The sequence below is a fragment of the Helianthus annuus genome, chromosome 15 (assembly GCF_002127325.2).
Source record: "Helianthus annuus cultivar XRQ/B chromosome 15, HanXRQr2.0-SUNRISE, whole genome shotgun sequence".
In the NCBI taxonomy this organism is placed as follows: Eukaryota; Viridiplantae; Streptophyta; class Magnoliopsida; order Asterales; family Asteraceae; genus Helianthus; species Helianthus annuus.
In genome coordinates, this window is record NC_035447.2 from 25751640 (window position 1) to 25823728 (window position 72089).

Below are 72089 nucleotides of genomic sequence, written 5' to 3' on the forward strand. Positions count from 1 at the left end.
GTTTAATATTAATGAAAATATTTTGTTAGTATATTTCTTAAATGTAAAAAAAATAGAATACTAAAAAAAAAACATAAAAAGTGGTGGAGGACTATGACTAGGACCATCCTACCATGCCCTCTAGTTTTGGAGGATGGACTATCTTGGGCAGGAATGTGACGTGGCGCCTACGTGGTGGATCATCCTCCAAGGATGATCCATCACCATACCTTGTAGTCTAAAAAGAATGAAAGTTTATTGAAGAAGCATATCTCGAACTCTCAATATTTAGTTTAAATGCTTTGTGATAATAAAATAGAAATTTATCACACCTCGTCTTCTCCGCCTCGTACAAGATTTACAAAACCATGAAACACTTGTTAGAAGGGGTCTGAGGTCGGAGTCTCTAGACCACCCTCCGACGACTAAGACAAGACATGTATACATATGTAAAAGTGATAGTGTACAGAGAGAGTTTGGTGAAGAAGAATAACCCTTTTATGTTGAGAAGGAAACTTCTATTTATAGAAGCCTTGTAAGTTTAACCCTAGTGGCCACCTTCAACTTGGTTTGCCAAGATCAGACTTACGTAAATTCAGCTTAACATAGGTGATAGTGTTCTATTTGGGTGGGTACCTCTACAAGTCTCTCCCAATCCGGTATAATGTACTTTGTGTTGGACTTATTATTTGTTATCACCAGATTCTTTTTTGGTTATCTTATGAGTAATCCTTGTTAGCTAATGGGCTTTAACGTGGGATTTTCTACATATATGCATGTTAACATATAGAGTAAACTGCGATTTGCGTCCCTGAGGAAAGAGGTCGTTGTCAACTCGCGTTCCCAAAGCGAAAATTTTGTTTCTTGTGTCCCTAATCATGTAAAAGCGCTATGATTTGAGTCTCTGTCGTCAGTTTCTGTTAGTATGACCATTAAGTCAAAGGGCATTTTGGTAATATCACATTATTTATAAAAGGCGAATTGGAAATAAATAATCTCACCTAACTCGATTTGGCCGATAATAATCCGAACTGGTCAAATTTTTTTGTAAAATAGCCCACCGTCAAAATAGCTTAATGGAGTTAAGTTTTTCCGAAATACAAACCGATGTTTTAGGGCTTTTGATCAGAACGAGGATACGAGTCAATTGATGTAAAACTTACCTCGAAATTGTGCTCGAAATGGCTTGATTTTTGTTAATTGGAAGTTTAAACACCAGAATTGAAGCACCGTTTTCGTGGGTTGTGGCAGTATTTCGAGGTAAGTTTTATATCAATCGACTCGTATCCTCGTTATGATCAAAATCCCTAAAACATCGTTTTGTAATTCGAAAAAAAAAACTTAACTCCATTAAGCTATTTTAACGGCGGACTGTTTTACAAAAAAAATTGACCAGTTGGGATTATTATCGGCCAATAACTGACTTCGGATTATTATCGGCCAAAATGAGTTAGGTGGGATTATTTATTTCCAATTTGCCTTTATAAAAAAACTAAAAACAATATTTGTACATCATCAAGCAACATTTGCACATCATTATCTTCATTACCCAGATTCATATTCAATCAATTTCATAAGCAATCTTCAAATTATGTGTTATTATCATGAACATTCAAACAATTCATTATTATCAAATAAACAAATTCATTATTCAAGAACATTCAAGAATATGAATATGAACATTCAAACAAAATCTGGATTAATCTTAATATGAACATTCATTATCATCATCATCTTCAAAAAAATTCATATCATCATCATCTTCAAGAACAAACAACATTCAAAATCTGGACACATCTTAATCATCCATCTTCATCTTCCAAGATATGAACAAACAACAACATTCAAGAACTTAACACATCTTCAAGAACAAATCCGGACACTAGCAACCCTAACACCGCCGCCACCTGAACCCTAACCACCACCGCCTCTCAATCACCTTCGCACCGCCTCACCTGTAACGCCCTGCTTCTTCGTAATATCCATAATTAGAAAGTCTTGTTTGTATTTCTATTTTTGGAAGTCTTGTGTTCTCGTAATCGTCTTTTCGTTGTAATCGTTGTAAAATCTAAGACTTGGATCAAAAATAAAAATTCGTAGTTCTTTGAATTCGTGTTATACATACTACATACTTGTTCATACGTTTGAATTCATGAAACATTTGATGTATTACTCGTAATTCTTGGAAATGTGTGTTATATCTGCAAATTCGTGAAATACGTGAATCATACGTCATTTAGATGCATATTATACTTTTTACGACATACATACACTTAATCATACTTCATCATACTTGTTTTATGCTTTTCATACTTAACACACCCTTATAATATGCTTATAATTCGTGATTTACCCTTGAAACACCTTAGAACTATCAAAAACAAACTTAAAGGGCCATAATTGTCAACAATTGAAACTTAAACCCAGCCCCCACCCCGGCTCGCACCCCGCGACCCGGCCACTTAAGTGGCTCGAGGCCGGTGAGTCTCTTGGATCCGCAGATCCTCCTAACTAGCTACGGGATTGGGCATTGTTTTGTTTTTTCTTCATTTATTACTCACCAACCCAACCCTAATTCATTCCCTATATAACCCAACACTTCTCCACACATTATTCACTTTGCAAACACTCTAAACTCACTCTCAAACCCTCAAAAACGCAGCTGAAAAAGAAGCAAGTCATATTCATTTCAACTCACAAAAGTGAGCATAACTTCATCATTTCTTCATCTTTTTAAATGATTCTTCTTTCTAATCACTTGGAACAACCTTAGGTATGTTTTCCACAGGTTTTCCATGGAAAACCAAGGCTGGAACATCACCATAAAAGGCTCCAAAGTGCAATAAACTTTTTGATTTTGTATAAACACTTGTTTAACACACTTTAAATTGAGATTTCTCAAACACATTCCTATGTCCTTATGCTCATAATCAAGTCTATGATTAGATGGGCTTAAAAACAAGGTTGTGACATGTAAATCCAGATGTTTAATCCTCATAAACATTCTGTTTTGATAGGGTTTTTACACACAAGTAATGAACAAGCTTAGAGCTTGAAGATTGTGTGATTATGAGGTTAGCTTGGGCTATCCTACTTAAGAATCCACACATCACTTGATATTTTCTTAGTTAGCTTGTAGTTATTTCATTCCTTATTGCATGTATTCATGACCATCCTTGTTGTTCATGACAACTTGTGCATTGGTGAAACACAAGAGGTTCCTAAGTGGAAGATTTATCTTCCTACCCCTACATGACTTCTATGGCATTCTTGTATGATAATGGACTAGAACTTACAAATATATATACTATATAGAATATATAATACTTATGGTGACCAAACTCTTGATGATAACCTAATGGTTATTTGTCAAAATAGTAGGTTACACCATCTAAGAGCATATTACTCGTCACGATTCTAATGGGCATTTTGACCCATGAAAACATTTAAACTCTTTTGAGTTTCATAGTGTCAAGAATGAGTATTATGAGATAGATGGTTAATTTCTCATATATTTTACTTTCCATATTCTTTTGATTCCGAATCCTTAATCTTCCGTTATCCTCCGATACTCATACACCTTCGTTTCATCATGTAGAAGGACTTGGTATTCTAACCTCCCACAACAACTCTCTTGCGGATTAACAAGTGGAAGCTTGCAAAACTGTAACACCTCGAAATTTTGTGTCCAACAATGTATTAACACGTGTCTTAAGTTTACACATGGCGTTTTATATTTAATAAAGGACTAATGTTGACAAACCTTGAAAGTATATAAATTCGAGGGTTATAAATGTCAAACAAGGGTAAGTATACTGTATAGTAACCCTAAACGACGCTCGTACCTTCAAACGAATAAATCATGGATCGTACGGAAGCGAAACGCGGAAGAAAGTGAGAGATTACAAGCTGCGGGGGTTAACTGTGTCAACATGTTTAATTATACCTCTGAGTGACCCCTTGACGTACCCGAGGCTTTGTAACAGTAAAATACGCTCACTAGAATGTACTATATAAATTCCGCGGAGTTTCGTTTTAAAACGAGGAAGTTATGATCAAATTCGTACGGGAAGGGTTAAAAGCGTCAATAATGAAAGTTAAGGCTTTTCGAATAATTAACAAGATAACCGAGGACTTGACAGTACGGGTAAATAACATGAGGCCCTTAGTTGTAAATAATCAAGGGCCAAATCGAAAAGTTACCCCTTCAAAGCCGAAAGGTCAGGTTATTAATTACCAAAGATTTCGTTACTAATTACAAGGATTTTATTAATCATTACAAAAGATTGAAAAAGATTTAAAAACAACCTTTACGGACCGCAAGGGTCCTGCCTTACGGACCGTAAAGGGGTGAATGATTAAGCTTGTCTCCGCCACAGGCTTACGGACCGCAAGGCCCAAGCCATACGGTCCGTAAGCGATGCCCAGCGATAGAAAGTTGGCTGTTGGCTGTTTAAAGCGCTAAAACATATATGAATGGGTTTCCCAGAGGTATGGGCGTCCCCTACTCGACCCATAGCACCTTAGGACACCTGCCATTCATCCATACTCATTTATAGGATGTGTTGTAATGATCTAGAGGCCAATCTTGTACTATAAAAGGCCATTCATAGTTCACAATTAACACACACCTCAAAAGCTCACCTTCTGATCATTCTTGGAGCTCTCAAGCTTTACTCTATCATTCTAAGTCGTGCACTAACCTTCTGTAAGTTGTCTAACCCTTTTGCGGTTTAGTTTTGCTTAGTATATAGCTAAAAATCAAACCGTCGTAACTACGGTTTGACTTCGAGATAAGTCCTTAATGACTCAGTCATATCTCGAATTGAAAGTAGTTGTGTGTTGGTATTTATGTGGGTAATAAACCTCTAAAAGGGTTCCCCCTGATCACCACTCTAACTAGTTCAAATGTCGAGTCAAACATGTGCTTAAAAAGTCAACAGAAAGCCATTTTTGCGATTCTTGCATAATCTGTAATATAGATGGTATGAAACCTGTTTGAACACTCATAAAACATGATATTAAGTATATTAACTTGTCTAAGCTCGTTTGATTCGGCTATTTGCCATATTGACCCGGTTCGGAGCCGAATGTCGCAAAAGTTTGACTTTTGCTTTGACTTCAGTTCTGACCCGTTTTAGTGCAATGTAGATATGCCTTAGGACTCTCTTAGGACCAGGTCACGTGATGGTTTCACCCTCTGTGACCGGTTCATTGTTTGTCCGAGTCTTTTACGCATTTCCGTTAATTACTTAAAAGTTGACCGTAACGCCCTTTTTAAAATAAAACGAGTATTTCGGACACGTGAAGGGACCATAACCTTGCTTACTAAATTCTAAGCATGTCCCTAAAGTTTCACGCCAATCCGAGGTCTAGAATAGGAGTTATGCTAAATAGTGCATTTAAAAGAAACTTTTGTAATAAACGGCGCAATTAGCATAACGCCTACCTAAACCAAGATTTCGTCACTAAAACTTTTACCTACTGTAGTAAAATAATATTTTGGGATTTTTAAAGATTTTTAATTAATTTTAACCTGCTCATAACCTGCGGTTATGGCTACGGTTCGGTAAATACCGAATATGCCCTTTTCGGCCAAAACTTGAGTTCTACAAGGTCTTTTGACCCGATTCCAGTTGCTACTGATTTTAAATAATAAATGAAGTGTTTTAGACTTATTAAACTGATCGGGAAACTCAGGTTTCCTGTAGAACTCAGAAAGCCCTTTAAAAGTCTTTAAAATGACCGGAAAACCCCTACGGGGCGTATAATGAACTAAAACTCGTTACGGGCATTATGGAAGGTATCCTACTGATACCACAACCTCTTAAAAGTATATTGACTTAGGAAAACAGTGTAGGACTCCTACGGTTACCCGTTGCGCCATTGCGCGCACGGTTCGGCTTATGTGACTAGTTTACATAAATTAGCCGATACGGGTCAAACCATATCATTTTGACCCCAAGATTCAGAGTGTGAATATTAAACCCGTATAAAACAAGTCTCCGAACTTTTTGGGTCAGAATCACATTCCATTCTCAGTTTTCGCCTTTCACGCGATTAAACCGTATCTATCCCTCGAAACTAACCGGTCTAGGCTACGGCTAATATAAAGACCCGTTAGGATTCTAATAGGTTATTTTAAAACCTTTGTTCCAGAATAGGAGCCCCAGTAAAAGATATCTGTGATTTAACCGATTAAGGACAATACTTGCAAAGGTAAATACTTTTAACTTATTTTCCCTTATACGGGCTTGGGTTACGGTATATAAAATACCGCTTGATTGAGCATCAAATCTTCCATCGCTTAGGTGGTTAATTGAATAATTTGATCGGCTCATTTAAACAGTCTTGTTACTTAAAAGCCTTTGGGGGGTTAATGACCATGTCCCGGATATCGTTGGCATCATTCGAAGAAATGGCCACGACCTTGACAGTCGGGTGTAGGCGTACACCCGGTATTATGTCTATATTATTAAAAGACGTAGCCGATGGTTTACCCACCTCGGTTTTACGCAATGTGGTGTGTCTATTGATCTTTAACCCGGACTAGATCCGGGCTACTGAACGTAAAGAAGGAACATGTAATTCGTTCACATGATTATAATTTTAAATAATTCTCCCAAGTTATAAAAGAATTTGTGCCTCGTGCATTCAAATCAATTTTAATAAACATTTTTACAAAAGTGTCGGTTGAATGTATTTACCAGTGTAAACTGACGTATTTTCCCAAAAAGATTAAGTGCAGGTACTACACGTAATCGGCTGGCAATAGCTCCTTAGCATCTTAAGAAGTCTCGCAAGCTTGATGTCTTATCTGTTGAACAACATTTTTATTTATTTTGATCCCTCCTGTGGATACTATTCAACTACTTGTGATACATTCGATATTACAGTAAATGGTTGAATTATATTTATCTTTATGCTTCCGCTGTGTATTTATATATTGTGGTTTGACTATATTGTTGCCAACTACGTCACGGTAATCCCCCACCGGACCCACCGGTGATACACGTGGAAATCGGGGTGTGACAGGTTGGTATCAGAGCCAACATTGAGTGAATTAAACACTATCCTAATGTATTTAATCTCAGTGACACAATTGCACAAACTTGAGTCTAGACAAGAACATAGGACAAATTCGAATTGTTATTCCAAGTTTGTCTTTTTCTTTTATTATTGTTATTTAAAGTTTTGAAAGCAGGAAATATGCCGCCAGTGATTTTCCGAGGAAGAGGAAGGGGAAGAAGAGGCAGAGGAGAGATCGTTACTCACAACGATCACGAAGCTGGACCTTCAAATACGCGAGCTCCTTCGACCACAAGGAGTGAAGAACCGCAAAGGCGAAGAGACCTTTATGAACCTACGAGGCATTCCACCTCGCATAGCTCGACGCCATCATACCGGCACTCATTCAGGCCAAATTCCGAAAATGATCCCAACAACCCGCAACCCTCCTACATACCTCTACAGCGTTCGGTATCGCACCGAAATTTTGACGACCCTACTCCATACTTCAGAGGTCAGTTTAACCCAGCTGACTACATCCAGGAACCTTCAGGCTTCGTTCTATTAGGACCACAAGATCACTTCTCCGAAGATCATATGGACGAGGATACTGATCTGACAGAACCTGCTCGTGGTACGCCCACGCATCCAATAGAAATCTCTGATGGGTCATTCTTTCATGGCACACCCTATCAGGGACCAGATAGCTTCATGGCGTTGTTTAATCAACACGAGTGGTACCACACGCCACAGACATCACAACAGCCACAACATCCGCAAGATCCCTCCGAGGATCCACGTTTCGTGGCAGTTACGCCACCACCTCCGCCATCGGTACAGCCAGTAATGCCTGATCCGCCAAGGCATAGGAGGACAAATACTCGTATGTCCACCCAAGGAGGGGAATTTCACTTCAGCACCCCTCGACACTCTAGTAGTAGCCACTACCCGCCACTACAAGAAGAAGGACCTTCAAGTCCTATACAGGAGGCGAACTCCGCACCAGCTGCACCAACTTCGCCACCATTTGGGTATGACCACCCAATACTTGCATACATGGGTCCGTCGGCTTACAACCCGTTCGAACCGTCATCGCAAGCACATTACAACTACAACTATGAGCGCGACCCATATGTGGTAGCGGCTAGGTATAATGCTCGCTATCCCGACGGAGCTCTTGGAAACATGGGAGTACCGGACTACTCAGCTCATGGGTATCCAGCACCTCCCAGACCTCCAGTTCCGCAACCGGCGCCACAACCATGTTTTTCCCCACCTGAACAAGAAGAAATACTCCACCGTTTGAGCCGTGTGGAAAGAGACTTCGAGGAAGAACGTAAGAGCCACCGAGGATTCCTCAAGGGCTTGGCAAACCTACTGAAGGGCAAGAAAAAGAAACGAGACCCTTAGTCTCCTTATGGATTGTTGTACTTACACTTTAGTCCCTGCGTGGACATTTATCGTATTTCAGTCCCTACGTGGACTTATCTTTCAGTCCCTACGCGAACACCTATCTAGTATTAGTCCCTGCGTGGACTTGTCTTTTTATTAACCTCTATGTAGGTATGTACTTGTTAAAAGACCCGTTTAGGGCAGTGTGTAATCGTATTGAAGTTTTGGAATGTTATGTTATGAATTTCATTTTGTTATTACTATATATATGAAATAAATCAAAATCATTCCTTTTAATTTGATCTGCCTAAATAAAGAATCTTAAGAGTGAAACCTAGCCAGGTGTCTTTTAAGATCCGGCCAAGATGGTAAGACCTAATTAAAAGATTCAGATTCCCTGTTAACCTCTGTAAGCATGTTAACAATCATGGCAGATGTGATTCGTTAAAATCGCACACGTCATTCTTATGCAAGAGTCCTCTAAAAGGATTCCAAAGCCCAAATTAATGATATAGTAAATCATGGGTTAAATCATCAATGAAGATGATCACTCGTTTAAACATCCATTAGCGATGTAGCGCCTACGGGCCGAACTATCAAACATCCGTTAGTGATGTAGTGCCTATGGGCCATAATTGTTGTCATAATAAGACAAAAGACAGTGGTGGTCTATGACTCCCTGTCAGAAGAGGGTAAAAGAACTACGGTTCAAACCTTCATACCTTGATTCTCTGTAATCTCGGCTAATATTATAATAACGTCCTAAGTGACTAGGCTTTTATGCCACCAACAATATTAATTGTGAATAGGATAAGTATGTTCAAATCCTAAATAAAAAGTGAGTAACAAATTAACCGGATATGGTCTTCATTACCATGGTTAAAGAATTGCCATAAAAGACAATTCAATAATAAACTCCTAAATAAGATTTTCGTTATCTTCTGCAGCAGATACAAGCTGCTATGGCGAATCCTAATGGAGAAAATAGCCATACAAGTGAAGATCATTATGATAATGCCCAAGTACAATTAACGGGCGCTCAACTAAAGGCTCTTGTCAACAACGCTGTTCAGGCAGCTCTAGATCGACAATATACCGAATCTCGAAGCAGAACCGTGTCCAAACCACCCTCTAAGCCAAAGACACACTCAAAATCCCACAGCAAACCACTATCCAAGCCCAAGAAGGACGACGACAACCACTCGTCCAAACCCAAGAAAGACGACGACCATCACTCGTCAAACGAAAACAGTGTTCGTCGGGAAAAGGAATACACTGATGCGTCCGGTGCCAGGGGCTGCACCTACAAGTACTTCGTGTCTTGTAAACCCCGAGACTTCACAGGGGAGAAAGGTGCCGTCGAATGTATGACATGGCTGGATGAGATGGACACTGTGGTGGACATCAGTGGCTGTGCGGAAAGGGATGTAGTGAAGTTTGTGTCACAATCGTTTAAGGGCGAGGCCCTAGCTTGGTGGAGGGCGCTGGTTCAGGCCTCGGGAAAAGCTGTGCTTTACAGCATGACGTGGGAGGAATTCGTTTCTCTCATCAAAGAAAATTACTGCCCTCAGCATGAGGTGGAGAAGATAGAGTCCGATTTTGTGTCATTGGTAATGACAAATCTGGACTGCCAGGCCTACTTGACGAGCTTCAACACGATGTCTCGCTTGGTTCCATATCTAGTAACCCCGGAACCAAGGCGAATCGCTCGTTTTATCGGGGGGTTAGAACCTGCGATAAAGGCTAGTGTGAAGGCCTCTCGGCCAACAACCTTCAGGTCTGTAACTGACCTCTCTTTGTCCCTCACAATGGACGCGGTCCGACTGAGAACGCTGAGGAATAAAGAGGCCGAAAAGAGGAAGCGTGAGGATGATACCTCGCGAAGGTCGGGAAAGAAGCACCATGGGAACGGTGATGGCAAGAGAGGAACAGAGTCGAGAAAAGATGGGAAACAAACCGGAGAGAAGCCCAAGTGCAAAAACTGCCAAAAATTCCACTTTGGGAAATGCAGGTTTGGGCCGAACTCACAGTCCCAGTCAAAGACGCATACTTGTGGACTGTGCAAGTCCAAAGACCACAAGACTGTGGACTGTAAGAAGATTAAAGACGCGACCTGCTACAACTGTAGTGAGAAGGGGCACATCAAGAGCAACTGCCCCAAGATCGCCAAGAAGACTGAGGAAACCAAAAAGAAAAATGCTAGAGTCTTCAAGATGGATGTGAAGGAAGCTTTGCAAGACGACAACGTAATCACAGGTACTTTTCTCGTGAATAATATATTTGCAAGAGTACTTTTCGATTCAGGCGCTGATAAATCCTTCGTGGACCAAAAATTTTGCAAATTGCTAAACATGCCTGTCAAAACCCTAAATGTGAAATACGAGGTAGAGCTAGCAGACGGCACAGTAGAAACCGTCTCCACTATATTAGATGGATGTATGATATCCATTAAGAACCATTCTTTTCCTCTATCTCTACTTCCCTTTAATCTGGCTGGTTTTGACATCGTTCTGGGCATGGACTGGTTATCGCATAACCAGGCCCAGATCGTCTGCAATAGAAAACAAATAGTGTTAAAGACCCCGACTGGTGAATCGCTCACCATTCGAGGGGATACGCAGTATGGATTGCCCGAGAACATAACTATGCTCAAAGCTTCAAGATGCTTAAAAAGAGGTTGTGTCATCTACATGGCACAAGTGATTATTGAAGAGCCCAAATCAAGGATAGAAGACATTCCTGTCATTGCGGAGTATCCAGAAGTTTTCCCCAAAGATCTACCTGGGTTGCCACCAGATAGGCAAGTGGAATTCAGAATAGATATCATCCCTGGAGCAGCTCCCATTGCTAGAGCACCCTACAGGCTAGCGCCAACTGAAATGAAGGAATTAAGGACCCAGCTGGATGAACTGTTGGCTAAAGGTTTCATTAAACCGAGTTCATCTCCTTGGGGAGCACCTGTCCTGTTTGTTAAGAAAAAGGACGGATCGATGCGTCTGTGCATCGATTATCGTGAACTTAATAAAGTCACGATAAAGAATAGATACCCATTGCCAAGGATCGACGATTTGTTTGATCAATTGCAAGGGGCTAGCTATTTCTCAAAGATCGACTTTAGGTCGGGCTACCATCAGCTGAAGGTCAGAGATGAAGACGTGCATAAAACAACATTTAGAACTCGCTACGGTCACTACGAGTTCCTAGTGATGCCTTTTGGGCTCACAAATGCACCGGCTGCGTTCATGGATCTCATGAATCGCGTCTGCAAGCCGTACTTGGACAAATTTGTCATCGTATTCATCGATGACATTCTTATCTATTCGAAGAATAAAGCTGACCATGAGAAACACCTACGATGTATTCTCAAATTGCTGCATCGTGAGAAACTCTATGCCAAATTCTCTAAATGCGAATTCTGGCTACGAGAAGTCCAATTTCTTGGACATGTCGTAAGCGAGCGTGGTATCCAGGTGGATCTCGCTAAAGTAGAGGCGGTCATGAATTGGCAAGAGCCAAAGACGCCCACAGAGATCCGTAGTTTGCTGGGATTGGCAGGATACTACAGGAGATTCATTGAGAATTTCTCAAGGATTGCTGCGCCCTTAACTTCTCTAACCAAGAAGAAGGAAAAGTTTATTTGGGGCCCTAAGCAGCAAGAATCCTTTGATATTTTGAAACAAAGGCTGAGCAACGCTCCTGTGTTGACGCTGCCGGAAGGTACCGAAGAATTCGTAGTCTACTGCGACGCGTCACACACTGGCATAGGGTGTGTGCTCATGCAGAAAGGCAAGGTGATTGCCTATGCTTCAAGACAGTTAAAGGTGCACGAAAGGAATTACACCACCCATGACTTGGAGTTGGGTGCCGTTGTGTTCACACTAAAACTGTGGGGGCATTATCTATACAGGATCAAGTTTGTGATCTATTCAGATCACAAAAGCCTTCAACATTTGTTCAATCAGAAGGAGCTAAACATGAGGCAACGCCGTTGGATGGAGACCTTGAACGATTATGATTGTGAGATCAAGTACCATCCCGGCAAGGCGAATGTAGTCGCTGATGCCCTGAGCCGGAAAGAAAGGATGAAACCCATCCGCATCAATGCCAAGAGCATTGAAGTCAAGAATAACTTGATTGAAAGGATATTAGCTGCACAGCGAGAGGCTGTGTTAGAAGCTAATTATCCTAAGGAAAGGTTAGGAGTAACTGAGGAGCAGTTAACTCTTAGCAAGGATGGAATCTTGCGATTAAATGGACGAATATGGGTTCCAATCTATGGAGGATTACGAGATGTTATCCTCCAGGAAGCCCATAGTTCCAAATATTCTGTCCATCCTGGAGCAGACAAAATGTATCAGGATTTAAAGGCAAATTATTGGTGGATAGGCTTGAAAAGGTCTGTAGCCGCTTATGTAGCCAAATGCTTGACTTGTGCGCAAGTCAAGGCTGAGCATCAAAAGCCATCTGGCTTGCTACAACAGCCTGAACTTCCTGAATGGAAGTAGGAGTGTGTAACTATGGATTTTATCACCAAGTTACCAAAAACGAGCAAAGGAAACGACACAATATGGGTTATAGTCGATCGACTGACTAAGTCAGCTCATTTCTTACCCATCAAGGAGACTTATAGCTCCGATACATTGGCCCAGTTATATGTTGATAAGATTGTCGCCTTACATGGCATACTTGTGTCTATTATCTCTGATCGAGATACTAGATACACGTCTCATTTCTGGAAGAGTTTCCAACAATCTTTGGGCACACGTTTGAACTTTAGTACGGCTTACCATCCTCAGACAGACGGTCAGAGTGAGCGTACTATTCAAACGTTAGAAGACATGCTGCGGGCATGTGCTATCGATTTAGGTGGTAGTTGGGATAAGAACCTACCCCTAATCGAATTCTCCTACAACAATAGCTACCATACCAGCATAAAGGCTGCGCCTTTCGAGGCATTATACGGTAGGAAGTGTAGATCGCCTGTTTGTTGGGCGGAAGTAGGAGAGGTCCAATTATCGGGGCCAGAGATAGTTTTCGAAACAACGGACAAGATTGTCCAGATTCGGGAACGTCTCAAAGCTGCCCGTGATAGGCAGAAAAGTTACGCTGATCCAACGCGTAAGGATTTTCACTTTGAGGTAGGTGAAAAAGTGCTACTAAAGGTATCACCCTGGAAAGGGGTGATGCGCTTCGGTAAGAAGGGCAAACTGAGCTCGAGATACATAGGACCTTTCGAGGTTATCGAACGGGTCGGGTCAGTTGCCTATAAATTGAACTTACCAGAAGAGCTCAATGGAATTCACAATGTATTCCACATCTGCAATCTAAAGAAGTGCTTCGCTGATGAATCATTGGTGATCCCACACACAGATGTGCATATAGATGAGAGCTTGAAGTTTGTGGAGAAGCCTTTGTCGATTGAAGACCGACAGGTGAAAAAGCTTCGAAGAAAGCATGTACCGATAGTAAAGGTCAAGTGGGATGCCCGGAGAGGACCCGAATTCACGTGGGAAGTTGAATCCACGATGAAAGAGAAATATCCCTATTTGTTTGAGTAAATCTCGGGTCGAGATTTATTTTAAGGGGGTGAGGATGTAACACCTCGAAATTTTGTGTCCAATAATGTATTGACACGTGTCTTAAGTTTACACGTGGCGTTTTATATTTAATAAAGGAATAAAGTTGACAAACCTTGAAAGTATATAAATTCGATGGTTATAAATGTCAAACAAGGGTAAGTATACTGTATAGTAACCCTAAACGATGCTCGTACCTTCAAACGAATAAATCATGGATCGTACGGAAGCGAAACGCGGAAGAAAGTGAGAGATTACAAGCTGCGGGGGTTAACTGTGTCAACATGTTTAATTATACCTCTGAGTGACCCCTTGACGTACCCGAGGCTTTGTCAACATGTACTACATAAATTCCACGGAGTTCCGTTTTAAAACGAGGAAGTTATGATCAAATTCGTACGGGAAGGGTTAAAAGCGTCAACAATGAAAGTTAAGGCTTTTCGAATAATTAACAAGATAACCGAGGACTTGACAGTACGGGTAAATAACACGAGGCCCTTAGTTGTAAATAATCAAGGGCCAAATCGCAAAGTTACCCCTTCAAACCCGAAAGGTCAGGTTATTAATTACCAAAGATTTCGTTACTAATTACAAGGATTTTATTAATCATTACAAAAGATTGAAAAAGATTTAAAAACAACCTTTACGGACCGCAAAGGTCCTGCCTTACGGACCGTAAAGGGGTAAATGATTAAGCTTGTCTCCGCCACAGGCTTACGGACCGCAAGGCCCAAGCCATACGGTCCGTAAGCGATGCCCAGCGACAGAAAGTTGGCTGTTGGCTGTTTAAAGCGGTAAAACATATATGAATGGGTTTCCCAGAGGTATGGGCATCCCCTACTCGACCCATAGCACCTTAGGACACCTGCCATTCATCCATACTCATTTATAGGATGTGTTGTAATGATCTAGAGGCCAATCTTGTACTATAAAAGGCCATTCATAGTTCACAATTAACACACACCTCAAAAGCTCACCTTCTGATCATTCTTGGAGATCTCAAGCTTTACTCTATCATTCTAAGTCGTGCACTAACCTTCTGTAAGTTGTCTAACCCTTTTGCGGTTTAGTTTTGCGTAGTATATAGCTAAAAATCAAACCGTCGTAACTACGGTTTGACTTCGAGATAAGTCCTTAATGACTCAGTCATATCTCGAATTGAAAGTAGTTGTGTGTTGGTATTTATGTGGGTAATAAACCTCTAAAAGGGTTCCCCCTGATCACCACTCTAACTAGTTCAAATGTCGAGTCAAACGTGTGCTTAAAAAGTCAACAGAAAGCCATTTTTGCGATTCTTGCATAATCTGTAATATAGATGGTATGAAACCTGTTTGTACACTCATAAAACATGATATTAAGTATATTAACTTGTCTAAGCTCGTTTGATTCGGCTATTTGCCATATTGACCCGGTTTGGAGCCGAATGTCGCAAAAGTTTGAATTTTGCTTTGACTTCAGTTCTGACCCGTTTTAGTGCAATGTAGATATGCCTTAGGACTCTCTTAGGACCAGGTCACGTGATGGTTTCACCCTCTGTGACCGGTTCGTTGTTTGTCCGAGTCTTTTACGCATTTCCGTTAATTACTTAAAAGTTGACCGTAACGCCCTTTTTAAAATAAAACGAGTATTTCGGACACGTAAAGGGACCATAACCTTGCTTACTAAATTCTAAGCATGTCCCTAAAGTTTCACGCCAATCCGAGGTCCAGAATAGGAGTTATGCTAAATAGCGCATTTAAAAGAAACTTTTGTAATAAACGGCGCAATTAGCATAACGCCTACCTAAACCAAGATTTCGTCACCAAAACTTTTACCCACTGTAGTAAAATAATATTTTGGGATTTTTAAAGATTTTTAATTAATTTTAACCTGCTCATAACCTGCGGTTATGGCTACGGTTCGGTAAATACCGAATATGCCCTTTTCGGCCAAAACTTGAGTTCTACAAGGTCTTTTGACCCGATTCCAGTTGCTACTGATTTTAAATAATAAATGAAGTGTTTTAGACTTATTAAACTGATCGGGAAACTCAGGTTTCCTGTAGAACTCAGAAAGCCCTTTAAAAGTCTTTAAAATGACCGGAAAACCCCTACGGGGCGTATAATGAACTAAAACTCGTTACGGGCATTATGGAAGGTATCCTACTGATACCACAACCTCTTAAAAGTATATTGACTTAGGAAAACAGTGTAGGACTCCTACGGTTACCCGTTGCGCCATTGCGCGCACGGTTCGGCTTATGTGACTAGTTTACTTAAATTAGCCGATACGGGTCAAACCATATCATTTTGACCCCAAGATTCAGAGTGTGAATATTAAACCCGTATAAAACAAGTCTCCGAACTTGTTGGGTCAGAATCACATTCCATTCTCGGTTTTCGCCTTTCACGCGATTAAACCGTATTTATCCCTCGAAACTAACCGGTCTAGGCTACGGCTAATATAAAGACCCGTTAGGATTCTAATAGGTTATTTTAAAACCTTCGTTCCAGAATAGGAGCCCCAGTAAAAGATATCTGTGATTTAACCGATTATGGACAATACTTGCAAAGGTAAATACTTTTAACTTATTTTCCCTTATACGGGCTTGGGTTACGGTATATAAAATACCGCTTGATTGAGCATCAAATCTTCCATCGCTTAGGTGGTTAATTGAATAATTTGATCGGCTCATTTAAACAGTCTTGTTACTTAAAAGCCTTTGGGGGGTTAATGACCATGTCCCGGATATCCTTGGCCTCATTCGAAGAAATGGCCACGACCTTGACAGTCGGGTGTAGGCGTACACCCGGTATTATGTCTATATTATTAAAAGATGTAGCCGATGGTTTACCCACCTCGGTTTTACGCAATGTGGTGTGTCTATTGATCTTTAACCCGGACTAGATCCGGGCTACTGAACGCAAAGAAGGAACATGTAATTCGTTCACAAGATTATAATTTTAAATAATTCTCCCAAGTTATAAAAGAATTTGTGCCTCGTGCATTCAAATCAATTTTAATAAACATTTTTACAAAAGTGTCGGTTGAATGTATTTACCAGTGTAAACTGACGTATTTTCCCAAAAAGATTAAGTGCAGGTACTACACGTAATCGGCTGGCAATAGCTCCTTAGCATCTTAAGAAGTCTCGCAAGCTTGATGTCTTATCTGTTGAACAACATTTTTATTTATTTTGATCCCTCCTGTGGATACTATTCAACTACTTGTGATACATTCGATATTACAGTAAATGGTTGAATTATATTTATCTTTATGCTTTTCGCTGTGTATTTATATATTGTGGTTTGACTATATTGTTGCCAACTACGTCACGGTAATCCCCCACCGGGCCCACCGGTGATACACGTGGAAATCGGGGTGTGACAAAAACCGTGAGTATACTTGAACCCCCTCTTCCATTTACCACTTTTTGGGGTGTAACATGTTAATCTATAAAACTTACACTTAAACTTTATTCTTAAATGCACAAACATTCCTTATACATGCATGCCTACTTGATTACTTGATATTTTAAACTTGGGGTTATACGTTTTGTGTTAGACTTATCATTAGCTTCGATCGAGCCTATCCTTGACATATATAGCGCTATAGGATTAACGCATCACCCGTATTCTTGAGGTTATGTTAAGAGCTTATTGTGTTTCATCATTGGTTTGATTAGTTAAACACATGGCGATTTTATTGTTTATCTTGTATCAATAGCTTGCCATGAGGAATTGTTTAAAATCATTTTTATGCTATGTATGTATGAAAACTTGTATACTCGCCTTTGCTTTTGCATTGAACTTTATTTTAAACATGCTACAGGTTGAGGATGACGATGCTATGAAATTGAAGTAGCGATGATGCTTAGATACACATATAGACGCCTTAGGTTTTAATATGTTGTATCAATTTTGTCTTTGTTGTTATGTTGTTTTCTTGTATTGAACATGTTGTATTTGTGTTTCATGTATTGTAATGACAATTTGAGTTTATGAAATGAAAACAGTTTGATTTAATTATTGTCACAAATAGTGTTATATGCGATGAGCAATCTTTCTTCGTCCCACTCCGATGATTCCATCATTGGTTGGGGTGTGACATCACCGACCACAGCCATACACCACCCATCTGCCACCACCCATCATCACCTTCACGTCGCCTCTCCAAACGCCACCAACCCGCTGTTCACCACCACCCAACCATCCTAGATGCCGCGAGACCACCGCTACCACTGCTTAGAGTCACCCTACTCAACTCTATCTCTTTCTCTCTAAATGTGTCTCTCTCTCTAGAATCTTCTCTCCCTCTCGATTTCTAAGAAAAGAGGGCTAGGGTTTGATGGGTGCAAATGAAATGTGGAAGGAGAATAATGGTTTACATATTGTAGCTTTGAATCTGATTTAGGTTTTATGAAGATTGTTCATGAATCTTTGAAGTTTGTTCATGAATTTGTTATTCGTTCTCCACAACCTTTCTGGATACTCGTTTGTAGGGTTGTAAACGAACCAAACGTTCAACGAACAGTTCGTGAATTGTTCGGGATGAAGTTCCTTTACGTTCGTTTGTTTAATTAATGAACGAACTTGAATAAGAAATCCTGTTTGGTTTGTTAAATGAATGAACACGAACAGATGTCTCGTTCGTTCAATTGTGTTCGTGAACGTTCGGTAATGTGTTCGTCAACATTCGTTCATGTTTGTTCGTTTATGTTGTTCATCAAAGGTTTTTTAGCATTTATTTATTTTATCTAAAATTTTACATTCTTTAAATCCTTCTTTATCTCATTACCCAAACGAATAAAATAAGAAACCTTATCTCCACCTTGTTTATGCACCAGCCATTTTCTTTGTCATTATTCACATCGAAAAATATTATCGACCTTCATTCAACGATTAGGGCTTCAAGGTCTAGCATTGATCCCTCTCACCATCCACCTCTAGTCATTGTCGTCTTCGCTGATTTTATCTGTGTCCGTTTGTATTCGCGAACCGTTCGTGAACACGCTCATTTCCTTAGTGAATGAACACGAACCAAAAATCTTGTTTCGTAAGTGTTCATAAACCGTTCGTGAACACATTATATCTTTAACGAACGAACACGATTATTCACTCAATTCGTTTACAGCCCTACTCGTTTGAATGGGATAAAGGAATCTCTAAATTTATCAAGATATAATATAATATTGTTAATAAAAGTTGTCACTTTTAATTTGCAACAAGGTTTGATTTTTCTTTTTAATCATTTTCTTTTCGTTTTCAATTACTTTGTAGAAAAAACTCAACTAAAACTTTATAATAGCAATTAGAGGTTGCGAATTGAATGATTATAAACATAAACAACTAAGTAAAACAAAATGGATGAAACAAATGGGTCTCAATAATAATAATAATAATAATAATAATAATAATAATAATAATAATAATAATAATAATAATAATAATAATAATAATAATAATAATAATAATAATAATAATAATAATAATAATAATAATAATAATAATAAGAATAAGAATAATAATAATAATAAGAATAATAATAATAATAATAATAATAATAATAATAATAATAATAATAAGGGAAAAGATCAAATAGGAAGTTAATTTTCGCTAGGAAGGATAGGAAGCCATAGGATTATGATATGTGGCAAATTTTAAAATAGAGAGAAAGGGTATTTTAGTTAATCCAAATTCTTCTTCTTCCTTTTTCAAAACCCAGTAAATTCAAAAACCCACCATTTTCAAAACCCACCATCTTCAACTATTTCTTCACTTTCTATCTCAATAATCACTACATTATAGTGCGATTTTCATCACCAATCAATGATTCAGAACCTGATCAACGTGTTCTTCAGCTTTTTTTGAAGAAAACCCAGTTTAATTTCATAAAAAAATCTCGTTTTTCCGGTGATTTTGGAGATAATCACTCGAGTCGTTCGATTCGAGCGTTGATAAATGTTTCTATCATTCAAATTTCGTCAATTGATGAAGAAATCGGCTTCAATCCATGTAAGAAATTCTTTAATTTCATTTTCATGATCTGGGTTTTTGATTTAGTCATTGCGTTTTACGATCTTTGCGGGGGTCCGGGGGCGGCAGCCCCCGGTAGCGGGGTCCCAGGGGCGGCAGCCCCGTTCGATTAAATTGCTGTACTAAAAACGCATCAGAAAAATTAATTTTCCAGAAATTGGCTCATTTCGAAGACAGTAATTCGTAGACAATTCAGACAGTTCACAGTGACAGACAATTTTATGTGTCCATTGCGTTTTAGAAATAAGAGAGTTTTATGCGTTTCTGGCTATTACGTTTTAGCAAAAAAACACATTTTTAAGTGTTTTTAGTCATTGCGTTTTAGGTAAAACACATTTTTAGGTGTATTCAGTCCATTGCGTTTTAGAATGAGTCATTTTTAAGTGTTTTCTGGCCATTGCGTTTTACATATAAGACATTTCTTTGTGTTTTTGGTGCATTGCGTTTTAGGTAAAACACTTTTTTATGTGTTTTCAGTCCATTGCGTTTTAGAAAACAGACATTTTAAGTGTATTCTGGCCATTGCGTTTTACAAATAAGTCATTTCTTTGTGTTTTTGGTGCATTGCGTTTTAGGTAAAACACTTTTTATGTGTTTTCTGGCCATTGCGTTTTACAAATAAGACATTTCTATGTGTTTTCTGGCCATTGCGTTTTACAAATAAGTCATTTCTTTGTGTTTTTTGTGCATTGCGTTTTAGAAAAATGTCATTTTTTAGGTTTTTTTTTTCATTGCGTTTTACGTGGTTTTTCTATTGCGTTTTACGCAACTGGGTTTAAATTTTTTTTTTTTAAATATAGCAATAGTATACTCGTTTTAAAGATAAAAAAACGCTCGTTTTTTGGTGCAATTTTTATAAAAAAATAATGTCGTATAAAAGAGTTATTAACGTTTAAAAAATGGGGGGGGAATTGGAAGAGAGAGAAACTATTGGCTTGGATTGACTAGAATGCCCTTGAACAAACTCACGCGCCTCTTTTCTTCCTTTCAATTTCCCTGATTTAATCTTAGCCCTTGATTAACTTAATGGATGTTTAAGATCACTTCCTATCCTTCCTAGCCAAATAAACTTCCTATTGTATCTCCACCAACAAAAAATTTTAAGCTTGGGACACAAAGGAGAATGAGTTAGAAATCACACGGACACAACACACAACAGATAAGATATAAGGGTAATATAGTCATTTCAGTTACAAAAAGTAATAAAGTTATCTCAAGGGACTCAAAGTGTAACGCTTTTACATGACTATGGACGCAATAAACAAAATTATTACTTTGAGGACGCGAGTTGATAGCTGTCTCTTTCCTCAGGGACACATATTGTAGTTTACTCTAACATATATTTGACAAGACTTAATCAGTTATAAACTCATGTTAGGAATAGTATATTATAGTTTTAAATATTATATGTTTCATGTGTATAACAAGATCTCTTATGATAAAATTAATAAATTTATATGTTTTATTCACTTATGATAAAAATTAATAAATTTTATATGGCCGAATTGTCCTTCTCGTTAACTGAACTAATGGATGAAGTTAACCTAGTAGACTAAAATGACAACGGTGAAACTTTTTTGGATCTATAGACGAAAAATGAAATCTTTAGACTAAACTACCAAAATAAACCAAACCACAAGTACTAAAATTACATTTAACTCAATCAACGATTATAATTCCTTTTATTATATCTCCTCCTAACAATAAACTCTATAAAAACTTAACAATAAAACTAAAAAAAAGTAACACTCATTTTTTAATAATAATAAAAATGTGGGCCCAGAGGCAAGGAACAACTTACTGCAAAAAACCTACTACACACGTGGCTATTACAACCCTACCCTCTAAACCTCCACGTGTCCATCACCAAACCCCCTTTCAACCTACAATAAACGCTTCATCTACTTGTTCACATTCTTCTTTCCAACGCTTACGTGGCAATATCCCCTCTCCTAAACATATCCACGTGTCACCCCACCTCTATCCCAACCCTTTCTTTCAAGGGCATTTTCGTCTTTTCACATCACCCTCCACATTAAAAATCTCCCCACTTTCTCCTCTTTTTCGCACCTATACTTTCTCTCTGCAACAATCTCCCCCTCCCCGCCGGCGGAGCAAAGTCCGGCACCGGCGACCTTTTCCGGCAAAACATTTTCAAAATTTCAAAAAAATTCAACAAATTTCAACAAAATAACCGTTTTTTGATAGAAATCATGACGTCATCCATCGTAACTGCTGTTTTAACATGTTTGTAAATAAATTATTAACAGATTTCATGCTTTGAAAATTCAAGAAAAATTAAAAAAAAAAATTAGAGCTCGCCGGGAAAGTTTTCCGATGGATTTTTTGAAGAGTTTCGGCGACGGTGGATCGGTGAAAGGCGAAAAACACGATGAGGAAAACGTGGAGCTGAGTTTAGGATTGTCGTCGAACGGCCGATTCGGCGTTGAAAGACGGCGCGTGGCGGCGGAGGATGTTTCCGGCGAGAATAACCGTTTAATTAGGTCAAATTCGACGGTTGATTTTTTAGATTTTAAGAAATTATCGTCGGGAAATGATGAAACGACGTCGTTGACGTTGTTTCCGTTAACGAGGACGTGTTCGTTGCCGATTGAGACGGAGGTGGAGTGGAAGAAGCGGAAGGAGTTGCAGTCGTTGCGGCGGTCGGAGGCGAAGCGGCGGCGCGTGGAGAAGGTTAAGAATGGGCGCGTGGTGAAAGGATTGGGGGTGGAGGAAAGTTATGAAGGGAAAATGAGAAGTTTGGTTAACGGTAATGAATTGTTGCCTCCGCTTCCACGTCCGTCAAGTTTTCCGTCACAGGTGAGTGTTGGATCTCCGGCGAGTGGTGGATCTTCTGGAGTTTCTGATTTGGAAAGTCAACCTTTTTCAGGTGTGTTACTTTTTTATTTTTGGGTTAGATTAAATTAAATGTAGTTAAATATAAAATTGGTTTGAGTAGTTTATATATTATATACGGTTTTAGTTTTAATTTAAAACAGGCTCTAACGGTTGTGAATAGTAATCTCTCAATCTTTAAGGGTCGTTTCCGTCTAGAATTGGTTTTGCAACTCAAAAGGGGTTGCGGCGCAACTTGTTACCCGATTACCTGCCACTTATTTGTAATTTGTTATTTTGGCATTTTAATGAAAATATAATTTAAGAAAAAAAAAATATTATTATCTATAACGTAACATGAATGCTATGTTATTTTAAAATTTAAATTTGATATATAACAAACACTATGATACATAGATTAGTAGTGGCAGAGCTACCTTAGAACAAGGGGTGGCCTCCGCTACCCCTTGACAATCTGTCGGTAGTGTAAATTATGGAAATTTGGACATTTTTTTGACGCTTTTTCGATTTCGTTACTTTTTTTTGAAGCGTTACCCCTATAAGGATTTTCTAGATCCGCCACTATAGATTAGTAGTCTAGACTCTAGAGTTGTTAAACGGCTTATGTTCATGGGTTGGTGGGTTTGAAATTGTGTGACACTCGTGAAGCAGAACACGACAAGTGTTGATACAAACACGGTATGTTTAACCTGGACAAAAGTTATTAATTTATTTTGGTGTATAATAAATACTTTGAAATTCTTAATTTATAAACTGTTACTATTTTACTGGAAGAGATTATGTTTAATCTATGCCAATTTGTTTTAGGCTTTTAACATAAAAGATGCTACATTGTTTAAAAGTGTCGACATATTAAGTGGACACGAACACAATTTGTTTAGCTAAAATGTCGTTGGACTTAAATCCAAACCCGCGAATTATATTTGGTTTATGTTGTGTTAAGAATTTCATACCATGGGTCAACTTGTGAACATTTTAGTTAACACGAACGTGACTTCTTTAGCTAAACTTGTTTATGGATTCAACACTAAATTGACATAAATCCATTTAGATAAACAGGTGGTGTTCGTGTGTCGGTAGGCTCAAAAATTGTGTAACACACATGAATCAGAACACGACATTTGTTTTACTAGATACAATGTTTAAGCTATTTTAACCTGTTTTAAGCTTTTGTACGTAAAAAATACCCTATTACTGTAAGTTACTAGATACAACATATTTTAAAACTATATATAGTAAACAAATGGGTTAAATGGGGCCACTGGTGAATCAATTAAGTTAGACACGAACTGTTTAGCTAAACATGCTTGCAGGAATTTCATGTTAGGTTTGTGTCCCGTTAGAAATTCACACCCTGGGTCAACTGATGAACCCGTTGACTATAGCTAAACATGTTTGTGAGTTCAACCAGAAACTGACCAGAATTTATTTAGACTAAACGTTAACCCACAAATTTCATATTATGTTTGTGTTGTGTTTCACTACCTAATTAGATGGTAATAGGTGATTCATAATATCGTAATATGTAACCTTGTAACACATAATAGTCTCTGTTTCTTTCTTCTATACTATATCATACATTCTTTCTTAAAGTTGTTATTAAATAACAGGAACCAACAAAGACACTGAACTTAAAAGCACTGCAAGTCATCAAGCCGTATCGCATCAGATCTCGAGTTCAAACATCTACAGATCAAACTCAATTGCTTCACACACATCTTCAAGTTCAAACCTCTACAGATCAAGCTCAATTGCTTCACAAACATCTTCTCAAACCATCAACAGAAACCTGTCGTCTCAAACCATCAACAAAAACCTGTCGAAAGACGAAACCTTAAAGATGATGTTCGCCGACATGCCTTGCGTTTCGACCAAAGGCGATGGTGTTAATGGCAAAAAGATAGAAGGGTTTTTGTACAGATACCGAAAAGGCGAAGAAGTGAGAATAGTGTGTGTTTGTCATGGTAGCTTTTTGACCCCGGCGGAGTTCGTCAAACACGGTGGCGGCAGCGATGTCGAACACCCTCTCAGACATATCGTCGTTATGCCGCCAGCGACGTTCCTCTGATATGGACGACAAAAATCGTTGTCTTGCTCCGAAACTGGTGGTTTGGCCCTTTTATGTGTGCCAAATCAAACATTTAATAAAGTTTTCTTTGTCATTATATTTTTGTATAATCTTAGGTACATGACATTATAACATAATTTTACAAGTTACAACTACAATCAATTGTCTTCTAGAAACATATACAAGAATTTGATTATCATAACTATTATGTTGCGGTTAACATGACCGCGGTTGAAGTTGCTTCAACCGCCGTACGACTTGCTTCATGGTGGGTCTTGTCGACAACGAGTCCACCGTGCAAACCACCGCCAGATGCAACACCTCCACGAGATCATCGTGCGGCCCTGCATCCCACAACCCAGCTGTGAAAAACTCCTTCGCGCGTCCTTCTTGGAGAAGCATTAACGCCCAAGCGACAATATTAAACCCGTTTCCATAAGATGAAAAAGACGGGTCTAACGCCTTTTTATCGGATAACAGTTCGAGAAGTACTACACCGTAACTGTACACGTCAGCTTTATCCGATACCCGACATGTCATCGCGTATTCAGGTGCCACGTAACCAAAAGTTCCGGCGACTCCGGTGGTGGCGTGCGTTTCTGATGTACCCAATAGCCGAGCCAACCCGAAATCGGATAAATAAGCGTTTAAATCGTCGTCTAGCAATATATTGCTAGGTTTGACATCACGGTGAAGAACACGCGGAACGCATTGATCATGGAGATATGCGAGTGCTCGTGCGACATCCAATGCGATCTTGTGAAGAACCCGCCAATCAACGGCTCTCGTCGATCGTTCTTGAATGAATCTTTCCAAGTTTCCACCGGGTAGGTAGTTATATATTAGGAACATTTCGGTTTCACTCGCATGATATCCGATAAGTGTCACAAGATTCCGTTGGCGGTGCCGCCCTAATGTTCTGATCTCAGCTTCGAATTGTTGTACACCTTGAAACCGTCCTACCGCCAATCGTTTTATCGCCACCAGGAACCCCGGGGAGATCTCGGCTTTATACGTTGCCCCAAATCCACCGCTTCCTATACAATTGCTAGCATTGAAGTGACCAGTTGCCTGTATCACACTATCAAAATTCAACCTGAGCCCGATATCGATAAAAAGAGTAACTTCCTTTTGAGTCGACTCGTTGGCCACGGACTTGGGCCGCCTTCGGGTACAGAAATAAAGAACAATCAGCGCTAGAAGAACCGAAAAAATGGCCGAAGCTGATACTATCGAAGCAATCTCGATCGAATTAAAGTTCCCGTTCTTGCTTTTTGGCGCCGTGGTTGAAGAATCAGAGTAATTTACAAAATCGCCCCCGTTTGTTGGACCGGATTCGGTCAGCTGCCGTACTGAAGATGTGGTAGCCATCAAGTTTTCTTGCAACGGGCCCGACAAGTCATTATACGAGACGTTGAATCGCAAAAATCTTGTAGTGTTTGCAAGACTTCCCTTTTCACCATCCTTTGCGGTTTGAAATGAAAAATATCGTGTGTACACAGACGAGGCATCAAACGGTTCACATGTCGTGTAACGAAAAGACGGGATTGGCCCTGAAAGATGATTCTTACTAACATCGAACAAAATCATACACGGAACCGGAAGTTCATCACTTAACTCGCCGGTCAACTTGTTCGAGCTCAAATCAAGAAACCGCAACTTCTTGCATAGAGTTAGCCCGTTCGGGATTTCACCTGTGAAAAAGTTTCGAGCCAAGTTTACCATCTCCAAACTTTTACAACCACCCCAGTTGCTCGGAAAACCGCCCTCCAAAGTCGTTCTTGGAGCCCATAGCAGCTTCAACTTGGGCAAAACCGTAATTTCCAAAGGCAACTCGCTATGAAAATAATTATACTCGACTACATAACGAGAACCGACATCCGGGATAGGATCAAACAAGTTCGACAACACAAGAACCGACATTTCTGTACAGTTTCCAAGCTGTTTCGGTATCTGCCCGCGAAGACTGTTTCTCGAAACATCCAAAACTTCTAGCATCTTAAGCCGACCAAGCTCACCCGGGATCTCACCTTGGAGCATATTCGAATACAGTAAAACCGATCGCAACTTACTACAATTCGACAAACTAGACGGAATCCCCCCAAGTAACAAATTACCCGCAAGCTCTAACCGCTCAAGCTCACCACAATCATACCCAATCTCACTCGGAATCCTCCCCGAAATCCGATTAAACGACAAGTACAACCCGCGTAACTCACCGTTAACAAACCTCGGAATCGACCCGTTTAACCGATTCCCAGCAAGATTCAGAATCTTTAAACTCTTCAAATTCGACAGCGAATCGGGTATTTCACCCGATATCCGATTAAACCCGAGATTAATCACCCTAAGCCTCTTTAAATCCCCAAAATTAAACTTCAAATTCCCACTAATCATATTCCCTTCAAGATCAACAACTTCTAACTTCTTCAACCCACAAATTACACTTCCAATTTCACCCTCTAAATCATTAAACGGAAGAGATAAAACCCTAATTTCATCAAGCTTTGAAATTGCATATGACAACTTACCCATCAATTTCCCATTATAAATTTCACAACTTTTTCTAATTCCGAATCCGTACAACTGAAATTGATCATATTTATTACAAGTAAAAGATCCGAAATTACCTCCACCGGTTATGTTAAGACCCACGACCCGGTGACCCGACCCGCAAGTGACTCCGACCCAGGAACAAAGATCCGGGTTGGATTCGTTCCAGGTTGTTAAGAGCCCGTACGGGTCGGATACGGATCTTTTGAACTCTAGGAGGGCTGATTTGTCTGAGTTGGTAGTGGAAACGACGTCGTAATGGTGGATGAAGATGAAACAGAGGAGGAATAGGGGTTTTATGGGGGTTTGATGATGACCCATTTGTGGAGTAATACTAATAAAAATAATAATAAAGGGTTTGGAAAAATTGAATCTTGATGAAGGGGTTTGAAGGTTTGTGATGAGGTTTAAAGTTTAAACCTTAATTTTGTGTTTTGGAAAAGATAGTGAGAGAGATGGGGTATCAGCCTTTTGATTCATTTTTGGTTCTTGTTTTTTGGGTGATTTTGGAAAAAAGAAAAAAGAAAAAGAAGTCAAGGTGCATAAAGTCTATGGTGCACAATTTGGATGTTTAACTTTGGTTTCTATACATATTAGCCCCTCAAGAAAGTTCATCATGTTTTGGGTTGGAATGTATGTATGGGTTGAGTTGTTTTGAGTGGTTATTTATTTTTTTTTTTTTTTGGACAACTTTATAAACCAACCAAATGTACATTAGTGTGACTGGTTTTAATCATATGGGTTGTGTTTGGTTTGATTGGACTTGTTTAACTTATTTTTATAACTTTTTATCCATGAGTTCGTTTTAATTAAAAACTGAAAATTTCGAATCATATCTTTTACACTTTTAACATGTTAACTCATTTACAACTTGATTACAATCAACGCATATTTCATTAACCCGTTTAGCTCATTTACATAAATGGTTTACACGGACCTAGTTTTAGTTACACGATTCAAAGTGTCTTAGATGAGTTTTTATGTATTTAACACGGATAAATAGGTATGTCATATTCAAGCTCATTAATCTAACCCGACAACTAACCTATTAACCCGACTTAAATGCTTAAGATTTTAATATGTTGTAAACATTATTGTGACACGTTATCTCACTTGTCTTTTATGATTTAATGTATATTGTCCCACATATTAATATTAATTATTGATTTTGAATTTATAGTCATTTAAAAATGAAATAGCTTTGATTTAAAAAGTTAAAAAAAATTGTTTTAATAAAATTAAATTTTGATGTACACATGATAAAACCATTATTTATTTAATTTTGGCTGTTTACATTTTATGGTCAATAAGTTATAATTTATGAAAATATCGGAAGTTTTTCCCTTAACAATTATTCTTAACGGTAACTAAAACTATCTAACTACTTCCATTTTGTGTGTCTTCTGTCGCTGCTCGTAGATCCTCTTGAGCATACTTAACTTCAAAATTTGTTCCAATATCCGATTTCCAGCCCCAACGATCTTTGTGAAGCTTGACCGAGTGGGCTTTGAGCTTGGATAATAAATCAAACTCGGCCATAAAGCTGACGAGTTAGGATGGGCAAATATGTTTGTTTGGAAAGCCATGGCAGGCAGAATACTGACAACTATTGAATTACAAAAAAGAGGGGTCCTGGTGGGAGACACATTATGTTCGAGATGCGGATACGTGGAGGAGACGATAAACCATGTATTGATGGAATGTCAGGCAACTAACATGATATGGTGGCCGATGGGTATATAGCTAGATGGTCCGGCTATCTCCCTTTGTGCAACAGTATCAAAAGTTATGAACGTGGTGAATGAATTGAAGACTTCATACAAAAGGAAAAAAGTTATTTGTGCGGTCATAATGATGATGTTGTGGTATATATGGGACTGCAGAAATAAGAAGGTATTCGAAGGTAAAAAAGTGTCAATTTCAAAGCAACTGGACGAGATTAAACAAACCACTTTTTATGGATGAAACATAAGGCGAGATGGAAGAATATCACAATAGATAGTGGATGAAATTCGATATAAACTTGTTCTATAATGTGTGATTGTATTATATGCCCTTTCTAGTAACTTGCAAGCTTGGGTTTATCATGCAGAATGCAAACACTGATTAGCAGTGTTTTCAAAGTATCCAAGTGTATATTGTGTCAGCCTTAGGAAAGGCATGTAAATTTAACAGGAAATGTGCTGCTAGGAAGCAGATACGGTAGAATGCATAAGTCTTAATCAACATATAAGAGTCAAGATTTCTAGAACTATAGACTAGGGCAAGTATTTCTACTTATCCTAATTCCCTATAGTTATGGCTCGGATACCAATCTGTCACACCCCAACCGATGGCGGAAACATCGGGGCACGGCACTAAGCGTTCAGATTGCTCATGAGTTTCCATAACACTAGATATTTCAATATAGATTAAATAGATTCAAACACTGTCTAAATTCAACCAAACCAACCAACAAGTATCGAGAATTACATCAAGTTTCACATATTGTTCATAACTTAATTAAATTAACTAGGTGAGTTTCTAAGCATCATCCTAGCTTGATTCCTGAATCCAGCATCCTATCAGCCTGCAACATGTATTAAAATAAAGTCAATACAATAATGTACTGGCGAGTATACAAGTTTGAGTATATAGCATATTAGTTTAAAAAGACTCATATCCATCATGTAAACGATAAAATAGTTTCAGCCATGCTAGTGTTCGCAGTCCAAGTGATAGCCCAAGTGTCCCAATGCATTTACCACTTTCCCAAGAATCAAGGAAAGCAAATAGAATCCACCTAACAATACCCCCGAGAATAGTGGGGAGGTGCATCTTCCTATAGCGCTACTATTGTTAAGGTGGAACTACACACAAGGATTAAACGTTCACATAACATAAAGAATCAAGAATCAAGAATCCAAAAGTATCAAGTTTCACATTTACAGAGGATAGAGTTATATTCAAATAGTTTCAAGTTTCATAGAATACATGTTGCATCCCAAAAGTTTAAAACAAAAAGGGATCGAGTATATTCACAGTGGGTGCTAAGTATCGGCACCTATAGATTGGATCAAAGGGAGCTCTGAACTAGCCTGATTATAGTTTAATAGATAAGTGTCGAGTAGAATAACGAGAATCGTGCAAAGTGTCGGATCAGTCACCTGATCGGATGGCCATCCGGACGGATGGTCATCCGGTCGGATGACATATGGTTGGGACAGATCACCATCCGATCGGATGGTCATCCGGACGGATGGCCATTCGATCGAATGGTCGTTCGATTCAATTAGTGTATTTCCAAAAGGTCTTTCTTTTGAAGTTTTCGTTGCAGCATTATACCAAGTCATTCGATCGGATGACCGTTCGATCGAATGACCTTTCGGGTGTAAGTTTCAAAGTTCAAAGTTTCTGATTCAAAATAGTCTAAGTGTTGAAAGTTGTAAGGCACATGTCACTCAATCGGATGGTCGTTCGATCGGACGGCGGTCCGATCGGATTGTCATTCGACTGAGATGTTCTTGTCCCTTTTCGCAATCTTGTAAAGTTTCTAAGTTTTTGCGTTTAACGGTGACGACATGGTACGTATTGAGACACGGAAAACACATCAAGGTTCAACCTATCTGATCGGTTGGGAATCACCCCGTCAGATCAGGTGTCTGTCCTTGACGGTGTTCATGTCTGAATCCGTGGTCCGGCCATCTCCTCCTGCGATAATCCGTTTCCAAGCCGACTCCAGACTAATCATCAAGTCCACAGCCCGTTTGGGTCCGGATTCCACCGTTTTAAGTAAAAAGTTTAAGAAAGTTTGAAGATAAACATGAAATTGACTGAAAAACCTAGATTTAGTAAAGATTCGGTGTAAAAGCGCATGAAATTCCTTAGATCTGAGCTAAAGCTTGACGGGAATGACATCACACAGCCGTTTGTACAAACTGCCATGATGACGTCATCCTCAAGAGCTCGAATCTTAGAGATTTCACGGTGAAAAGTGTGATTTCGAGAAAGAATCATGTAGAGAATAGTGTAATGATCAAAGTTGTACATGAATCTAAGAGGAAACTTACAAGAATCGGCCTAGAATCGAAGAAAAGTGCTCAAGAATGGGAGTGCATGCGTCTGGATCGGAGGGCTCTGTCACATCATTGAGAAATGATGTGACAATCCTATTTATAGTGTCAGAGAGGAGGTAAGGCGGTGTAAGCGGACGGATCGGATGGTTGTTCGGTCGAATGGCCCTCCGATCGGATGGTTATCCGATCGGATGTCCATTCGGACAGTCCAATCCGTTTTGCAACCTTTCCGTCTTTGGTTCGTTTTGCGAGTTAGATTAAGCGTTGTGTTGCATAGTATTACGTAGTATCACTTCCTACAAAGATTATTCAATTAACACAAAAATTTCCAAGTTTCCGAGTTTACATAAGTATCAAGTCTCCAGTCTCTCGTTCAACCAAGTCTTAAGTTTCACGAGTCTCAAGAGTCGAGCACCAAGTATCAAGCATCAAGAATCTTGAATTAAGTACCAAGTGTCAAGTATCTAGAATCAAGAATCAAGTCTCATAGCATTAAGTATCAAGAATCAAGTGTCTAGAGTTAAGTATCAAGTATCAAGAATCTAGTATTAAGAATCAAGCATCTAGAATTAAGCATCAAGAATCAAGTTTCATAACATTAAGATTCACAAGGTATCAAAAGAGTCAAGTTTACATAGTATAGGGACTAAAATTGACAAAAACCAAAAGTTTAGGGACGCAGGATGTTACATAAGTTCTCAAGCAAAACAGATTAAAACGGGTTATGTGGATTTTCTAGTCACACTGCTTGACTTTCGGTTGCGAACCGACACATAAACAGGAAATGGCGGGCTGAACATGTTCATACATGTTCTGATATTAGTTACTAACTGATTTGGTGTTAAAACATGAGTTAAAACAATTACAAGTTCATTTTATAAAGTTTCCAAAAATCTGTCGTTTGACTTTTTATTTAACTTAACTTTGACCCGTCATTTGACCAACTTAACGTGATTTCCATGAGGTGCCCTTTTGAGGGAATAACACCTACATTATTACGATCACGTAGCCATTTTCGATTCGAACAATGGCTGGACCATAATGGTCTAAACCGAAAGTCAAAGCAAAAGTCAACTTGCTTGACTTCCGGCTAATAAAAGCCTATAAAAATGAAAAGAGTTGGAAATGAGCAGTTACTTGTGATCCTTAGAGAAAATTTAACTCAGTGGATGCTTCTTTAAGATTAGGAACTTCCAGATTAGAGTAGAGGAGAAGAGTTAAAGAAATGAGCAAGTTGTTTGTGAACATGAGGGTTCTATTTATAATAGATAAAGGTGCACAAGATTGATCCAGGTGTTAGAGCATGATCTAGGATCAATACAAGTGTCCATGGAGGTGGCAAACATTGAAGATGGGTGGCAAATTTGCGAGAGGTGGCAGAAATGCAGAGATACTTGGCCTCCAAACAAAATTCTGTCACTGCAGTCCCATACGGACCGTAGGGGCCTCAGGCTTACGGTCCGTAAGCCAGCTTGAGCGCCACTAGTTTTCAAATCCTTACGGACCGTAAGGACAATGCCTTGTGATCCGTAACCCTTTACAAAAGCTATTATGTTCATATGCTTACGGTCCGTAAGCTCAAAGGCTTGCGGTCCGTAAAAGGTCACTCAGTGGCCCTAAAATGGCATGTTGACACATCTGGTCCCTCCACATTCAAAGTTTCAAAATTTGACAAAATTAGTCCCTCTCGTCCAAATTATTAGACGTAATTGAGGGTATGGACACGTGTCATTGTATAATTCGACACGAATTTACGAGGTGTTACATGGTGCACTCTGATTGGATCCACGTGGCCTGGTAGTTATCCTTATTGTCTGGTCTATCATCAACTGTTAATGAAGATTATGGAGCAGTGATTGGTGACATGTCACTGCCCTTTCGTACTTATTGTCTCCCACACGATTGTCCATCATGAGGCTCTAATAGACACAGCCCGGCATGCGCCTATTGGTCACATGCTCTGACACTTGTACTGGTTGTAACATGCATCATTAGCATGCTCAGACTCGCACCAATGAGGGTTGTCATAGTGCTTGTGCGAATCCATTGAAAATGACTAACTGTCGCAGATGTTTGACTTGGGTATATCCTTCTGCGCGTGACCCATACTTGTAGTTGCGCATATCGGCACAGAATTTGAGACCATACCCCTTCACTCGTTAATACGGTGTATACCCCTTCACTCGTTAATACGGTGTAATTTTTTTAATATTAACGTATGAAAAAGTTATAGCTGTTTGAAAATTAAGGGGGAAGTTTGCTCAAGTAAGAAAGGACTAAATTACCCTTAAGATAATGACACTTGTCCTCCTCTCCTAATCGTGTATGCTTCGTACGAAGTTTGTCTCTTGTACAGGATCCAACCTCTAATTGTTATTACTCGATCTAGTTCACTGTTTTGTAGTGTAATTCCATTGGTTTAAAAATGTATAGAATTACTCTAGTTATTTGTATATTTACTAGGTTAATTTTATTTGTATAATATCTCACATTTCCCCATCTCTCTCTCTCTATATATATATATATATATATATAGGGGAGGGTTATCTTGAGAACGCTAAATATTGCGAGAACCGTGAGAACGAATGAAAAAACAATCAAAACCAATTTTTTTTATACAAACCTCATTGTAATTAAGATACAACATCAGAACAAGAATTTATAACATCAAATAATTCATTTCTCATTTCAAAATCATTCTTTTTAGATTTTTTACACATGTGTAAATATAGCAGATTTACACATGTGTAAATGGCAAACTTACACATGTGTAAATTTTCTTTATTTATGAATTCACGTAAATTTAAACGTGTAAATTGAATTTCTAACATTGTATTCGAATAATAATGATAAGTGTAGAAAAAATTTTTGAATTTGAATTGTTTTTGACCAAGTTCTCATGGTTTTTTCATTTGTTCTCACGGTTCTCACAATATTTAGCGTTCTCATTTAAACCCTCCCCTATATATATATATAGGACAAAGATCCGTTAGGAACCACCCTTTATTGCGAGAAACGCGAGAACCAATGTTAACACAACCAAAAATACCTAAAAATAGCTAAAAAACACACAAAAAAAATTTCTTTTTTTTATATTTTTTTTTTGGGGGGAGGGGGTGGGGGTTAGGTTTTTTTAACTATTTTAGGTTGTGTTCACATTGGTTCTCGCAGTTCTCTCAATAAAGCTGGTTCTCGCATGAACCTTACCCTCCCACCCCCCCCCCCCCAAAAAAAAAAACCTAACCCCCCCCCCCCCCAAGCTAAATGCTAAAAACTAAAACCCCCAAAAAATCTAAAAAAAACTAACCCCCCCCCCACCCCAAAAACCTAAACCCCCTCCCCCACCCCCCAAAAACCTAACCCCCCCCCAAGCTAAAAGGCTAAAAACTAAAGCTCCAAAAAACCTAAAAAAATCAAAAAAATTCTAAAAATTTTTTTTTAATATTTTTTAAGTTAAAATCGCTACTTTTAGTAGCCAATTTTTTTTTTTGCTACTAAAAGTAGCGATTTTTTATAAAAAAAAATAAAAAAATTGTGTGTTTTTTAGTTATTTTTAGGTATTTTTGGTTGTGTTCACATTGGTTCTCGCGATAAAGGGTGGTTCCTAATGGATCTTTGTCCTATATATATATATATATATATGGAGCCGCTAAAGTAGGAACCACCTCCAGTTGTAAGAACCGCGAGAACCACTCTCAACCAATCACAGAAAAAGGTAGTTTGGTCATTTCCTTTAAATGTCTAATATATCCTCTCTCCTCTTTTAAAGTTGCAGACTTTCTATAAATATCTCATCTCTCCTCTCTCATTTAGTCTTCATCTTCAAAACTCCAACAAACATCAACCTGTTCCCTCTATCTCTCGATGACATCCAGCCCCAAGTCTAACCTCACACCCAGCACCACATCGCAACCACCGTCCCCCCACCCCCCCTGTTTCATGCTGAAGAACCACCGACCACCACCACCACCACCGTCTGGTGGTGGTGCTACGACGGAATAGATCAGAGAGACGGGGAGAAAAACATTGGTCGCCGCCGCCGTCGTCTCCTCCGCCACTGTTCATCAGAGTTAAAACATTGGAGTGTCGATGTCGGAGGTGGTGGGTGCTCGATGGCAGGTGGTGGGTGTTCGTTGACGGTGGTGTAGTGCCGATGTCGGAGGTGGTGGGTACTCGAGATGATGGTTTGAGTTGGGTCAGTGAAGGTGGGTTTTTTATTTTTGTTGAATCTGGGTTTGAATCTTTGTGGGTTTGTCTTGTGGGTTTGAATCTTTGTGGGTTTGATTCTGTTGAATCTGGGGTTAAAACATCGGAGACAAAACTCTGTTTTTGATGCGGGGTTGATTCTGTTGAATCTGGGTTTGAATCTTGTGGGTTTGTCTTTCTTGATGGTTTGTTTTATCTGCTTCAATCTGAGGGTTGATTCTGTTAAATCTGTTGAATTTTTTTTGAAACTGTTTGAATATGTTTGAATGATGTTCTTATTCCTTTTGAATGTTTAAATCGGTTGAATATGGTGCCTTTTTTGAATCGGCTGTGATGATGCAAAAAAAAAAAAAAAAAACTGACGATGGCGCGGCAAGGATGGCGGAGGGTAGGGTTTTGAACCTGCAACCCCACTTTGCAGCCTCTGATTATCGGAAAATCTAAGCCAAAACTTCGTTTTTTTTCAAGAATCCTCTCGTTCTTTTGATTTTTTCAAGAATCCTCTCGTTCTTTTTTTAGAAAAATGTGTGGTCTAAAATTATTCTTAATTACCCTAGTGATTCTCATATAATCCTAACCCTTGTAAGTAGTCCAAAATTAATCTCAGTTATTCTAGTGATTCTCACATAATTCTAAATCTTGTAACTATTATATAAAGTAAAAGTTATTATTTTTATATAAGCCCGTCTAGGTTCGTGAGCTTATGTAACACCCCGAAAATGGGTTTGGTAATCAAACCACGTTAACACTAAAAGACGGGTAAAGTATTGTTAGTGGTAAAATTTTCCCGGTAAATATTAGGATTTAAATAATTAAACCTAATATTAAAGAAAGGTTATACGAAGACTTTTGAGAAAATAAATTTATGAAAAGCCCGAGTTAACGGGACTTAAAAATAAAACGGGTTATAACTTCCCCGAACCCACCAAGTAACTAGGAATATCAACCTAGTTAAATATGTGCCTTAAAATAAAGAAGGAAACTTGGGTAATAACCCTTATTATAAAGTTACAAACTAAAGGGGCCAAAAGAGGAAGATTTAAAACTTGATTTTTATTTAATTAAAACTCTACACAACACTAGTGGGTGTGTGCGTGAGATCGATCAGAAGAAGGAGCCAGGAGCTCAAACCCTAACTCCTCTCAATTTCACCAAATTGAAGGGCAAAACTAGCTCAAATCAAAGGCATGATCATGTATAAACGACCACCAAGTCGTGGGGATCACAAGGTATGTTGAATTTTATGATTTGGTGATACTTTGAGATTATGATGAACAATCATAGTCGAAATTCTGGAATGAATGTTGATGTATATAAGTGTTATTGGGATGAAATCTTCGTTTAGAAACAACCCCTAGTTGAAAACTTGATGAATTGGGGCCAAAACTAGGGATTTGATAATTACCCTATTATGTGCTAGGTGGGATTTATGATAATATGATGAACACTCGGATTAGAGTGTTAAATTGATGAATATTGATGTTATGATATAAGTTCTAGAAGTAGCTCATGAACGCTAGACATAGAGGGTTGATGTTGATGTAAATCTTGGTAAAAATAACTAGTTATGAACTAGTTAGTAAATATGTAAAATTATGCACATTAGGTGTTTGTTAAAATGCCTAAATGAGAACTAAAGTGTTGAAATTAGAGTGAAAACGCGTATTTGAATGATATGGCAATTATGCGTAATAGGAAGTGATAAGGGTTCTAAACATCATGTCGATTTAGACTTAATGTTGTAAACCATGTGATTGAAAATAGTTAAATTTGATAAACTAAGTTAACTAATCATGAAGTCGAATAGTAGCTTCGACATAGAAAATAAGTGAGGTTGAATAGTCGTGATTGTTAATGACTAATTTAACCGCGTTGTAAATGATTGACAATAGTTTGACGCTTAAACGAGCTAGGTGGAGGCTTGGAAAAGAAGCGGTCAAATAAATCAAGTACGAGAAGGAAAGCGTAAACCGGATCCGAGGTAAGTGAAACTTACACCCTTTTGTAGAATATTTACTTATTTTATAAGTATAAATACGATAAAGATAATATTGAGAATATCGATTCCAACGCAATTGATACGGGTCAGAACAAATATAAACATTTAAGAACCATGGGTTACGGTAAAAAGGGCGAAAAGGTAAATTGGTCTGGTAATGACTAAGAAATTATGGATTTTCAATATGATTACCTTGTAGTGTAATCTAATTTTGAGAAAAAGGGTAAAAGTGGAAATTTGGTCGAGTGTCGACTAATATAAACCAAGGCTAAAGGGATACCCATGGCGTAAGCCAAAATGGGCCAAATAAGTAAGAAAAGCGAACTAATGAAAGAAAAATCTGAAATAGGTCGGATGGGAAAATTGGTAATTAAAAATCATGTTTTGATACATATGAAAATGTTTGGACATATAGGTCAAACGGGTCGACTGGTGGTGATAAAACCATTTGACAATATCTACTAATGTGGTTGTCAAGTTTTATGATAACTGCGTCGCCATAGATAAAGTGATAATTAACGCAAGGTGTTAAAACGGGTCAATATGTTGACCCGAGTCAGGTACGTATAAATATGATTGTAGTTAAACGTACAATTTCGGTTAAAGAAGTAGCCAAAATCCTTCGTCGTAAAACGAGGGATTAAAAATGACCATAAAGCCCTTAATGGGTAAACCGGGTAAACAACCTCTAAGGGTTGTTTAGAAACTTATATTATGATTTTGTAACCTTTAGATGCGTATAAGATTTGAAGGCATAAACTTTTAAGGGTTGAATGCCTTAAATGCGTCTTGCCGTAGAATGGCATATCCGAGGGATAAAAACTCGGAATAAATAGTCTATTACTTTAAATCCACCACAATCATAGTTGTGGTGGAAGACCAATCAATATAAATGGTTGAAATTATAAGGCATACGAGAAATGGGCGTGGTTTATGCTTAAAAGGACATAAATACCCTTAATGGGTCAAAGTAAGATTATAAGTAAAATGGGTAAATAATGCGTAGAAACCCGTGACTGGAACCTAACATGATAGACAATGTTGGAGATAAAGGGTTCGTGAAAAATGGGGGGTCAAACAAACATGTTTGTTTGATAAACACATAGACGGGTCAAAATTTAGTAAAAAGATAATAAGTCGAAGGCTTAAAAATCTCTAATTTATTTAATCCGAATGTCAGATTTTAACTCCATGTGATGGAGAATTAAATTACGACCACATAGGAAAAAGAATCGTGTAAATCGGATCAATAACGAAAGGGTTATGCTCGTTTTCGTAAAATCAAGTTTGGCTGGGAATATGCAGCAACTGATGCAAACATTCTGCAAAATGAAGCCGTGGCGTCGCGCCACGGCCAGAAGGGTTTGCCGTGGCGCGCGGCGACGGAGTAAATTCTTGAAATTCTTGTTTATTTTGTTTATTTTGATTATTTGACCCAATTACCTTGTTGTACTTGTTATTTAACTATCAAAACTGACTTCTAAGTTGGTTTTGATCATAGGTGAATGTCGAGAGTCCCGGATGAAGATCAAGCGACGAGCATGAACCGAACACACGTTAAATGAAGCTTCCGCGTCAAATCTTGATTTGTTTTGTTATAAGTGAATTATGTAAACACTTATAAATATGTTTTTGAAATGTTGTAAACATATGGGAATGTTAGTATGACAAGTTTTCGTAAAGTCACATTTTAGCATTAAAATGTGCATTTTATTATTAAAATCTTGATTAATTGAGACAGGCGTTACAAGTTGGTAATCAGAGCTCATGGTTAAAGAATAAAGTGTGTTCGGTTCGAGGCTTGATCGCAAATCCAGTAAGTACATGTATATCAATGGTTTAGTATGATTAAAGTGTTGAGAACAACACATATGGTTATCGTGTAATACACATTACACCAATAAAAACGATATACAGTAGATATAGTCAACGAAATTACACGCGTTGATGCGTATAGTAGAAAAGCCTTGTATTATAATACGGGCATCCATTAATGTCGAAATTACTAACTGTTGTAAATGTTTTAGTTGAAGGACACTCGCATATGAAGATAGCGAGAGTTTAACAAGTCGCGGATTTGACAGAGGAACGGTCCAAAGAGTATGCTCATCAAGGACCTAAACCGCGTAGCGATCGCGAACTAGGCTAATGGCAAGAGAAGCCCGTTAGGGCAAGCATTACCAGGTGCACATTTTAAATTTAATTGCACAAATAGTAATATGCAACAAATACGTAAAGATTAAAAGTTGCATATGTAGATTAAAAACTTGGAAAAAACCCAAATAGAAAATCTATCCGGGATATTGTTTCCAAGAGAAACAAATAGAGGCATTACTTACATGGGGTGTAATGTGAAAATTATAAAAAGGTCATGTATACCAGGTATTGATCGCTTACTCTGGCCAAGTAAGTGGTGAGCACGTGGTACCATGAACTTTTTTATGATGGACATGCTTACATCCGATGTAGTAAGGACGGGGTGAGTGGGACAAATTAAAAAGTACCCAAATGAATCAAATGAGCAAAATATTTGATAATAATGTAAACACACAGCCGGGTGACGGAAGCGTATTACATTAGGATAATGAGCCCGAGTGAAGGGACAAAGATTAATATAAAATGATTAAGATATCATTGGGAGGGGGTGTACTTACACTCGAACTCGGAGAATGCAAATATGTAAAATGATTAAGATATGCATTGGGAGGGGGTGTACTTACACTCAAACCCGGAGAATGCAAATATGTCTCTTAACAAGCCGTTTTTGTAAAACGTCAAACTTGAGGACAAAGTCAGAATATAAAAGTGAAGTGAAGTCTTAATGCATACCGGAAGGTAGGGGTGAGCAAATTAACCACCATAACCGATAACCGAACCATAACCAACATAATCGAACCACTAATAACCGATAACCAATATAACCAATGGTTATGGTTATGAAACTTGGTATAACCGCTCAATCGGTTATGGTTATGGTTATGAAGCTTTGGTTAACCGAATATAACCGAAACCGAACCAAAGTTGTGATGTTAACTTTATATAATAGATTTGTGTTTTACAAAACCATATAGAGGGTTTTTACTAAGATAAAAGTATGTTAGTAACAAAATGATCTTGATATAGATGTCATTTATTTTGATAAAGAACTAAGGTGTTATGGCCATAATTGTTTTTGTTTGAGAATTACCTTATTAAAAAGAACTCTAAATAGGTAGTTTAACCAAAAAGTTTAGTCTTCGTTATCTTATAAAATAGGCTCAAGCTAAGTTCAAATCGTGCACAACCCTATTTATTTCAAACCTTGCTTGGTTACTTAACCGAAATTAACCAAAATCGAACCATCACCGACTTCATAACTGATTAACCATAACCGCAGTTTGGTTATGGTTATGGTTACCAAAACTCCGTAACCGAACTAGCGGTTATGGTTATGGATAATAGTAAAAACCGACCCAAACCGACCCATGCACACCCCTACCGGAAGGGTTGCAATAATAACGACTTCGGTAAAACACCCGGATGATGGGTAAGGATTTAAACACATGCGTAGAGAGAGAAACAGGAACTCGGATGGAAAGTTAAAAGATTCGGGTTTTGAGTCATGACTAAAAGACGACAAGATGATGTAAATAGAAATTTTGATAAATTATGTTAAACTATTTTAAAGTTGAATGGGTCGAACAAAGAATGAAGTTTGAAATCCATAAATGATAAAATTTCACATGAATAAGTCAAACGGGTTGAATATAATATAATGCCGGATGGCATGACTAAGCGCAAGCGGGATAACGGTAGCGTTAAAAGCAAAAGAATAATGAGCCCGGTAATGGGACATAATCAAATACGAATATATGTAAACTGGATAATGGTGAGCATAAGATGAACCGACACATAAATGACGTGAGAAGTTATAAAGTCGGAAAATTTGTCCGAAAGAAAACAAATGTAGCCTTAGACTACGGTCAAGGTCAAAGGAAATACCAATGCGAAAATAAATGATTTTGAACATAAAAAGGGTGCCTTAATGCCATATACATATATAAATGTATATACCTTTGAATAAAGACTTGAATAAAAGATGATCTACGGGATTATCATAACCTACGAGATTATAAATGAGGCTAACATCTACGGGACCAAAAAGACCTTCGGGTCCCAAATAGAAAGAAACGAAGTGTTGGGGTCTCATCTTAATAAGGTAAAAAGGTGAAAATATAAAGAAATAGCCTACGAGGCTAAGCGAAAGAACCTACGGGTCAATAGTATAAAACAAGGAAACTGGTTGTAACTTCCCGCGTAAAATAATAACGGGAGATAAAGTTCGTATAAAAGCGATGGGTTTCGCTAAGTTAACTAAATGGGTTAAAAGCAAAGAGATTGTGAAAGGTCTGGTTGACAAAAGTGAAGAATTTCACTAAAACATTCAAACGGACAAAAATGACAAAAGAATTCACAATTATTTAAATTGTGTTACGTCACAAAAGTGGATGAAGTCATTACCGAAATGACAACGGAAGGGGATAAATCCTTGGAATTGACATGAGTTCAAGCGAAGAGCGTTAAACTAAAATTCAGTATTAGTGAGAAGCAACGCTTTAACAAATACGAATATCATGAAACGAATTCGGAAAATGATTAATATCAAGGAATATGGATCTTGGCACCGGTAGGTGCAAAGCGATACATTCGAAGGAAAGATTTCCGATAATAGAAGTCGACATAAACTTAAACAAAACGTGATGTAATCACAGTCACAAAAAGTGATATAGAATACAATCAAGTCGTAACGTCAGTTACGAGATATGAAAATCAGAAAACACGTAAAAGGCCGGGTTGGCAATAAGATATACCCTAATGACGGGGAATAAAGTGACGTCGACTAATCAGTCTGGCCGGTAAAACCTTTCAAAGTCGGAGTAATGTTACGACTTATATAAAGCGCCTGTTGAAATAAGATTAGCTTGAAGTAAACATGATGAAAATAAATACAACCGACCGATCAGATGACAACTCGGTCAAATAAATGACCAGAATAAGAAATACAAAATGAAAGTATCGACCTATGAGGCCATACATATAAAAGGCGTATACGCTTTGAAACCAAAAGAACATTACCATACTTCCCTGATAAGAGTATTATGTGTGCGAGCAATGCTCAAGTGATCACCGAAACTAAGGTTCGGATGATTTAAACTAATAAAGTACGTGAGAAAGGTTTCGGGGACGAAACCTCTTTAAGGGGGTAGACTTGTAACACCCCGAAAATGGGTTTGGTAATCAAACCACATTAACACTAAAAGACGGGTAAAGTACCGTTAGTGGTAAAATTTACCCGGTAAATATTAGGATTTAAATAATTAAACCTAATATTAAATAAAGGTTATACGAAGACTTTTGAGAAAATAAATTTATGAAAGGCCTGAGTTAACGGGACTTAAAAATAAAACGGGTTATAACTTCCCTGAACCCACCAAGTAACTAGGAATATCAACCTAGTTAAATATGTGCCTTAAAATAAAGAAGGAAACTTGGGTAATCACCCTTATTATAAAGTTACAAACTAGAGGGGCCAAAAGAGGAAGATTTAAAACTTGATTTTTATTTAATTAAAACTCTACACACACACTAGTGGGTGTGTGCATGAGATCGATCAGAAGAAGGAGCCAGGAGCTCAAACCCTAGCTCCTCTCAATTTCACCAAATTGAAGGGCAAAACTAGCTCAAGTCAAAGGCATGATCATGTATAAATGACCACCAAGTCGTGGGGATCACAAGGTATGTTGAATTTTATGATTTGGTGATACTTTGAGATTATGATGAACAATCATAATCGAAATTCTGGAATGAATGTTGATGTATATAAGTGTTATTGGGATGAAATCTTCGTTTAGAAACAAATCCTAGTTGAAAACTTGATGAATTGGTGCCAAAACTAGGGATTTGATAATTACCCTATTATGTGCTAGGTGGGTTTTATGATAATATGATGAACACTCGGATTAGAGTGTTAAATTGATGAATATTGATGTTATGATATAAGTTCTAGAAGTAGCTCATGAACGCTAGACATAGAGGGTTGATTTTGATGTAAATCTTGGTAAAAATAACTAGTTATGAACTAGTTAGTAAATATGTAAAATTATGCACATTAGGTGTTTGTTAAAATGCCTAAATGAGAACTAAAGTGTTGAAATTAGAGTGAAAACGCGTATTTGAATGACATGGCAATTATGCGTAATATGAAGTGCTAAGGGTTCTAAACATCATGTCGATTTAGACTTAATGTTGTAAACCATGTGATTGAAAATAGTTAACTTTGATAAACTAAGTTAACTAATCATGAAGTCGAATAGTAGCTTCGACATAGAAAATAAGTGAGGTGGAATAGTCGTGATTGTTAATGACTAATTTAACCGCCTTGTAAATGATTGACAATAGTTTGACGCTTAAACGAGCTAGGTGGAGGCTTGGAAAAGAAGCGGTCAAATAAATCAAGTACGAGAAGGGAAGCATAAACCGGATCCGTGGTAAGTGAAACTTACACCCTTTTGTAGAATATTTACTTATTTTATAAGTATAAATACGATAAAGATAATATTGAGAATATCGATTCCGACGCAATTGATACGGGTCAGAACAAATATAAATATTTGAGAACCATGGGTTACGGTAAAAAGGGCGAAAAGGTAAATTGGTCAGGTAATGACTAAGAAATTATGGATTTTCAATTAATTTTGAGAAAAAGGGTAAAAGTGGAAATTTGGTCGAGTGTCGACTAATGTAAACCAAGGCTAAAGGGATACCCATGGCGTAAGCCAAAATGGGCTAAATAAGTAAGAAAAGCGAACTAATGAAAGAAAAATCTGAAATGGGTCAGATGGGCAAATTGGTAATTAAAAATCATGTTTTGATACATATGAAAATGTTTGGTCATATAGGCCAAACGGGTCGAATGGTGGTGATAACACCATTTGACAGTATCTACTAATGTGGTTGTCAAGTTTATGTTAACAGGAGCAATCGGCAATTCGGATAATTGCGTCGCCATAGATTAAGTTATAATTAACGCAAGGTATTAAAACGGGTCAATATGTTGACCCGAGTCAGGTACGTATAAATATGATTGTAGTTAAACGTACAATTTCGGTTAAACAAGTAGCCAAAATCCTTCGTCGTAAAACGAGGGATTAAAAATGACCATAAAGCCCTTAATGGGTAAACCGGGTAAACAACCCTTAGAGGTTGTTTAGAAACTTATATTATGATTTTGTAACCTTTAGATGCGTATAAGATTTGAAGGAATAAACTTTTAAGGGTTGAATGCCTTAAATGCGTCTTGTCGTAGAATGGCATATCCGAGGGATAAAAACTCGGAATAAATAATTTATTACTTTAAATCCACCACAATCATAGTTGTGATGGAAGACCAATCAAAATGAATGGTTGAAATTATGAGGCATACGAGAAATGGGCGTGATTTATGCTTAAAAGGACATAAATACCCTTAATGGGTCAAAGTAAGATTATAAGTAAAATGGGTAGATAATGCGTAGGAACCCGTGACTGGAACCTAATATGATAGACAATGTTGGAGATAAAGGGTTCGTGAAAAATGGGGGTCAAACAAACATGTTTGTTTGATAAACACATAGACGGGTCAAAATTTAGTAAAAAGATAATAAGTCGAAGGCTTAAAAAACTCTAATTTATTTAATCCGGATGTCGGATTTTAACTCCATGTGATGGAGAATTAAATTACGATCACGTAGGAAAAAGAATCGTGTAAATCGGATCAATAACGAAAGAGTTATGCTCGTTTTCGTAAAATCAAGCTTGGCTGGGAATATGCAGCAACTGATGCAAACATTCTGTCAAAATGAAGTCGTGGCGTGGCGCCACGGCCAGAAGAGTTTGCCGTGGCGCGCGGCGACGGAGTAAATTCTTATTTATTTTGATCATTTGACCCAATTACCTTGTTGTACTTGTTATTTAACTATCAAAACTGACTTCTAAGTTGGTTTTGATCATAGGTGAATGTCGAGAGTCCCGGATGAAGATCAAGCGACGAGCAAGAACCGAACACACGTTAAATGAAGCTTCTGCGTCAAATCTTGATTTGTTTTGTTATAAGTGAATTATGTAAACACTTATAAATATGTTTTTTGAAATGTTGTAGACATATGGGAATGTTAGTATGACAAGTTTTTGTAAAGTCACATTTTAGCATTAAAATGTGTATTTTATTAAAATCTTGATTAATTGAGACGGGCGTTACAACTTATTTAAGTTCATGCACGTTTATTAAATAACCTCTAATTTAGACTCGACGAGTTTGAGCTTTGACGACGGGCCTTGTTGGTAGCCCAACATAACCCGTCTTGGGCTTCTGTCATTTGGGCCCGCTAATAAGCCCAATCCTCATGTTTGCTCTCAAAAGGCAATTGCAACGTAAAATGGGAGGGAGATTGAAAGGGATCTAAGGAACCACAGAACATAATAAATGCATGACTAATGGAGAAGATAAAGTCGCCGGAAAAGAGAAGTAGATCGAGCTGGCCACATTTAATGAGGCCTCTGATCATGCCGTTGGGACTCAGACACGTGTCTGAGTTCCCCAAAGATACCCAGAAACCGTTAGATCGTCCAGTTATGATTTCCAATAGAGATAAGTCACTCCCTTTATTTAAGGAAGGTAAAAACTCAACGAAACACACAGAAGATTCACTCTCACTAAATGCTCTGTGATCTTATTTATTCCGACAACCTCGGATAGTATTTGCTCACTTACATTTACTCATACACCCTAGAATTCACACCAAGGAGAATATTCCGACGACGATACTCGTCGGAATAGACTTCTCATTACCTCCGGCAAGCTTACTTATTCTCACGCCGGAGCTTGGTCACGGATTCCCCCCTCCCCCGGGGTCCTCTGTGACGAGGCTAACGGTTTTCTTTCTTGTAGGACGAGAGGACAGGAATCTCACAACGTCACGAGACTCTCTGACCGTCATCAGTGACTCGAGGACTCGACAAGCTTAGTTTGAGTTTGATTTTGATTTGATCTATTATCTGGTCAATCTCAAACGGTCACGAACAACTCTGCTTTCCTAAACATATTTAGAGCCATAGCCCACCATATTTTCAATACATACATTTTCAAGGGCGGTAATAGTGCTTTACATTTATTGGCTCAAATGGGCGGCCAAGATAATAGTGTCAGGCAGCTGCATGGCACTCCCCTATTGACCCAACAAATTTACGATTTTATCCCGCTTTAAAATTTAAAATTACGATTTTACCATCAGTTTAAAATTATGTGTTTACTCCCACTGAAAAATAAATTTACGCTTTGGCTCCAAGCAAAAAAATTCAAATTTTCTCTCGATTCAAAATTACGATTTTGCCCCGTTTAAGTTTACAGTTTTCCCATTAGTTTTTTCTCTTTAAAATTACGATTTTACCGTCAGTTCAAACTTATGTTCTTACCCTCACTTAAAAATACATTTACGCTTTTGCTCTAAGCTAAAAATTTCAATTTTGCCCTCAGTTCAAAATTACGATTTTACTCCGTTTAAAGTTACAGTTTTGCCATTAGTTTTTTCTCATAGCCAAGTTACGATTTTGCTCTCAACTTAAATTTATATTTTCTTCATCATTTTTGTTTGTTTTCCTAGTTAAATTACAATTTTGCCCCTAGTGTAAAAATACAGTCATGCCGGCAGCTGCCTGACACTCCCTCATTGGACCATTTAATTTACGATTTTATCCCTGAAATAAAATTTACGATTTCGCCCGCAGTTCAATATAACGTTTTCCCTACCGTTTTAGTTTTTTTTAGCAAAACTATAAAAAAAATTGTTTTAATTGTTTGACTCGATTTAATTTTTTTTTTGTGTGTAGGAGCTGCCTGACACTCGCTCATTAGTCCTGAAAAATTACAGTTTTGCCCTGAGCCCAAAATTACGTTCTTATCATTGTTTTAGTTTTTTTTTTCTAGCAAAATTATAGTAATGTTTTTTTAATTGATTAAGAATTATTCGGTTATCGCCTCGTAATGCGGGCAAGACATCAACTAGTTGGCATATATTAAGCTTCACATCAAAATCAGTATGTATTCTACTTCGGCTAATATAAGGCATGAATCCATTGTTTTTGAACATTATTTAATTCAAATTTTCATTTCCATTTCCATTTCCATTTCCATTTCCAATTTCCATTTCCATTTCCATTTCCATTTCCAATATTAACAAAAACAAGTGCGGCAATAGTAACTTGGTCTTATTGGTGAAAAATGGGCGGCCGGTGGGCCACCACTAAAATAAATTTATTTTTTTCTTTTTTATTTGAGAATAGTGTCAGCCAGATATCTGACACTCCTCAATTGATCCAAGCAATTTATGATTTTATTCCTAACGTAAAATTATGTTTTATCACTCAGTTTAAAATTATGCTTTTACCCTCAGTTGAAAATAAAATTATGCTTTTGTCACCAGTTGAAAATAAAATTATACTTTTTCCCCAGCTAAAAATTATGTTTTTGCCCCCAGTTAAAAATAAATTTATGTTTTTGTCCCCAGCTAAATATTACGATTTTGTCCTCGAGATTCAAAAATACGATTTTATCTCCAGTTAAAATTACAATTTTGCTCTCAATTCAAAATAAAATTATATTTTTGCCCTTAGTTAAAAATTACTATTTTGCCCTCGGTTCACAGTTATAATTTTGCCCCCAATTTAAAATAAAAATATGGTTTTGCCCCTAGCTTAAAATTATAATTTTACCCTTAGTTAAAAAAATATGTTCTTGCTCCTGTTTCAATTATTATGATTTCACCCTTATTTTAAAATTACGTTTTTGCCCATTATTAAAATAAAATTATGCTTTCGCACCAAACTCAAAATTACGATTTGCCCTCAGTTCAAAATTTTGATTTTGTCCCAGTTTAAAATTACGAATTACGGTTTTTGCCCCCGCTTAAATGCACGATTTTACCCTTAGTTCAAATTTATATTACGATTTTACCCCAGCCTCAAAAATACGACTTGGCCACTGCGCAAACTTACGAATTTGCCCTTGCTTCAAATTTACAGTATTCCATCACTTTAGCTTTAGCCAAATTACGATTTTGCCCCAGTCCCAAAATACAATTTTTCCCTCAGTTCAAAACTACAGTATTGTCATCGTTTTAGTTTTTTTAGCAAAACTATAAAAGTGTTTTGTTTTAATTGGTTGACTCCGAAGTTTTATTTTTTTTTCGGCAAGGAGCTGCCTAACACTCGCTCATTAGTCCTGACAAATTACAGTTTTGCCATGAGTTTAAATTTACAGTTTTGTCATCGTTTTAGTTTTCCTTTTTCAACTATAGTACTGTTTCTTTAATTGGTAGAGAATTATTTGGCCATCACCCCGCAACACGGACGGAGCATAACCAGTTCAAATATAAATTTCACATGCGTGAACAGAATTTTTCCAACGTTGAAAGAAAACACTATAGTCAAAGTTTGCAAATGGACCAAAAGTATACCATCTTGGAATTCCTTGATCACCAATTATCTCTTGTTAAACTAAGAGTATCATTTACTATTATTAGAGTAAATTATGAAAATAAATGGTTCTTGTGCTAAATCAAAATTTCATATTATTCACTCGTCACCATTTTACTCCTGGAATGAATAGACGTTTGTTACTCTATAAACAAGGCATTGTATGGTATTTTAAAAAGATAATCATGAAAAGGAAACGAAATAATTTTTTTAAACAGAAAGCTTAAAATCGTATATATATAAATTTCTCTAAAAGTAATATAGATAACACTTGTCAAATGAGTTGTAGCTCAACTGACATTAGAGAGGAAGTGCAGATTCGCGATTGAAGGCCACATGTCATAAGTTTGAATCCAATCACAACCGGGTTATACTGTAGTGAGCCTTCGGCATGAAGGTTTTTCCCCAAACTAAAGATGGTTGGCTTGTCTTACTCAACGCTGTCTGTAATTGAGGACGTACGAGATCGTCTTTTACTATTGAGTTATCTTGGGTAGCCAACTTTTTATTCTTTAGCTGTTCAAAAAATATGCATAATAGCTATATTAAAAATAAATAACAATTGTAAAAAACGAGAGAGAGAGAGAGGATGATGTGATACTTGAGATGGATATCAAAGGGCAGGGATGACATTTAAATGCTCAAAGATAGTTGAGGGCAATGGTGGGGATAAACTATTAAATTAGCCATCATGAATTAGACGACTCATCAAGTCAATGCCACGATGCTCACATTTTATCATATGATTTTTAAGACGTAGATAAGGGTGATCACATCTGTCCACCACATGTTAGTATTGTTTCCATTAAGAAAATGATATTTGACTTGTTAAGTGAGTAGATATGTGCTAAAAAAGTGCAAGTATACAAATGTTTTATAAAACCTTTAATCAACAACAAAGTGTTAAAATAAAGAACCCAAGTTCATTAAAAATTCGGATCTATAAACAAAATTAAGAAACTGGTCACCTTTATATTCAAAAGTTTACAAATAACAATTTAGGGGCTATTTGTTTAGCTCTTAATGCCGCTCTTAATGATTCAGACTTTTCTTACTGGTTCAGCACTCAATGGTTCAGACTGTTTGTTTCACAAACAAATGTATGAATGATTCAGACATTTGCCTCTGAATTAGGGCTGTAAACGAACCGAACGTTCAGCGAACAGTTCGTGAACCGTTCGGCGGGAAGTTCGTTTATGTTCGTTCGTTTAATAAACGAACGAACATGAACAAGAAATTTCGTTCGATTAGTTAAATGAACGAACATGAACAGAGGTCTCGTTCGTTCGATTGTGTTCGTGAACGTTCGGTAAGGTGTTCGTGAACGTGTTTGTGAACATTCGTTGATTTGCGTTCTTTTATGTTCGTATATTTGTGTTTTAATTGAAGATCTTTGTACTTTCTTATATTTTATTTATACTTTTTATATTATTAAACTTTTATTTATTTTATTACCCAAACAATGAAACTAGGAAACTCATTTTTACCTTGTTTATGCACATTTTCCTTTCATTTCTCATTATTTACATCGGCGAATACGATCGACCTCCGTTCCACAATAAGGGATTCAAGTTCGAGTGCTATTCTCTGGGCCATCTATCTTTATCCTTCGCCGCGTTCGCCAAATTTATTTGTGTTCGTTTGTGTTCGTGAACCGTTCGCGAACACGCTCATTTCCTTAATGAACGAACACGAACATAAAATCCCGTTCGGTAAGTGTTCATGAACCGTTCGGGAACACATTTATTTCCTTAACGAACGAACACGAACAAGGCCTTGTTCGTGTCCGTTCGGTTCGTTTACAGCCCTACTCTGAATGGTTAAACATTATACTGAGTCTGAATGGTTAAGACCTGTAATCTAAATTGGTCATATATTTGTCTCTGAACGGTTAAACATTATACTGGCTCTTAATAGTTCAGACATCTTACTGGTTCAATACTGAATGATTTAGACCTCTTACTGAGCAGTTAACCATTCAGAAGTTACCAAACAGGCCCTTTAGTCCTTAATGTTACTTGTCAGTTAGGGTTACCAATTACAATTATACTCCTAATCATGTGGTTAAGAAATAACCAACAATTCTTCGTAATTGACCAGACATACAAGACCATCTAAACTGTTAAAAGATCAAGGGTACTCTTGAATTGATACATTTTATTTCTAGATATTTAATATTTTATAAAATTATTATTTATAGAAAGAGTAAATTGTCAAAATTGTCATGAGATTTGGGCATATTTGCCATTTTCATCCAAAACAACTTTTTTGTACCATATAGTTCTTTACTTTTGGGATTTTTTGCCATTTTCATCCAAACGTCTAATTTGCTATATTTTTTCTATCAAACATTTAGATGAAAATGACAAAAAAAATCCCAAATCTCAAAGACGATTTTGGTAAAAAAGTCAGACGTTTAGATGAAAATAATAAAAAATCCCAAAAGTAAAGAATTATACAGTACAAAAAAGTTGTTTTGAATAAAAATGACAAAATTTCCAAAACTCAGGGACGATTTTGGCAATTTACTTTATTAAAAATATATAGTCCAAAAAAATTATTTTGAATGAAAATGATAAAATTTCCAAAAGTCAGTGGATGATTTTGGCAATTTAGGGCATGTCTGGCTAAGCTTTTCAAAGTAACTTATCGATTTATTGGCTTAATCAAAAAGCCAATAAGTCATTTTAGTGTTTGGCAAATTGAAAAGTGCTTTTGAAAATGGCTTTTTGAGATGAATGAAAAGGAGTTTTTAAGAAGTCACAATATTGTGACTTCTTGGCCAGCTTATAACTTTTCAAGCTTCAAATTACCAATATACCCCTTATTTACCCTCTTATATCATATTGACTTATGAAAGAATGCCCATTTTAGTCATTTTACATCAATAAGCTAAGCCAAACACTTTTTAAAAAACAACTTATTGACTTATTGGCTTTTCCCACCCAATAAGCTAATTCAAACACTTTTTTTTAAAACTCTTTTTCAAAAAATCCTTTCCCAAAAGTCCTTTTCCCAAAAGTCCTTTTTAGGCCGTGAGGTATGGGGCGGGGGTTTGGGCGTGGGTTGGGGGAAAACGCCCAAGGCACCACCCCGGGTGGGCTTGGGTTTGGGGCGTGGCCCTTGGGGCTTGGGTTTCAAGCCGGGCGTGGGGCGGGGGAGCAATGTGACATGGCGGTTGCTGAGTGGCCCATTCAAAGTAGTCGTTGGCTAGCCGTTGGGCTAGCCGTTGGGGGCTAGTTTAAAAAAAAAATCTTTTTTCCTTTATATATACTTACAACATTTTACATTTTTCTCACACAATATCAAACACATAAAACACAATATTACCATGAGTTCTTCAAGTTATAGTGAATCGTCATCATCATCTGACGATGGTGCGGAAATATTTTTACAAACGATCGCGGCGGTGGTGAAAGCTATCGTGGAAGACGAAGACGATGAGGAAGAGACTCAACAACCTAAACGGAGGAGGAGGTACATCGCTCGTGAGCGGCACACCGCTAACGATTTGTTGGTAAGCGATTACTTCTCAGCGGAACCTAAGTATGATGAAAAAATGTTTAGGCGTCGTTTTCGTATGAGTAGAAACTTATTTTTAAGAATATCTAGAGATCTTGAGGAGAAATATGATTATTTCCAACAAAAACCCGATGTAACCGGGCAATTAGGATTTAGTACGTGGCAAAAGGTCACGGACGCACTTAGGCAGTTAGCGTACGGCAATAGTTCGGACATTATGGATGACTATTTAAAAATGTCTGCACGTGTAGCTAGAGAAACTCTTCACAACTTTTGTTCGTGTATTCTAGAACTTTATACGAAAAGATATTTGAGAAAGCCCTCCTTCAGTGACATGCAACTAATATTGGATCATCACGCTGATTATCATGGGCTACCCGGGATGCTAGGTAGTTTAGATTGTATGAAATGGCCCTGGGAACTTTGTCCTACCCAATGGAAAGACGCTCACACTAGTGGATTTCACGGGGTGCCAGCCATCATGCTTGAAGCGGTTGCGTCCCAAGATCTTTGGATATGGCATGCGTTCTTCGGTATGTCAGGTTCACATAATGATATTACCATCATAAACCACTCGCATCTTTTCAATGATCGGGTAAATGGTATAGGACCCAAAGGAACTTTCTTTGTAAACGGGATTGAGTACATGTACGGGTACTACCTAGTTGATGGGATTTACCCAGAGTGGGGGGTTTTCATAAAATCGTTCACAAGACACGGTACCTCAGATCCAAAGAGATTAAAGTTTAACAGGGTCCAGATGGCTGCACGTAAAGACGTCGAGCGAGCATTCGGTGTTTTGAAGAAAAGGTGGCGAATATTGGCAATGCCTTGTCGACTATGGGACAAGGATCAGATTGGAAACGTGATGTACACATGTATCATTTTTCACAACATGATTTTGGAGGATGAAGGTAGAGCGGTCGTTACCTACTACGATGACGATGACCCCCAACCAGGTAACGTAACAGGCGAAGATAAAGCGGCAAATGAATTTTTAATAAAGTCAAGGGATATACATCAGAACCTTCGAGCTGATTTGGTGGAACATGTTTCAACGATTCCTGGGTTCGAAACCGACGAAGACGACGAAGAATGACTGTTTTTTATTTTGATAATTATTATGTATGTTTATGTATTTTTTTTAAAAAAATATGTATGCTTATTTTTTATGTAGTTATTTTTTTATGTTTATGTACTTTTTTTTAATATTGTTGATGTGGCTATGCCACTCGCCCAGCCACGCCCAACCCAAGCCCCAACCATACCCCTTGAAAACTTGGCTTTGGGTTGGAAATATTCAAGATCCATGTGTCACCAAATGCCCAACCCAAGCCCTAACCCAAACCCTACCATACCCCATGGTCTTAACTCTAATAAGCTTAGTCAAACATGCCCTTACCCTATTAAAAATATCGATATTTGTATTTACATACCACGTGCATCACACGTGCGACAGTCTCTCAACTTCTCGAATTCCATATAATTACAGTGTGGACACTCAAAAGAAGCAAAGACCCCCACACACACCGCTTCCAAGGTTCGTCACCATAAACCCTAAATATCATTGCTTCCATATATGCATTACATTATTAATTTCGTTCAATTAGGGTTTAGTATTATGACAATAGAATCATTCTTTTAATATATCTGTGTATGAAATTCAGTTTGAAAATTTGTTTGCTTAAAATCGTCCTAAGGATGTTGATTGTGCGTAGAGGTTGTTTATGCGTGTTTTCGGTTATTCGCTGCTAACAGTGTGCTGCTAGCTAGGGTTTAGTAATTAGTACTGTTGATTGGATTTTGCAAATCTGTTTTGTGTTGTTGACAATGCTGATTCCGCTTAAATTTGTCGAAAAATCGTTCACGAACGTAAATGAAAGAACGAACGAGAGACATGTGTTGTTGTTCGTTAGTTTGACTATATGAATAAAAATAATTAAAATGCTCGTTTGTTTATTTCCGCTGAACTGTTCAGGAATTGTTCGCTGAATGGTCGGTTTGTTGGCCTGGTTTGTACCTCTCTTGTTTCTGCGAAACAGTTTGATCAGAGAGTTTATTTTCATTGAGATTATTAGAACATTATCAATAGGAGGCTCCAAAAGCGTTCCACGTAATCGCCCAAAAACGCACATCTTCTCACTCACAAAACCCGTTTTTTGGTAACATGCCCTTTCTCCTGCACAAACAAACGTACCCTGTTTTTAGAGAAAATTATGAAAATAGTCAATTTTATTAAGTATATTTATACCTCTATGGTCATTTTAGACAAGTTTTACATCGAAACAAACAAACGTACCCTATGTAATCCCACTCATAGCATAAGCAAGGGATAGAGAGGCTGCTCTCACAAATATGCTTACAAATTTGAGTGTCTACTTTATTTCTCACATTGTTAGATTACCTTTGCAAGTATAATATTTGAAACCTTTGCAAGTAGACACATGTCCTGTCTTTAGAGGTATAAACTTGTCTTACACTATGTAGTAAATATCCCGATATATATATCACCGATATATCAGTGATATATCGGTTATCGGTCCCCTGCCGAGATATCAGTGCAAAATATCGGTACTATTAATATCGGTGATATTGACCGATATTGGACCAATATTTGACCGATATATCATCGATTTTCCCAATATCAATACCTTTCTTCTTAGTTCTACCATTCGTTTTTCTTCTTATTGTTTGCAATTGGTGTTTTAAGTCTTAATTGTTAGTTGTTAGTGTTAAATGGTAGTGTTTTAAGTCTTAGTCCGTTGCTACTTGCTACAATTGTTAGTGTTTTGCATGTTGCAAAAGGTTAATTTGTTAATGGTTGGATAGTTTACTGAATTGTTAGTATTAAATTGCTATATACATATAAATTTAGCATGATATTAAAATTTACCGATATCCCACCGCGATAACCGGCTCTCAAATATCGGTCCTTGATCGACATCCGATATTTTACCGCATTAACTACTTAGGTCTTACATGGCTATATAGTTATAAATACACCAAAAATGGTGATTGAATTTTCTTGTTTTGCTATTCCATGTCACCATGTGTCCATGGTAACTGTTTGCTCTATGTTTTTGTAAAACGTTTACTATGTTAAGTCTATAAAGTATTGATGCGTAATCTGTAATCTTGTTGTCTGTAAACCATATTTTGATATTTACGTCGTTCTCTTCATTTCATTATAGGTCTCTATTAAAATGGCTTTTGTTAGTAAAGTTAGTAGTCTGCTTAAACAATCTGGAAGCAAACATGCTAGTATGGGATTGTCGTCTTCAAATTCACCGTTTTTTCAAGTTATCAGAAGCATGTCATCTGCTAAGCTTTTTGTTGGAGGTGAATTTTCCTGTTTTTTTTTTTATGTCATATTATGTACGGTGCATATATAATACCACACAATGCCAATAAAAAAAAAGAATTAATATTTTTGCAGGACTTTCATATGGAACTGATGAAATGGGATTAAGACAAGCTTTTCAGGAATATGGTGAAGTGATTGAAGGTATTTATATTTTTTTTATAAAGTTTCGAATGTTGAGTTTACTGGTTTCATTAGATTTAGACTCACTACAAGTGAACTGACTTTTGCAGCCAAAGTTATTACTGATCGGGATTCTGGTAGGTCTCGAGGATTCGGTTTTGTTAGTTATACATCAGCTGATGCAGCTAATACCGCTCTCCAGGACATGGACGGCAAGGTATTCTGCATCTTTAAGTTTTAGAAAATTTTCGGTACTTTAAACGCCAGTCTCAAATCGTTGGTGTTTTGAGTATGGAGTTATCACACGTTTATAATTTCTAGACAATGATTTTCTTGACGGCAACGACTTTCAGGACCTCCATGGTCGAAGGATTAGAGTCAGCTTTGCACAAGAAAGACCACGCCCATCTTTTGGTGGCGGTGGCTATGGAGGCGCTGGTGGTTATAGTGGCGGTGGTGGTGGCGGCTACGGAGGAGCTGGTGGATATAGTGGTGGTGGTTATGGTGACAGAAGCAACAATCTAGGTGGGTATGGCGGCAGGAACCAGAATGCTGGTGGTGGTGACGATCTCTTCAGCGGTGGTGTAGGTGGTGGGAGTGGGGTCTCACCTGGTGGTGGTAATGAAGACGAAGTTGTTGGCAATTTGAGCGATGGTTCAGGAGAAAATGATGGCGGGGATGATTCTGAGGGTAATGATTATGCGAACACTTCCAACAAGTAGCCGTTGGACTATGACAGTATGAGCATCTGCTGCTGCTGAATAAACTAGCCTTTGTCAATATGTTGTGGCTGAGCCATTAGTTTTGTTTTCTTGTTTGTCTACATTAACTTTAATGTTTGGTTTTGTTTGAAACTAGAGTTGCCTTCAGCTTTATTATTATTTGTCTAATATTCTTTAAGGCCGTAATTATGTGTATATATTCACACACACATGTATATATGTTTGTGTGTGTATATACGTTGATATTTTTGTAACCATCCTCTATCTAAAACACTGCGGTATGGCAACATCCTCGTCGATGGCAGCTGTGTTTTTTTCCATCTTTCCTAGTTGATGTGAGTCGCCGTTCTCACAGCTGTGGGTAGGAGTACATATGGTTCTTTTTTGAACCGCATTCTATATGTCTTAGAGGCTGTTTGTTTAGCTTTTAATGAAGCTCTTAATGGTTTAGGACTCTTATTGGTTCAGCACTTAATGAATGGTTCAGACTGTTTGTTTCGGGAGTATATGTCTGAATTGTTCAGACATTTGCCTCTGAATGATTAAGCATTATACAACGTCTGAATGGCTAAGACCTTTACTCTGAATTGGTCAGACATTTGCATCTGAACTATTAAGCATTATGCTCTTACTGGTTTAACACTTAACCATTCAGAAGTTGTCAAACAGCCCCTTATATATAGAACTAGAATCATATATGAACATTCTTTTTCATAAAAACCATGAGAAACAGTTAGAATTTTACATATAACATAAATTAGTAACTCTTATTAAAGGTAATTTTGTTTTTGAAAACATTTAATATTTTCTGAAATATTCGTTTAACCTAGCATTTCGAAAGTTGGCATGTTACGAGGGATCATCTTCATCTATGTACAAGTCAACAATTTCTTTGTGATTTATGGCAACTTATTTATCCATAGGTGTGGTATTATTGAATGTTTTTTCAGAATGACATTTCTCTATATTCATATTACAACCATCAATCAGTATATTATAATAAGTTAGATGATTAAAAATGTCATAATAAGTTTGATAATTAGCCGTTACTAGTTAATTCCTTGATCGGGATTCTTGTGAATGCATCTCAAAAGGTTCAGATTTTAACATGTTCTGGTTTAGACTCACCCCACCCTCATATCTCATACAGAAGCCACTAGGTTATCCTATGTGAATACTCATAGGGATGAATCATTTAATTTATGTATACAACAAATGTAAAATAAAAAGACTACCTATAGTCACCCAAACATAATACAAAAACAACTTTTAGAGAGTGTCCACCAAGTTAGTAGAAACTACATTGATTATTTTTTTATTTGACAACTTTTAAGAAAAAGTTATCAGGTGACAACGGAAAATGCTATAATTTGAGTTAGAAACACCTAAAGTAAATACAAAATAGGGATTCATAACAATTAAGTGTAACTGGCGACTTTCATGGTTTCCTTTTAATATAGTAATTCTTTATGGATAACGCATTTTGAGGGCTACCAAAAGCTAAAATAACAGCAAGACTTGTATAAAAATTGAAGTCGTTTTCATGCTATTTATAATCAACATTGCAACTATTGAAAGAGTAAAAAGAATAAACACGAACAAATGTAACATTTATTCAAAATGTATGATGTATGAGAAAATAATTATATTATAGAGTAAAGAAATAGTAATTATTGAAAGTTAATATTACATTATTATTATTATTATTATATTCATTATTAATGGAACATGATTCATTCACTTTTTTTTAACGGCTAACTGCTTTCCACGTGTAAATCCACCCTTTCGGAGCTATGTACAAAGGATGACTACTCGACCACCACTAGAAAGCGTAGCACACCCCTGATGCGCGGGAACCCCGTGGAATGGGTAAACCCTCGCCCCCCGTTGGACTCGAACCCGGGTTGAATCCCGAGCCGAGCCTTCACCCGGATGTTACAACCACTGCGATGCAGATCGAAGGACATACTTACATACTTCTTATAATAAATTATTTAGGTACTAAAAATGATGCAATACATTATCTGTACATACTTCTTATAATAAATTATTATACGTTATATATAATAATGAAAAATGATAACCGATACAGTTAAAATTACAAATCTACATATACAAATACAATTCGAAAACGATATAATTTTATAAATCGCTACACAAGTCCAAATTCTATTTTTGTATGGTTGCAATGTCTGTTTGTTCTAATTCCTTTATTCAAATGCCATGCATAGACACTAAAAACAGAAAAAAAGTACTAATCAAAAGAGTACTTTGTAAATAATAGGTTATCACCCGTGAACTTCACGGGCTGTATTATTTAAACTTTGTAAAAAAACAAATCTATTTTTTTTCATAAAATGTATGATGTTATGATAAAAATATATTAATTGGTTAAAGAGATATTAATTACTGAAAGTTTAATAACAATTTTTTTCTTTTCAAAATGTGTGTAAGTTGACTTTAGAAGTAAAACTTCCGTATCAAAATTATATAGGGAAATGGTTATATGTCAAAGATAACACCTTAATATTCTCAATATGACGCATTATCATCATGTTGTATATTTTTTTAACTAAGAACACCCAAGTTTTGTGAAATAACAATACCGATTTTGAAATGTGAACGTAAGCATCCTACAATTGCCCAATACTCTAAAATCAGCGAAGCATCACCTCAACCATCCTCATTTTCAATTGTTTCAAATACTTCCTCGACACGAAATTTACAATGGTTGCAACAATTATAGTACCATATCTTATAAGTGAAAATAACATAACTTGTCTCAATAACCAAGACCTTCTTCTTCTAATAAAACATAACAAACAAAATTTACCAATTAAAAGACATCATAAATAAAAAGTATTAGAAAAAAGAAAAAAATATATACTCTGTCTCAATTGAATTAATTTTTTCAAGATCAGAGTTGAGAAACAATCTATAAACATCACGTTACCTACATTAAATGGAATATATATAAATATCATCAATATTTAACATAACAAACAATAAAAAAATACACTTCCATAAATATTAATAACATAACTCGTTTAAATATGGTAACCTTGTAAATTTTGACGGTACCAAGTGAACATCTGTGTTATAAAATTAAAAGTCAGTATAATAATAACTTGATTGCTCTTAATTTACTCCATAATTATCTTACCACCCTAATTATATATTTTATATTTGACAATAAACATATAAAATAAGTTTTGGTTATAAGGTTGTTAAATTATGAAGTTAATAAATGATAATTAAAAATTAAAGAATGATTGAAATTGATTTTGAAATCCGTTATAAACAAACATATTTCAAAATTCAAAATTTAAATTATATACATAACTGAATATGATATTGTTAAATGGTAATTTTGCTTAGTTAATAAAAATTAATACCTGTAATAAGATTAAGGATAAATTACTTAGGATTATATTTAAGTTTTAAATACAAATTTTAAACGATACAAATGAAAATCATTATGAGTATAATAACTTGATTGGTATTTATTAGTTCCTTAATTAAATTACCTCCTTAATTAGATTATATAGATTCAAAATTAGTCAAAAAAATATAAGTTGGTGTTGTAACTTTCTTAAAGTTAGAAGTTAATAAATAATAAATAGATATAAAAGAATGATTGAGACTGGCTTACAATCAATGAAATCGGCCATGATTAAATATATTTCAAAATTATAGATAACTAAATAATAATGTTGTTATTATTTTTTGAATGTGTCCAAAAATAACAAACATACCTTCCAAAATAGACAATTTATTTAAAACATACAACATTCTTTAAAAACATGGATGAAAATTTGAACAATATAAGATATAAATATTGCTATTATTAGTAAAAACCATGAATGAATGCATAAGATCCGATTTTTACTTCTTTTAGAGTCTGCCAAACTAAAAAGTGGTGAACAAAAAACAAATATTGATAACATATACTGTCATCTATAAAAAAACATGTAAACAATTAAACAATTCATATCAGAAAACCTTTTGTTATGCTAAATAATATGATCATGAAACATGGACGCCAAACATAAAATCAAAATTAAAATAAACAATAACACACCTTTAAACTAATCGAATAATAGCCGTATTTGTGAGTAGTGGTATCGATTAGGGTTTGAATACAAATCAAAACAAAAAAAACATTATCAACTTGAAATAATAAAGATAATACACATAAACAACAAACATGAAAAACATACAACCAACATGTTAGCTCGATTGAAGAATATCCATCAATTGTTATATCCGATTTAGGCTTTCAATGTAAAAAACATTATTAACTTCGATTAACAAAGAAGAATACATAAACATCAAACACAAACCACATACCTTTGATCTTGTTAGCCGAATCAAGAAGATGATCGAGAATAGGTTGGTTATGGTTTACATAATACAAAACAAAATAAAAATTAAATGTTAACAACTTTGATTAAAATCACATGCTAAATAAAATGTTAGGATATAAAACAGTGGTTAGTACATCTGTTGACTATGGTCAACAGATGGATGGACATAGATCTATGAAACTATTGTTGGGTTAAAAACAATGTTTTAGAGAGAAAACAATGGTTACTTCTGCAGAATAGTGGTTATGACTTTGGTCAAACAAACTTTTATGGTTTACTCCTTTTGAACAAAGTTTTTGGTTTTGGTGATTTTTGAACAATCTTTTAATGATTTAAAATAGAATTTTGAGATTTTGAAAGCAACATATTAATGTTCTTATTGAAAGTTTGTAAAACTTTTATTTCAATCCATGTTTATCATCCCAATTCTGGAGACTAGGTTTTCAAAAGTAGAAGTATCCAAAGCTTTTGTGAATACATATGTTAGCTGATTTGCAATGGGAACATGGTGAATTGATATTACTCCTTTTTCATAACAATCTCTTACGGATGTCAATGTGCTTTGTTTTGGAATGAGACACATGATTTTTGATAAGGTTTTCAGCTGCTTCACTATCCGATTTTAATGGTGTTTTAAAGTAGTGATCCCAAAATCAAGCAGTAGGTTTTGAAGTCACAACAATTGAGCAGTACAACTTGTAGCAAAAATATATGCTGCTTTTGTTGTAGAGTTTAAGACTGCTATTTGCTTTTTGCTATCCCAAGAAACCAAGGCATTTCCAAGGAACTGGCATCCTCCTAAGGTGGACTTCCTTGTGATGTGACAACCAGCGAAATCACTATCTGAATAACCTGAAAGCTCAATATTACCATTCTTCGGATACCAAATACCAAGTGTGGGTGCAACTTAGAGGTATCTGAATATCCTTTTCACACCTTTGAGGTTCTGCTTGGTATCTAGCATAGACACAGGTTGCAAGCATGATGTCTGGCCTTGATGTAGTTAAGTACATCAAGGATCCAATCATGCACCTATAAAGTGTCTGATCTACTAAGTCATCCTTTTCATTAGAAATGAATGGTTTGCTTGTGCATCTGGGGTGCTATATGGTTTGCAATCATTCATGTCAATTTTTTTAAAAGTGTTTTAACATATTTATTTTGATGAATGAATGTTCCATTTCAAGTTGTTTTAGTTGTAATCTAAGAAAACATTGTAACTCACCCATGGCGCTCATTTCAAATTGTGCTATCATCAATTTTTTAAATTCTTCACACATTTTATCACATGTAGATCCAAAAATGATATCATGCACATAGATTTGTACTATCAACGGATCCTTCCCTTTCCATTTTAGAAATAGAGTTTTATCAAGTCTATCTCTTTTGAATTCATGTGATAAGAGAAAAGTGGATAAAGTACCATACTAGGCTCTTGGTGTTTGGTTCAGTCCAAACAAAGCTTTGTATAGCTTGTAGACATAATTAGGATGGAACGTGTCTTCAAATCCTTGTGGTTGGCACACATAGACTTCTTCTTGGATTTTTCCATAAAGAAAGGCACATTTTATGTCCATCTAATACACCTTAATGTTGTTGTTGACAACAAAGGCCAAGAAGAGTCTTATAGCCTCTAACCTTTCTACAGGAGCAAAGGTTTCATCATAATCTATCCTCTCTTATTGTCTATATACTTGAACCACAAACTTGGCTTTGTTTTTGAAAACTATGCCCCTCTCATCTGTTTTATTTTTGAAGACCCATTTTGTGCCAATTGGGCATGTATCTTCTGGTAATTGAACAAGTTCCCACAATCGTTGTCTTTTAAACTGAAGAAGTTCTTCCTACATGGCTTCTACCCAGCTGTTGTCTCTTAAGGGCTCTTAGTACTTGACAGGTTGAGTTAATGATAGGAAACCAACAAACAAACATATGTTAGAGGTTTGTCCTCTTGTGAGCACACCATCATTGATATTTCCAATGTTTTGATCTGGTGGATGGGATCTAAGAAAGGGATGGTTACCAGTGTATGGAATGATAGAGTTTTGTGGTGAAGGGGATAAGTGAGAATTATCTGGTGAAACCTCTGTTGCCATTGTATTATGGTCAATAGTGGTTTGGAAAGGAGGTGGTGGAATTGGCCCCAGTGGAGAATTTGTTGCAGAGGATAAATCAATGGTTTGAAGTTGACATTGGTTAACAATGGTTTCAGTTGTTGTTGATTGACTATTGTTCTAAGCAGATGAACTCTGTGGATTAGAAAAGTCTTTGTATTGAGAAGGCATCTCAATGTCAAATCTATAGTCCTATTGCATTGCTTTTGATTTTCCTATATCAACCTCAGTCTTGGCGGTAATTTCTTCAAATTTAAATTTATCAAGATCAATCAGTTTTGCAGGATTTTTAGGGATTTTTATAGAAGAAAGTTCATTGAACTTTACATTTAGGGTTTCTTCTATAGTCATGGTCCTTGTGTTATGTAACATCAGCGAAAAACGAATCCTAGAAAACCCGAATCATTTTGTAAACTGGGTCCGAAAATGTAATAAATAAAAATGCGAACTTTCGTTATTATCTTTTATTATTAAAATTATTAAGAAATAGTTCAGAAGAGAAAACATGAAAATGATTTAAAGATATTCATTTATTATTGCTAGTTTTTTTAATTAGAACCATAGGGTGGAGTTCGGCTACAAAGTCCATTTTTCCTACAAAGTGTACAAAGTCATAAAACACCACAATTTCAATCATAAAACACACTCAAAACCCACAAATAACAGAGTGAAGATCACTAAAACACAATATCCAAACCCTAACAGTCCATAAAAACTTCAAACACACCATTTTAGAACTATGAATATAAAACATGATAATCAACATAAAACACACTAATGTTAGTCATTCGCTAGTCAAAGCCTTATCATCCAAAACACAACACAAAACCCACAAATATGGTGTTTTAGTAATCTTGACTTTGTTATTTGTGGGTTTTAAGTGTGTTTTATGGTTGACATGATGGTGTTATATGACTTTTTACACTTTATAAGAAAAAATGGACTTTGTAGCCAACTCCCACCCTAGAACCATATATGCAATTTTACAGTGTTACGTAATTTTTAAAACTAATATATTAATCAATTTATACGTAATGGTTGCTTGTGCTAAATGATTCATGAGAAGTAACATTATTATATAATAATAGCCATTGAATTGTATGTTCTTGTCAAGTATATAGAATTTAATATGAAATTGTTATTTGGTTTTAAATTGATTTGATTAAAATTACTAAATACATTAAGAGAACCTTCAAGAGCTTTTGGGTTTTCCCTCCATGTAACTAACCACCATAAATTGAATAATTAATTTAGTAGAAGAATTATATTGAAGGTGAATAAATTATGATACTTAATGAAAACCTTCATTTACTTTTGCATAGCAACCAATTTCACTAAAACTCTCTACAAGTGAAGATTCTTCATTTTAGAGCTTGGAGTTTCTCTCTACGATTTCTCCTTCAATACTTAACCTTTTCAGGTGATTCTTGTTCCCATCTTGCTTTATTTTTCGAGCTCTACAAAAACCCTCTATCAGTTTCTGTTGATAGAAGACAATTGTTGATCAATTAGATTTCATGAATTCTAGTGTTCATAAGCATTTGGGGATATTTATATTTTATAAAATTGAATTAATTAATTTGTTCCGTAATGTTTCTAGACAAATGTTAAGATGCAATTTCAATAGTATTTATGTTAATCATGATTACTTATTATTATTATAGAATTTATTCTTGTCATAATCTAGTATATATGCCTATATTTTGCTAGGATTATCATGCTACTAATTCTTGTTAAAAATGCTAGATTAGTAGAATTATTGAATTTTCATAATATTAATTAGAAAATTCTTAGATATAACTTTTACTAATTTAATTGTAGTTTATCATGTTAATATATACTTTATGCAAAATATATAAATCATTAGAAATCTATATCATATTAACCTATAAATTTTGCCTTTAACTATATATTATTTATATATGATGTTTTGATCATAGTTTTAATCAAATTTGTTTTTGGCTATAAACAAATTGACTAAAATAATTAAATTGGACATAAGTATATATTTGGTTAAATTGGACTATAAGTATATATTTATGCCTTAGACAATATTATGGACTATTATATATTTTTGTCACTAAATTTTGTTAGTGCATGTTCTGTGACAACAGCTTAATAGTTTGATTATTTATTCTTTGGATATTTTGTAATGGGCTTAGCATATTGGTTAGGGAGTTAATTAGTGTAATGGGCTAGGAGAATGGCCAAGCCCAGACCAAAGCCCAGTATGCAAACATGGCTGTAGTATATAAACAGCTTTATGCATTAGGGTTTAGGTTAGCCAGTTAGTGGACAATTAGAGAAGAGTTTCAGAAATCTACAGAGAGTGGCTGAGAGATTTCTTGTGAAGGTCTTTAATTGATTGTAAACCTTGTGTTGGATAATCAATAGAAGACCGGATTGAAAGTGATTGTTTCGTGTTCGTCATCTTGATTTTCTTGTTTCTGTTTGTTCGATTGATGAAGGGGATTCCGCACCCTTGGTTGATTATCAATCTCGTTACGATCCAAGGGATAGGGACCTACAATTGGTATCAGAGCTTTTGCTCTTAGTTGTTTGGTTCGAGATTGATACAGATTCAAGATCTTTGAAGATTTTTTTTCTCTCGGATTTGCGTTTTTTTTATTGTTAAGGGAAAATTTTCGAAATCATCAAGAAGTTCATCTAATTCTTCGGGTTTCAAGTCGCGTTCTTCGGGTTTCAAGTCACTGTTCATCAAGAAGTCAAAAATTTTTCATAACTTGCTGTTCAGATCTTGGTGAAAGTTGTTACAAGATAATTGCAACTTTTTAAAATTAATAAAAAAAAATTCGGGGATATCTTGTTTCCAAAGTTGATCGAAATCACAAAAAAATTGGGATATCTAGTTTGACTTTTAAAACAAAATATTTCTTTTGAATTTTAAATTATAGAAAACTGTCTCTCTGTCATCACAAGTTTCCAACTTAAGTTGCAGGTTTCTATTTTTAGAACTCTATCACGGTTTCGACTCAACTGGTTTGTTCCGAGTCATTAGCGCATCTGGTTTCGAGTGTCAAGGTCTCGAGTTAAGTTTCCCTTGTCGCAACCATCAACCACCTTACCATCATCTGCTTTCGAGTCGCAACGAGATTTGAGGTCTCGATTCATCGACATCACAGAGGTCTCGAGTCATCATCTTCAATCAAGGTCTCGAGTCAGCCATCTTCAATTACGAGTCGCAATCACGTTTCTGAACGGTTTCGAGTTTCACTTAATCTGTGTCGCAACCAACGTCTCGAGTTATTAAGGTCTCGACTCATCATCCTCTACGGTCTCGAGTCATTACGGTTTCGAGTCGGAGTCGCAACCATCTCCACTGTCTCGAGTCATAAAGGTTCCGAGTAAAGATTTCGAGTTTTCGGTTTCGAGTTCGTTTACTGTCATTCATCTCCGATAGTCTCTCAACATCATCTCGGACATCTTCTGGTATCACCGTCATCTCCTGTAACCGGTCATCTTCTCCATCATTTTCTCCGGCAACCACCTTCCTTCGTCGCTATCATAAATCATCGTCATCTGATACGACTCGAACCCACGTTATGGTCCTATGTTCCACGTTGAAACCCACATCTCTAAATTGCCTTGTTTTAGTTTACTATTTTCCACACTTTTAGTTGTTTCATGCATTCCATAATTCCATGTTCTCTTGCACGTTTATTTAGTTAGTTTACAATTCTTGTATTTAAGAATCATTTGGAGTTAATGAAAAGAAGCAGAATATTATTGAATGAAAATTTAGTTTCATGTCTCTCTCCTTCTCTTGAAATCTTGGGAGTTTGTAGGTTTTCTCCGTAAACCTATCAATTGGTGCTTTCATCGAGCCTTAGCCTCCATGGCTTTGGAAGAACTCGAGGACGCCACGTATCTATCTCGCTTCACCGGTTACAATCCTGCCCGGTGGATTTGTGATGCTGAACGGTTCTTTTCCTTTTATGCAATTTATGAGGAAGAACGGTTTCCTTATGTTGTTGACTCGTTTGACGATGAACCTTTTTCTTGGTTCAATTCATGGTATCGAGGACCGGAACGCCTTACATGGAAGTCTTTCACTATTGCAATGCTTCATCGTTTCCGACCACCACCGCTTAGTCCCGTACCACCACCGTCACTTCCATGCCAAGAACCGTCAATACCACCAACATCGTCTCTTGGAAGGGTAGCTTCACCACCGATTCCGACATCATCGCCACAACAGTCACCATTAGATTCCATCTACCCTCAAGCTACCATTCTCACCAACAAGACCTCCATACCGGTGCTATATACAGTCGTCTTGCTCGATGGCCATGTCTCATTTGAAAACCGGTGCTCCAAGTTCAATGATGCAGACCCGAATGCCTTCGGCAGAAGGGTATGGAGACCACCGTGGTTGCCACCTTGCCACTATGTTGAGACCGATCCTAATGCTGTGGTACGACTCGAATGGCGACCACCATGGACATGAATTCCGTCCTTGAGGACAAGGACGTTTTTTAGGGCGGGAGTATTGATACGACTCGAACCCACGTTATGGTCCCATGTTCCACGTTGAAACCCACATCTCTAAATTGCCTTGTTTTAGTTTATTATTTTCCACACTTTTAGTTGTTTCATGCATTCCATAATTCCATGTTCTCTTGCACGTTTATTTAGTTAGTTTACAATTCTTGTATTTAAGAATCATTTGGAGTTAATGAAAAGAAGCAGAATATTATTGAATGAAATTTAGTTTCATGTCTCTCTCCTTCTCTTGAAATCTTGGGAGTTTATAGGTTTTCTCCGTAAACCTATCTTCATCATCATCATTTATTACTTCCGGCGACTGCCTTCTACCTTGTCTTCTCCGGTCATCTTGATCACCACCGCCGTTCATCATCACCTCTGCCGTCTTCGTCCATCACCTCCGGCGATCACCATCTTCAACTATCGTCACCTCTTCAACTTATTACCATCACCGTCATCCTACTCCGACATCCACCATCCTCCGATCACCATTAAGACCATACACCACCTCACCATTCCTTGTCTATCATTAGTATCGGCTCTGTAGGTAAACGAACGAAGAAGACAGGCATTACGGTTTTCATTTTTTTGGTTAATAATAATATAATATAATATTTAATCATTAAGCAATCATTAGTTAATAATAATAATAATAATATTAATAATAAGTTTTACTAAATTAAAAAAAAATAAATAAATAAATAAAAAGGTTTTAAAAATAAATTAAAAAAAGACTTGTTTGGTGTGTTAAAAAGTTTGACAGGATTTGAGGTGTGGTTCGGAAGCTGGTTCGTGTGTGTTGCAAAGGGATTGAGTCAGCGGAATTTTTGTACGATTTTATCAGTACGATTACGGTAAAACGTGTTTAAAGATGGTTAAAGTGGACAATGTTGGTGAGAAAGTCAAGAATTGGCCAAAGCTGAAAAACGTCAAAGAATATACTATCTGGAAAGAGGAGTTTGAGGCATTTGTGAAAAGTGAAGATACGAGAATGTGGAATTGTATGATCGATGGGTACATTGCTGCCACACGACGAGTTGACGGAAGAGTTAAAGTGATTTCTTATGAGATGATGGATGAATCTGAGAAACTCATGGTAAATGCTGAGAAGAAAGCTTTAGCAGTGATCAAGATGTCCTTGCCTGAGGAAATTAAACATACTATAAAGCACTGTGGGACTTCTTATGAGCTGTGGGAAGCTTTAGAAAAACGTTACCAGAGTTCATCTAGACAAAGTGTAGAAGAAAAGAAGAAAGCAGATGAGGAGAATGTTGAGAAGAAACATGCAGAAGTTTCAAAGGGCTTGGATGATCTGAATGGACATACATCAGAGGTGAAGGTATCATTAAAATCTGTAAGTCATACATGTCTTAATTGCACTGAACTACAGGGTAAAGTTAACAGCCTATCGGAACAAAACAAAACTCTGTTAGCTGATTTGGAAAACCGAAAAGAGTTAAATGTTCTTTTGATTAAAAGAGAGTCAAATTGTTTAGATAAACTCAAATCAAATGAACAGGAAATCAGCAGTTTAACAAGCAAAGTCAATGAACTGTTACAGATCATTGATTTGGCTCATGAAACTCTGAAAGAAAAGACTAACGAGTTTTCAGAAAAGTGCACAGAATTGACTGATGCACAAGCCAAAATTGTAGAACTTCAGGGGAAGTTAGACAATTTTGGGAATTCTTCGTTAGTCAGGACTCGAATTAAAAAAGGTTTAAAAAGGAGTAATGATAAAACAGGGGTGGGGTATACTAAAGCTTCATCTTCTGAAAATCAAGACTACTCATTTTTACCAACTGAAGAGAGCTAGCTGATTTTGTAACCACTACACAAGTAGTAGTGGATCCGATAGCTGTGGACTTGCCAAATAGTCCAGTCTCTTTGAAAGAATCTGTTGGGTCTAACAGTACACCTCATAAAGTGGATGAGGATACTGAAGACAAAAAGGTTAAAACATTTAGAAAGGGATCAAACAAAAAGAAAAGTTATAAGAAGAGATCCTGTTTTAAATGTCACAACAAAGGGCATGTGGCGAGTTGTTGTCCTTTGAAGAAAGGTAAACAAAAAGTTGATGAGGTTAAGGATGGGAATCAGGTTGGGTCAAGCAAAAGTGTAAAAACTAGTTGTCAAACAAAGAAACCTGAATCTCAATCAAAACCCTCAACTTCGAAACGATTTGATAGACCAAGAAGTAATTCTCCACAATTTAGTCATTATAATGGTAAATCAAATCGGTTTCAAAGTCAAAACAGAAATTTTGGATATCAAAATCGATACCAAACTGCTGGTAATCGAAATTTTCAACAAAGAAACGAACATAGGGGTTTTAGTAACTCGAATGTTCAACAACATCCAAAATTTTTTCAAAATTCATGGTATAATAATGGGAGAAGAAGGTATCAAGTAATAATTTTCAAAGGTCAGAAAATCCGAGAGTTTATTGGAACTCTCGCAATCAAAGACCTAGTGGAAATTATCGATCTTGTTCAACAACGGGTAAAACATCCAAGACACCAGTAAGGTGTGATGGATATTGGATAGAAGCATCTTATGTGGATTTACATGGTCAACCCAAAACCGGTCATGTTTGGGTTGTTAAGTCTAACTGAGTTGTTGAGTGAATGCAGGATGACCAAGAAGGAATGTTGATGTGTTCGACAGTGGTTATTCCTGTAAAGCAACTGAGGTGAATAGTCGGTTAACATGGGTAACGAACTATTTACTTCTGTGATTGTTTTTTATTATTCCAAACTTTAACTGTGAAAAACTATTGTCAGATTTAAAAGGGGAGTCTGTTTGTGTTTAATTTGTGTTTTTGAAACTTACTCCATAAAAACAAAAATTTAGGGGGAGAAATCACCCTAAGCCAAAACGAGTTTAGATAGTGCGTGTGTTTAGGGGGAGTAAGTTATAAAATTTTAAAAATCCAAAAACATTGAAAAATGAAAAACTTAAAAAAAATAGAAAATCAAAAATGAGTTATCATTGTGTGAAAAAGAAGAAATGATAGTACATCAGCAAGTTAGACTGTCACACTGAAATTGAACCTAAATTGCTTAAGTGTGATAGCAGCTTCATCATACGATGTACTAGTAGGCAAAAAAGCATGAAATAATCAACTTACCAATGTGATATAAACTTAAATGAACTGAATATGAGTGGGGAACACATCAGTGGTGTATGGTTTAATGACCTTAATTCTTGCGTTGATAGATTGCCAAAATCTGAAGTTTTGGGTCTTTATACTGTTATTTCATCTGGGGATATCAGGGGTGTCCTTCTGCTGCATCCAGATACATGCTGACCTAGACACACCCAGGATATCTTAAAAGAGCTAAAAATGCCAAAACCTTGAAAATGAAGAAGCTCTCATAGAGAGTCATTCAAAAAATGCAAAATGCATAAATCGTACCAAAAAATGGTATTTGTCTTAGCCCTCGATAAGATATTTTGGTCTCTCTGCTGTACGGAAGTACTGACCTGTTCACCAATTATCTATCATTGAAAAATAAAACGGATGAATTCAGTATACTCACCTACTACGATGAATTTTTGTGCATACCTTGATCGCCGGGGTATATCCTGAAGTGGGACACACTAGTATATTAGTAAATAAAATTACCTTAACGTATCATACGGTAATGGTACTTGAAATGTTCATGCATTTTGTTTAAGTGGACAAACATACTGGTAATCGTCTTGAACTGGTTTTCATGAAAAAATTAAATATAGAATCATCTAATAGTGTGAAACAGTTTGATTTTGTTGATATGATCTTCTTGCACATGATTCTCACAAAAAGAAGTATTGTAAATATTTTTGAGTTTAGTTTAGTTTGTTTAGTTTATGTTGAAAAATATCAAAAATACCAAAAACATTTTCCTTTTAAAAGGTCTCCCATTTTGAACTGACAGGTAGTTGTTTTTGCAATCTAAGATAAAATATTGGTTTATCTTTAAATGTGAAAAAGGCTAATGGTTTTTCGAGATACTTGCTTGTGTTTCTAAACAGATTGATGCAGTAATCAAAATGAAGTGCAGAATACAAGTAAAGTGCAGATTAAGAGTGAAGTGAAGATGTGTGAAGATGCATGGTAGGATCCTTCTACTACATTG

The 72089-nt window shown here is 36.7% G+C and overlaps 3 protein-coding genes across 3 annotated transcripts; 2 read left to right on the plus strand and 1 right to left on the minus strand.

The window, feature by feature from the left end:
• Positions 1–22028: 22028 nt before the first annotated feature.
• Positions 22029–25051, plus strand: LOC110937473 (ninja-family protein 3). Its single transcript, XM_022179898.2, has 2 exons — positions 22029–22859; positions 24436–25051. Exons 1-2 carry the CDS (start codon positions 22307–22309, stop codon positions 24891–24893), a joined length of 1011 nt encoding a protein of 336 aa, XP_022035590.1. The 5' UTR covers positions 22029–22306; the 3' UTR covers positions 24894–25051.
• Positions 24952–28044, minus strand: LOC110937472 (LRR receptor-like serine/threonine-protein kinase RPK2). Its single transcript, XM_022179897.2, has one exon. It carries the CDS (start codon positions 27765–27767, stop codon positions 25110–25112), a length of 2658 nt encoding a protein of 885 aa, XP_022035589.1. The 5' UTR covers positions 27768–28044; the 3' UTR covers positions 24952–25109.
• A 26165-nt stretch (positions 28045–54209) lies between these two features.
• Positions 54210–57151, plus strand: LOC110937471 (glycine-rich RNA-binding protein 4, mitochondrial). The gene is made up of 5 exons (XM_022179896.2): positions 54210–54315; positions 55967–56114; positions 56212–56280; positions 56370–56476; positions 56613–57151. Exons 2-5 carry the CDS (start codon positions 55979–55981, stop codon positions 56979–56981), a joined length of 681 nt encoding a protein of 226 aa, XP_022035588.1. The 5' UTR covers positions 54210–54315; positions 55967–55978; the 3' UTR covers positions 56982–57151.
• Positions 57152–72089: the final 14938 nt, after the last annotated feature.

Excerpts from the sequence above, each read along its gene's own strand:
- LOC110937473 (XM_022179898.2), top strand. The coding sequence starts at position 22,307 with ATGGATTTTTTGAAGAGTTTCGGCGACGGTGGATCGGTGAAAGGCGAA. Across the intron at positions 22,860-24,435 it reads GGAAAGTCAACCTTTTTCAG|GAACCAACAAAGACACTGAA; the intron begins GTGTGTTACTTT and ends ATTAAATAACAG.
- LOC110937472 (XM_022179897.2), bottom strand. The coding sequence starts at position 27,767 with ATGGGTCATCATCAAACCCCCATAAAACCCCTATTCCTCCTCTGTTTC.
- LOC110937471 (XM_022179896.2), top strand. The coding sequence starts at position 55,979 with ATGGCTTTTGTTAGTAAAGTTAGTAGTCTGCTTAAACAATCTGGAAGC. Across the intron at positions 56,281-56,369 it reads ATATGGTGAAGTGATTGAAG|CCAAAGTTATTACTGATCGG; the intron begins GTATTTATATTT and ends TGACTTTTGCAG. Across the intron at positions 56,477-56,612 it reads TCCAGGACATGGACGGCAAG|GACCTCCATGGTCGAAGGAT; the intron begins GTATTCTGCATC and ends AACGACTTTCAG.